Consider the following 72,089-nt stretch of genomic DNA (forward strand, 5'->3'; position numbering starts at 1 on the left):
GAGCCTATCCAGTAAGTATCCTGCCAAGTCTTATATTAGCCTCAGGTTCTACATTTTCAACCAAGTATTTTTATTTTAATACATGTAATAATTCATTTCAATACATGTGGCCAGACAGTTAGATCAATAAGTAAGGGAAAACTGTGCATGCATGTTGTGGTTTGTGAACGTGTCCACAAACTTTTTATCACTTTTTTTTTTTTTTTTTTTGAGACAGTGTCTCACTCTCTTGCCTAGGCTGGAGTGCAGTGGCATGATCTTGGTTCACTACAACCCCCACCTCCCAAACTCAGGTGATCCTCCTATCTCAGCCTCCCAAGTAGCTGGGACCACAGGCATGCACCACCACACCTAGCTGACTTTTTTGTATTATTTTTTATAGAGACAGGGTTTCACCCATTGCCCAGGCTGGTCTCAAACTCCTGGACTCAAACTATCCCCCTGCCTTGGCCTCCTAAAGTGCTGGGATTACAGGCATAAGCCGCTGCATCCGGCCTAACACTCTTTTCATCAAAAGGTTTGCTTTAACTACCCTCCTCTTTAATATTGTTCAGTGTTATATTTGTCATTTGCATCTAACAAATAGAATGTATTGAAAAGTAATGCTGTGTCACTACTACCACACTCATGCTAAAAAAAGTCAACAGCTTCTATGTGGCTTTCTTTCTTGAGAAACTCATCCTTGGAAATCAGCCACCATGTTGTGAGGACACACGCAGACAGCACATATAGAGGTTTTAGCTGACATCCACAGCTAATCCAGCAGATGCAGAGCGGAACAAAGACACATGATCTTTGCCAAGCCTTGTCAAATTTCCGATTTCTAGGAAATATAAATATTGCTATTATTTTATGCCACTAAGTTTTGAAGAGGTTTGTTACATAGCAAAAGGTATCTAGACTTTTGTGAAATAGAAGCTATTTCTGTTAAGCTCTCTTTTCTCTTGCTATGGAAGAAGTTTTATCACTTACTGTATGAGCAAAATATACATCTACTTATTTTATTGTTTTGTAATTTTTTAAGAATTTGGAATGAACTTGATGTATTGAGTGGATACTGTTTTGAATTGCCTCTTTTGAACTGTGACTGCATACTCTGTACAGCAGAAAGAGCAAAATGGATATTTGGTGAGCAGGTAGGTAGATTATCAGAGATAGGATTGATTAAAGCTATTTCTTCTTCTTCTTCTTCTTCTTTTTTTTAATGCCTTGAGCCTTTTGGCAGACTGCTAAAGCATATGTTGTTCTTTTCACTGTTTTTTTACTTTGCTCTGAGGACACTATGGTCTAATGACCATGACCACAGAGAGACACAAATTAAGGCAAACACGTGGCTGCTCTACTCTTGCTTTCTGTTATGGTAATTATATCAATGTTGCCTCTGATAGTTAAATACTACAAGTTGTTCTCCACTATTATGCAATCCTACCATCTCCACTGACACTAAGGGTTCTAGTCCCACGATAGCATCTCCCCAAGTCAATCCTGAGCTACAAAGTAGAGTCACCCAAGAGTGTCTCAGTGATGCTGGTGACCCCTCACTGGTGCATTCCTTGCTTCCTTAAAGAAGGATGTGTCTTCCCTTTCCACGGAGCATAGGCAGTAGGTTCTCATAGCTCACATAAGTAATCAATTGAAAGATGCCCATTTCCATGATCATTTTGTGCCCTTTATCAATTCCCTGAACACAGTCTGTCATCTCTAACTCATTTATTACAAGACAGTGTCATGTCCAAGCTCAAGGGAATCACTGCAGCATCATCTTAGAACTAGCTCCAGGTGTCCTTGCTAGTGCATTAACTTTTGAAAGAGTGCAACCATGTTAATCATTTGCCCCCACTGTGAGGCTTATATGATGCCCCATATCCTTGGGTCTATTATTCTCAAGATCCACTGCCAGCTTTTATCAGTACACACGAGCCAAGACTTGCAAATCTTTTGGTAAGCTATTTACTCTTGTAGCGAGAACTATTCTTCCTTGCTTGGGCTATGCTGAGGTCTTTAGTTACTGGCTGGGAGTCAATGAAGGGAAGTGAGGGTAAGTCTTGAGCATTATCTTACAAGCACCTACTTTAACATCACTGCATGGTCTCCTGGCAGTAGAAGGCTGCTTTTCTAGCAAGGGGCAGAGACCACTTTTGATGACCTAGAGTTTAGGATAAGCTGGGCATTCTAGGCTCTCAGTCATACCTACATATCCCATTCTTTTAATTACATTTACCCCATACCATTCAAGTGATATAGATGCAGCATACGCCTTTTGCCTGTACCACATCCCAATATGCCATAGATACACATCTTAGTCTTTGTGAGGCCACAGCAATCTAGGGGTTCACTCCTTTCCCAACACTTGCCACATGTGACAGTTGCTATCTGACTGTTTAGTAATTCAGTTTGAAAGTCTATAATGAGGGGCATTTTTCTAGAGCCTCTTCCCACATCGATGCTTAAATTGGATTGTCATGAAAGCAGAGCCTGAGATGACGACTTGGTGCAGGTAGTTTATTTGGGAGATAGTCCCAGGAAACAGAAGTGAGACAGTGAGGAGAATAAGACAAGAAAGAGAGAAAAGCCAATAAATCTTACTGTGTTGGTTGCTGCTAAGAATAACCGGAACTCAATGCTACTTGCAAACTTCGAAGTTTATAGAATGTGCCTCAGAATTATCTTGCTAAAGAACTCGAGACTGGTCTGTTTACATAAACACTACTGTTTAGCATGGTTGGAGTGTTGTCCCCATGGTTATTAACCCTTCTGCACTTCTGAGCTGCCCCCTGCATCTACTGAGTGACCTTCCAAGACTTCAGATAAATCTCTAAAGCAAACAAAACAAAACAAAACAAAAACCAGGGAGATGTCATACCTGCAGAGAGTCTCTGACAGTATGCATGTAATTGTTTATGTCAGCTGCACTGAAATCAGATGGACTGAATAGATATGGCTTTGGGCACTACCAGTGTCTATCATACCTACATTTATAATGGAAGGAAATGCTAAATTTCAGTTTGAGGTTAGAATGGAATTTCTTTTCCATCTAGGTTAACAGAACTTTTGGTATCCCATGAAAACCATGTCAAAAACTCTAGGCCTAGACTAGCTGTGGTGGCTCATGCCTCTAGTCCTACAACTTTGGGAGGTCAAGAGAGGTGGATTGCTTGAATCCAGGAGTTCAAAACCAGCCTGGGCAACATGGTGAAACTCCATCCCTACAAAAATACAAAAATTAACCAGTGGTAATGGCACACCACCTGTGGTCCTAGCTACTCAGGAGGCTGAGATGGGAGGATCACTTGAGCTCAGGAAGTGGAGACTACAGTGAGCCAAAATTGTGCCACTGCACTCCAGCCGGGTGACAGAGTGAGACCTTGTCTCAAAACAAAAACTAAACTAAAAACAAGACAAACTCCTGGTCTGGAAGCTCAGTAATTGTGCATTCTCTTTCCTGGCATACGGGAAGCCTCACTCTTCATCTAAGTTGATCACGTGACTGGGTCTAACCAGGCTAAGTGACAGAAACAAAGTATACCACTTCCATGCCTAGCCCCTGAAATTATGCCACTTCTTACTTGATAGTCAAGAGAAAATTCAGTGTGAAGATGATGGAGTCACACAATAGAAGGAACCTGAATCACTGAATCATCACTTGGAAGAAAGCAGCCCAGGCTAGTCACCCAACTCCCATCAGACAGTGACCGGAGTGAGAAATAAGCCTTGTGTATGGTGTGTGTGTGTGTGTGTGTGTGTGTGTGTGTGTGTGTGTGTGTTTCTGTGTGTATGTGTGTGAATTTGTGGATATTTTGGGCTGCTTACTTTAGCAGATTATATTACTTTGGCTGACACAGTCAATGTGGTATCTTACATAAGATCGATACTTTCCTGATTTGTACTGCACTTTGGTCATTGAAAAAAGTATTAGTTATCACCTCCTTATCTCATAGGCATGTGATGAACATCGACAGAATCATGTTTGAGGTTTGCTTTTAGCCTTTCAAAGACTAGGCAGCAGGTTAGCTCAAAGCAGTGGTATGATTATTTCCAGATAAATGATTCCTTTCCTCCTAGTTAGGGAGAATCATCCATTGCTATATTGCACTTGCTGAACACAACTTGACAAAGAAATCCTCCTTCACAATCCCCAGATAATAAACGTGAGAGAAATAACTAGTATGAAATACTGTCTGCTTTCTCTTTTCTCATGACTGGTTACGAAAATGTCCTGGATATAATGCATAGGAAAGACACACAGATAATCACTCAGATTTTAGATGAATAAAAATGAAGCTGTTTAGTAATATGTCTATTCATTAAAACAAAAAAAAAGCAAAAGGGTACTATCTATCCAATATCAGAGATGGACAGTGACAAAGAGGTAAGAATACTCCCTCTTGTGGTTCTTGAGAGAAATAATTCCTGCTACGAGATCATATTGAGAAAATAGAAATACTGGATTCAAAGATCACTTCAGTGGATAATGAAAGCTTATCCTTTTCACTGTGACCTGATTTAATGAAACTAAGTAACCATTTTAGGCTGTGTTGATGTGGATCTTCCGGCAAGTGTGAGCTTGCACCGCTAACCTCAGGGGACAACTAAACATGTGACAGGAGGAAAGGACTCTTCAACCTGAACTGGAGAAGAGCTGCTTTCTACTTGGATTTTTTTTCCCTGAAGGGTAAAAGAAACAGTCATTATCACCAAATTTCCTCTTTCTCTAACTTGGATCTGGTTCCCCAATGTGGCCATGTACTTGCTCTCGGGGAAGCTTTGATTTAACAGAAGTGAATTTGGTTTAGCACCCTATCTCCTCTAAAACACAGCTCATGCTATTATTTTGTGTGGGGGTATAAATGTGTTTCTCTGATATATGCTTTTCCCCTTTTTTGGGTGGAATCTTACTCAGCAGCTTTGTTTTCCTCAAGGTAGAGTTGGCTGCAAAATGCCCAAAAATAGGAATTTCCTCATTTCTTAAGAAGTAAAATAGGATGACACAACTGGAAGACAGCACAGATCCAATGTCAGCAGACATATGATGTGCAATTGTGATTTGTTTTCTCACAATTGATGTCCCTTACTTTTTGCTGCTAGTGTTTCACCATTAGAAATATGATATCCTCCAGTTACGAGGGTTGACATCTGCATGGGAAATCAATAGCATCTATCTATCTATCATCTGTCTATCTATCTATCTATCTATCTATCTATCTATCTATCTATCTATCTATCTATCTATCTATCTATCTATCTATAGCTTTCGGTCTGTCTGCCCAGAGAGGTCCTGGTTTATGCCACTGTCTCATTTGGTTTAAAATTTGTTCCTTTTTCATTTTTTTCCAATGAAGAATGTAATGATTTCAATTTTATTCTCACAAAATGTAACTTTAATAACATTGGAGGTAATTTTATTTAAAAAGATTTAAATATTACAGTAAAAAACACATTCTTCAGAAAAATACCATACATGATGTTAAAAGCAAAGAAACTGATTAAAGTGCATTAATGTGTACCAAGAATAATTGTTCAACTTTTAGCATTTTAAATGTTCAACCAATCAATATAATAAGCTTTTTTAAAGTTTGCAGCCTCTAAGATGGCCCCAATGAGACTCACCTCCTGATATTTATTGCCTTGTGAGATCTCTTCCTTGACAATATTGAGGGCATACCATTTCCCTGATCAAGTTACAAAAGACTGTGACTTCCATCTTGCTAGTTGACTCTCCCTGTTGATTTCTCCACATAATGCTTTAATGAAGCAAGGTGCCAGGTTGAAGAGGTCCCTTTAGCTAGGAATTGATGGTAGCCTCTCGTCAATAGCCAGTGAGGAACTGAGACCTTCAGTTCAAAAGCCTGTTGACTGCCAACAACTAAGTGAGCTTGGAAGTGGATCCTTCCCCATCCAGCCTTCAGATGAGACCCCAGCTTTGTGAACACAGCCAAGGAGAGACCCTGAGACAGAGGACCCAGCTAGACATGCACACATTCCTTAGACATACACAGATTCCTAATCCATACAAACTGTGAGATAATAAATATGTTTTGTCCTAAGCTGCCAAGTTTAGGGTTTAATTATTTATTGCACAGCAATACCTAATGGAAGCTCAATCCCTTCTCCCAGCCCAAATCCATTTCAGAGTTTAACTTCACTAGGGTGAAGATTGAACTCAAAGTGAGGCTTAGGCAGTTCTGAATTACCCAAAAGGTGTAATAAGTATGTATTAAAAATAGAGGTAGTTTTTTGGGGGGAATTTGAAATTTCAAATTCAAAATAATAAGCAAAAACACATTGGGGCTGGGTGTGGTGGCTCATGCCTGTAATCCCAGCACTTTGGGAGGCTGAGGTAGAAGGATCACTTGAGCCTAGGAGTTTGAGATCATCCTGGGCAACATACGGAGGCCTTCATCTCTACAAAACATTACAAAAAAAGTTAGCCAGGTATGATGTCATGTGCCTATAGTCCCAGCTACCTGGGGGCGCTGAGGCGGAAGGATTGCTTCAGCTGAGGAGGTTGAGGCTGCAGTGAGCTGTGACTATTGTGCCACTGCACTCCAGCCTAGGTGACAGAGTGAGACCCTGTCTCAAAACAAACAAAGAATCACTGGGGGAGTCATTATGAAAAAAATCAGAATTTTGTTGATGCTTCATATATTTTTATGATTAAATATTATTTATATTTACAATTACAGTTAGAGACACCACAATCTTTTTCATACCTAGAACCTCTAAAAATCTTTAAATGACTTTAGGCTCTGGCATGGAAGAGCCAACACTGAAATGGACTTGAAAGTAAAAGAGGTTTATGTAGGAGAAATGCCTATGAAAGATAAAACGGAGAGGAAGCAAGAGTTGGCAGGAAAAACCTTCATATCATGCTATTGCTTTGACATGAAAGGAAAGAATGAAGAACTCAGATAGGGCAGGGGGAACCTCAAACCGTGATGCAGACGTGACAAAGTCTCAGCCAATCCAACAATGGGCAAAGATTGTGAGCAAAGATTGCCATTTGAGGAGTCTCACATGAGGCATTAAAGGCCAGGCCCTCACACCCACAGTGTGCCTAGTAATTGGCTAAAGTTGCTCAGGAAGAACACAACCTCAGCTGAAGGCTGAGGCATATCTTGGAGATGCTAATGATTGGCAAATTCTTGTTTAATGGGAGATTGAATTCTTTTTTAATGGGAGATTCAAGGAGCGCATGTTCATGGCTGACACAAGGTGCGGCATATTCATGGCTCTCCTCTGCTAATTTAATCTGTCTCCTGCTTATCCGTGCAAACTTACCTTGTTTTTGGTTTCTGTTTTTTGTCTATTTTTTTCATGGATTTTCTGTTTCTCTCTACAACTTAATCTTGCTTATGACACTAATTTACCATTCGGGCCCCCAGGTGCCACATCAATTTAAAGCTTGACTTTTCCTAGCAAACTGATTTAGTACATGTTACACCTCCAAATTCCTAGGTAAGAGAATTTGGTCAGGTAACCATACTGAGGCCATCAACTCTAATGGGAAAGGAGGGCCAGATTATTTGAGACACAGAGATGTTCTTTAGAGAAGCTACTAACAGAGTAACGGACAATTTGCTAATTTCTGTGGCTTAACAGAATACAAGTTATTTCATTCACATGAGTCTAATGCAGATTTTGGGCAGTCTTCCTGGATGGCTCTCCTCCAAGTGCTGTCTCAGAGACTCAGGCCTTCTCTCCTTCATAGATAGCTCTGATATCCTCACCAAGGGCCTTTATTGTCACTTCAGAGTGATGGATAGTGTGAAGAAGACACTTCTCTCAACTGCCTCAGGCAGAAAGGGACACTTTGCTTTTGCTCACATTACATTGGTGTGAACTTGACATATGTTCCCATCTTACACACAAGAAGGCTGGAAATGTAGCTTACCAGTATCCCCAGGAAAAAACAAACAAACATTTGATGAGTATCTTATAAGCTTCTGTCATAGTTTGTCCTTTTGGTCATCAAATACCAATTTCATGCTTCCTCTCACACATAGAATATATAAGCCCCTTTCTTAACTGGAAAACACAAGATCTCATCCAGTCAGTCCCTGCTTCTAGCTCTAAGTCCAAGATGTTCAAGTGATGTGAAATTATCTCCTTTAGTCCTAGATGTGGCTCCTTATGGTTGCGTAGCCCATGATCTAAAAGACAGTGATCCGTTTGCTCCCCTCCATCCCCAACACACAGTTAGTAAAACAGGCACAAGACAGCCTGTAAATATTCTCATTAAAAAATCAGCAGAATGAAAGACACAGGAAAATCATCAGGCTATGGCAATTCTGAAGTTCCACTTAGTCAACATTGTGAGGATTTCCTACTCTGGGGTAGGAGAAATCCTTTGATTAGTGCCAATTGCTACTGTCCTTGAGGATTTTTTTTTTTTTTTTAAGTCTGTTGCTTTCTGTGGCCCCTGGCTTTGCTCTCTAGCAATTTCTTCCAAGTTTATTATTTTCCATGGCTTTCTCTGAACTGGGTATTAAGAGTAAGCCCTCTTTGGGAGTTATACAGCTTTCCTAACTTTATTTGTTCATGAAAGGTAAAGACTCAAGCTTTTTTTTTTTTTTTTTTGAGATGGAGTCTGGCTCTGTTGCCCAGGCTGGAGTGCAGTGGCCGCATCTCAACTCACTGCAAGCTCCGCCTCCTGGGTTTACGCCATTCTCCTGCCTCAGCCTCGCGAGTAGCTGGGACTACAGGCGCCCGCCACCTCGCCCGGCTAGTTTTTTTTTTTTGTATTTTTTTAGTAGAGACGGGGTTTCACCGTGTTAGCCAGGATGGTTTCAATCTCCTGACCTCGTGATCCGCCTGCCTCGGCCTCCCAAAGTGCTGGGATTACAGGCTTGAGCCACCGCGCCCGGCCCGACTCAAGCTTTTTGTAAGTCTTAAAAGTCTGACATTTTAATTTCAGACTTCTGGTACTGGGCAACAAAGAAATTTAGTAGCTTTCTGCTGACTCATTTTCATGTATTTACCAAACCCAGAGTACCTTCCTAGATATAGTTCTCAAGGGTGCTTTACTTTGCTTCTTCAGATCCCTGTCTCACATACTCAACTTAATGATGGCAACCCTGAAGCTGCCAGGCTCCAGTGGGAACACCACAGTCTTAATATGTTTTTGCTGAAAGACTGAGTCATTCTATCCAAGAGCGTACTAGGCTTCCCTCTAGGCTTCGTCTCTGTTTTTAAATATCATCTTCTATGATTTCAAGTTAAGAAATAGTTGACTTTTCCACCCAGCAAGCCCTTGACTTTCTGTACTCCTCATTCCCTTTAACATCTTTCCCCAAACTGGCCAGTCCTTTCCTGCGCTTTTTTCTTGTAATACTTTCCTGTCAGGAGTCAGCAACAACCAACGCACACTGTTCGTTCTCCGTTTCCCAGCCTCTCCCCGTAAACCTACTTGCTAAGTAGGTATGTAGTACGCCTTCCATTTTATGGCAGATGACAATTTTAACAGATATTATGTCACTGTATGGTATGACTCTCCAGGCATTCTGCCTATTATCGCTGTGTTCTTGCTCTTCATTGCCCAGGTGCCAAGCTGGTGACACATATTTCACGTTTTTATTATAGCAGTGCTCCACTTCGAAGTACCAATTTCAGTGGCAGGGTAAATAATACTGCGGTAACAAACAACCCCCAAATCTCAGCGGCTTATAATAGTGTAAATTTATTTTCCACATAGGCAGAGTCAGTTACACATTTCCTGGTCAAGCAGCTCTCTTCCAAATAGTGACGCAAGGATCTAGGCTTTCTGTGTAGTATTTCTGCCATCTGCAAAATGTGGCCTCCAAGATTACCCTGTGAGGGGAAAAGAAACTGCCCCAGACTGGATGAGACACATAACTTCTGCTTCTGTTCTGTCAGAGAGGCCGGTCATATGGACCACCTGGATGCATGGCTATTGGACACTATCATTCAGCTGCTGGTCCAGAAATAAGAAACAGGTTTGAGGAATATGTAGTCAATCTCTGCCACATTATCTCAGAATAGGAGGAATGAAGAAAGGGGCCATGGAAGACATACGCAGTAGAAAAACAAGAAAGGTTTTCTTTATACCTTAGAGGCAAGGAAACTGAGGCTCAGAGAAGTTAAGAAGAATGCCTATAGCCACACAGTCACACAAAGGGCAGAATTAGGCACCAAACATAAATCTATGTGACGTGTAGTCCCAACAGTTACCATTACATCTCAAAGCTCTTTTTGTAGTTTTCAGCAATTAAGCACTATTTACATCTTTATCCATGGTTAACAGAAGCTAAGATTTAAGTGATTTGGGTTATTACTTCTCATTTTACCTGAATTTTAATACTTGCACATATTTTTTGGAAGCCATGGCTGGCTAAGTACAAATATGGAAATGATTTATATAGACTTGTCTTCCAATAATTCAGATTCAATGTCAACTTTCTTCTTGTAAAAATTCATTACCTTAATTCTTCATAGACAGGAAATAGCCTCTCCTTTTCCCCATGTATCCACTTACTTTATTTTTCATTTTTGTTCTGATTTGAAACCACAGTTAGAAATAGACAATTATTATAGGATTATTGTATCTCTTATAGGAGATTCTATCATTTTTCCTTGGTTAAGCATAAACATATAACCTGGTTGTTGCTCAGAGTCCTTAGTTTTGAGGGGAAATAGAATATAAACCTGGAAGGTATCTCTCCTCATGCCCATCATTCTCTTCTACATAAATTATCTTGAGACTCATAAAAGGGAAATAAAATTCTGAAATCAAATTCTTCATTGCCTTTGTTGGCTGATTTTATTAACTGTCTATTGAATGGGTGGCTTAATAGAAGAACTCCCTAAAAACGTGCAATACACTGACCAATCTATTTGGCTGTTTTCCACATTTTTTCAGAAGTCAAGACACAAAATCTAACTTTTTTGTTTTTGCCAAACAATGAACAGCATTATGTGGATCTTAGACTTTGAAAAAAATATATGACACATATTATGGAGCCTACTAGTGCTATGTCCTGCTTTTTGAAGTTACTTTCCGGCAAGGGTGATTTTATTCGACACCAGTGACCAATCAAAGTCGAAAAATACTAAAGATTGGTTGGTGGCCTTTTTTCCTACTTACATTTCTGTCTGCCTTCTTCACAGTTCAGTCAGTTCACAACTGAGCTGTGTGTTTAAAGCAAACTGGATGAAAAAAGTAAAAGGAAGGGACTAAATCATTCCTTCCCATAATGCAAATGCCATTCCTGTTTTGATTCTGCTATTCTCCATGCTATATTTAGAAAACAAGGCCTAATGTTTTTACTTAACTCTGGTCCTGCAGACCTTCTTACAGAAATGACACGGAATAGTTCTCTACCTGTCCTTTCTGGCAATGTGTTTGGTTAATTGGTACTTTACCCTTGCTCTTTCCAAGCACAAAAACTCTGAGGCTTGTCCTTTGAGGAAGCACATAAACGAGGGAAGCATAAATCCCCATTTGTCTCAAATGACAAGTCAGACATTTAGCTGCTGAGCAAGAAACATGCTCTCTGTGTTCCTCGGAGAGAAGCAGCTCAGAGTGCTCAATGTTCTGAGACAGGAAGCTGGGAGATTCCTTATCAATAGTATGTAAATGGAGTAAGAGAACAGGCTGTAGACTTAACTGGAATTCAGACAGGTCTGGGCATGCCTGGTGTACTGGTAAGTACTCCCCAGAAGAATTTTCCTGAAGGACTGATATTTCCGAGAAAGTATTTGTCCTAATCTGTGATAAAGCGTTAGTTATGTTTGTGGTTGTGCAATTCTGTATGTAGCATCAACCTTTGCACTTTCATTTGACTTGTAGCAAAGACCCCATTATGTTTTGGTCGAAATACTGTGGAGAGCAATGGGTCTATATGTAAATCTCCAAAGATCTGATCTTCGAAAAATTCTTACATATAAGTGCACAAACAATGCTTTACCGGACCTCTCTAAAACAGTGGGAAGCAGAGGTGAAAGAGGCTCTTCACATAGTAACTGGGAGGCAGGATTCTAAAGACACACCCGTGCCCAAGATTTCTGACCTCTGCTTATTCATTCAAATACAAATCCAAGTACTTCTTTGAAGGGATTTTGCAGATGTAATTAAAGTCCCAAGTGAATTAATTGACCTTAAAGTATGGTGACAATCCAGGTGGGCCTGATCTAATCAGATGACTCCTTTTAAGGCAGACCGTTTTCTGTAGGATCAGAAGAGGAATTCAGAGATTCAAAACGTGACTGGGAGTTGATGCGCTGTTGCTGGCTTGAAGACTGGGGAGAGCAGGTGGTGCCACAGAATGCAGGTGATCTTAGAGAGCTGAGAGTGGCTCCTGCCTATAGCCAGCAGAGAAACATAGACCTATGTCCATATTTGGCCAACAACTTGAATGAGTTGGGAAGCAGATTTCCTTCCTAGGGACTCCATATTAAAAAGTCCAGCCAAGTGAATATCTCATTTCAGCCTTGAGAGACCCTAAGCAGAGAACTCAGTTGAGCTATGCCAGAATTCTGAGCTACAGAAGTGTGAGATAATTTGTGTTACTTTAAGTCACTATGTTTGTGGTAGTTTTCTACGCAGCAACAGAAAGTTAATGCAGTAACACGATGTGATGAGGCTTGGTATTTTGTGGGACCCAGGCCTTAGCTGTGGTGGAAGGCCTCATCATCCCAGAGACGTCACGGTATGCAGTGTTTGACCAGTGGTAAAAGATGGCGAATGGTAAGAACAGACTTGCTGAGTGCTTGTGAAACCTCCCCTAGGAATTCCTAGAAATTCTCCTGGATGGGGAAAAAGAACCCTGAAATTTGTATTATTACAGTCAATATGAGTGACTAGGACCTACAGGCTGATGAATTCCAAAGAAATTGACTGCACACATTTCCATAAAGTCCAGATTAGTTTGATCTCCTAGTATATGCTTCATTTACCAAAAGGAACATGGGGTTTTTTTGTTTATTTTGGTTTTGTTTTCTGTTTTACTCCTCCTACTCCTAAATTCCCTTGCCTTATTCACAGACCGTGACCTCTTTTGCTAGATGCCAAGGGAAGGATTTAGTAAGTATGTCCTTGGATGATTGTGACAGTACAAAATATCTTTTTCTTTGTTAAATCTTTGCTGCTGAGACAAATAGCAACTTATTCTTGAGAGATAGATGACCTCTTTCAGCATACTTAGGTGCCTTTCACAAACTTCCTATTAAAAATAATGAGCAAACATTTTGTATTGGATTATTGAGAAAGGAAACTTGGTGACAATTTAGAAGAGTATAGGATTTTCATCTTCTAAGTCAGGATACAGATTAGTACAGAGATGAGTGTGCTATAATTGTACTGTAATTTTATAAAAATATTGTTGGGAAACAATTTTCCACAGATCTTTTGCATTTCTGTACATCTTCAGAGCAGATACATTGACAGCTTTTATTCTGAAATGTCTTTTCAAGTGTGTTTGCATGGAAACAGTTTTGGAAGATAAAGATAACGTCTCCCTCCAAGGCAAAGGACAGATTTGCTTGCTATTTACGATAATAGAGATAATGTCTCTTTCCAGTGCAAAGGATGGGCAAGTTACTGGCAGTCCCTTTAAAAGTTTGCTATCTCCTAAGCTCAGGGAATCTCAGCTTTTATATAAGTCTTGTGTGTACAGGTTGACCAACTTGTCAGAGTTTGCCTGAGACTTTCCTGCTTACAGTACAGTAAATGTTGAATATTAGGAAACCCCTTGGTCTTAGGTAAACAGGGGAGGTGGTCACCCTAGTGAGCTGCATCCATCTGAGATGCACCATATCACTTCCATGAGATTTGGAAGACATGGAAACCAATGAAAAACTTGAAGCTCATGCTGCTTGCTGTGTTGTAAGAAATAAATTTCTTAGCTCTGACCCAGGAGTCTTGAACCTTCTTCTAGCATCCTTAAAATTGTGATAGGCTAACTTCTTAGGTACCAAGTAGAAAAAAATCTCAGACAGACCCTTCACAGTTCTTTAAAAACATAAGTCTAGTAATTGCTGGAATTATAATTGGAAAAAAAAAAGGCTAGAGAAATGGAGTAAGACCATAAGCTTCCTCTGAAGCTTTCCAAAATCTGTTTTATGAAATGGATAATTCAAAAGCGTATCAACTTATAAAAGTGATTTGTAAGAACCTGTACTGTTTTTGTGACTTCCATTGCATTTCCCCCCCCTTTTTAATAGATTATTTAGAAGTATATTGCTAATTTCCAAACATTTAGGAATTTTTCTAGTATCTTTATGTCTTCATCCTTTAGTCTAATCTCACTCTGGTCAGAGAACATACTCTATGAAAACATACTCAATTCTTTGCAATTTGTTTAGATTTGCTTTGGTTTATTTTGGTAAATGTCTAAGTGCACTTGGAAAAAATGTGCACTTTGTAGTTGTTGGCTATAGTGTTGTCTATATGTCAATTAGGTTAAGATGGTTGATTATATTGTTCAAATTTTCTATAGTCTTACTGATTTTTTGAATTTTCTGTCTGCTTGTTCTGTCAGTGATTGTAACATTTCCAAGTATGACTGTGGATTTGTCGCTCTTGTCTTTATATACTGTATTAGGTGATATAAATTTAGGAATGTTTTATTTTCCTATTTATCATTTTGACTATTTCCAGTAACACTTATTGATGTGATTTGGCTGTGCACCCACCCAAAATCTCATCTTGAAATGTAATCTGAATTATAGTCCCCATGTGTTGGGGGAGGGAACTTGTGGGAGGTGATTAGATCATGGGGGCGGTTCTCCCATGCTGTACTCATGATAACAAGTGAGTTCTTATGAGATCTGATAGTTTTATAAGGGGATTTTCCCTGCTTCTCTCTCCAGCCACCACGTGAAAAAGGACATGTTTACTTTCCCTTCTGCCACGATTGTAAGTTTCCTGAGGCCACCCCAGCCATGCAGAACTGAGTCAATTAAACCTCTTTCCTTTATGCTTACCCAGTCTTGGGCAGTTCTTTATAGCAGGCTGAGATTGGACTAATACACTTACCTTAAAGTCTGCTTTACTTGGTATTAATAAAATTATACTAGCTTCCTCCTGTTTAGTTTCTGCATGGTATATATATTTTCCATACTATTCCATGGTATATGTTTTTACTTTCAAAATTTCTGTGCCCTTGTATTTAAAGCATGTCTCTTGTAAACAGCATATAGTGGATTTTTTTTTTTTTTTTTTTTTTCTGAGACAGGGTCTCACTTTGTCACCCAGATTGGAGTACAGTGGCATGAACACAGCTCACTGCAGCCTTGACCTCCTGGGTGCAAATGATTCTCCCATCTCAGCCCCACCAAGAAGCTGGGACTACAGGTGCATGCCACTATGTCCAGCTAATTTTAATATATTTTTTTGTAGAGACGAAGTTTTGCTATGCTGCCCAGGCTGGTAATTGTTCGTTCTTTTTTTTTTTTTTTTTTTTTTTGTAATTTAGTATGACAGTCTCTGTCTTTTAATTGAAGCCTTTAGTCCATTTATATCTCATATAACTACTAATATAGTTGGATTTAAGTCTACCAACTTGCTATTTGTTTTCTATATGTCCTATCTGTCCTTGATATTTTACTTTTCCTTTCTTGAATTATTTTGGATTAATCAGTGTCATTTATTCTTCCACATTCTCTCTATCAGTTTTTTAGTTAGACATTTAAGAAAATTCTTTTAGTACTTTCCATATAATTATAATATATTCATCCATATCTTATTGCAGTCTTAAATTAGTAATTTCACCAGTTACTGTCAAATATAAGAACGCTCAACAATTTAACTCCATTTGCCCACCTGTCACTATTTGTGCCAGCATTGGTAACATGACTTGAGGAATTTGAATGAAGATTTTTGTATCCTTCTCTCAATTTATTTATTATTTGAAATTTTGAGACTCAATTCCAAGCCATATCGGCCGCTCTGAACTCAGATCTCTCTCCCCTCAGTCCAGTAATACTGTCACTCTTGGTTTGAGCTATATTCCCCTTCGTCATGATTTGAAAAATGCTCTCAGAAAAAAGTCATAGCATGAATATAGACCTCACCATATGTGCTTTCCTTCTTTCAGGGACTGAGAAAGTCCGGCTTGTACTGTTTGTTTACCAATGCCTTCAAACAGTTGATTTGTATATGTCAACCAGCTTTTATAGTTGCTTTTGGCAGAAGGGTTAGTTCAATACCAGCTACTTTATCATACATGGCTGAGATTAGAAATCCCTTAGAACATTTTTACAAACAGAAATTTTCCTTCATCTCCTATTTAATAGAACAGTGTTACAGTTCATGTAAATACATGATTGTTTCAAAATCATGTTTTCAAAATAATAAGATGATTCCCTAGCATCCCCCAATAATTTTTAGTATAGTTAGGAACTCCATACTTAAACATATTTGTTGTGCTTTAATCTGTTGTAGGTATGATTCTTTTTGTTTATTTATTTTTGAGACAGGGTCTTTCTCCGTCACCCAGGCCAGAGTGCAGTGTCACAATCACATCTCACTGTGGACTCCACCTCCTGGACTCAGGCAGTCCTCCTGCCTCAGCCTCCTGAGTAGCTGGGACTATAGGTGTGCACCACCATGCCCAGCTAGTTTTCTTATATTGTATAAAGATGAGGTTTCACCATGTTGCCCAGGCTGGTCTCAAATTCCTGGGCTCCAGTAATCCTCTTGTCTTAGCCTCCTAAAATGCTGGGATTATAGGAATGAGCCACCACGCCTGGCCATCGTAGTGTTATTCTTAATGATGCTAAAATGTTCCTATCTTTGACCACTGAAAACCTCTCTAAGTTAGCTCCTGGGTCCTTCTAATATGTCCTTGGATGTCTTCACTATCTTCTTTGTTATGTGTATGACAAGATATTCCAAGCTCATCTTGTGCATTTTTTCTCTCTTGCGCTGGAATCAACCAAGATAGAGTATGAGAGAAAGATCAAGGATAAGTTGTGTTCTCAGGGCACTGCCAAGTTTCAGTTAAAGCAAAAAGGTTATAGAGACTAACCAACGGGAAAGCTGAATTCATAGGCTATTTTTCTTTCTTTCTTTTTTAAATTATTATTATTATACTTTAAGTTCTGGGGTACATGTGCACAAGGTGCAGGTTTGTTACGTATGTATACATGCGCCATGTTGGTGTGCTGCACCCATTAAATCGTCCTTTACATTAGGTATATCTCCTAATACTATCCCTCCCCACTTCCCCCACCCCACAACAGGCCCTGGTGTGTGATGTTCCCCACCCTGTGTCCAAGTGTTCTTATTGTTCAATTCCAACCTATGAGTGAGAATATGTGGTGTTTGGTTTTCTGTCCTTGCGATAGTTTGCTCAGAATGATGGTTTCCAGCTATATCCATGTCCCTACAAAGGACATGAGCTTATCCTTTTTTATGGCTGCATAGTATTCCATGGTGTATATGTGCCACATTCTCTTAATCCAGTCTATCATTGATGGACATTTGGGTTAGTTCCAAGTCTTTGCTATTGTGAATACTGCCGTGATCAACATACATGTCCATGTGTCTTTATAGCAGCATGATTTTTAATCCTTTGGGTATATACCTAGTAATGGGATGGCTGGGTCAAATGGTATTTCTAGTTCTAGATCCTTGAGGAGTCGCCACACTGTCTTCCACAATGGTTGAATTAGTTTACAATCCCACCAACAGTGTAAAAGTGTTCCTATTTCTCCACATCCTCTCTAGCACCTGTTGTTTCCTGACCTCTTAATGATCGTCATTCTAACTGGTGTGAGATGATACCTCATTGTGGTTTTGATTTGCATTTCTCTGATGGCCAGTGATGATGAGCATTTTTTCATGTGTCTGTTGGCTGTATAAATGTCTTCTTTTGAGAAATGTCTGTTCATTTCCTTAGCCCACTTTTTGATGGGGTTGATTTTTTTCTTGTAAATTTGTTTAAGTCCCTGTAGATTCTGGATATTAACATAGGTATTTTTTCTGATGGTAGTTCACGCTTGCAGCAGGGCAGAGAGAAAGATTATTAGAAGTAAGCAAAGGGTGAGAGATTATGTAAAATGAATTGAGGAAAAGAAGAAAAGGAGGTGAGGTGAATGAAAGCCCAGTATATACTAATGTGTATTTTAAGCAGATCAGCATATGTGTGGTTATTTTTTGTTCTAAAAATTTTTGGTATATTAAAAATCACCATCAATCAATTTCCACATCCCTGATAGTTGCATAGAGTCAAGCACTGTGTAGGAATTGACTGTTTAAGGATATTTTTGACCATGCCTTTGTTTTGATCAAAGATTTACCTGAAAAGCATTTCTTTACAGAGCTCAGAAAATTGTGAAGATTTTCTCCTTCTCATTGTCTTGGTATTCTCTTTGCTTTGAGTAGTGGGCATAATTGTCAGACACTATAGAGAAAGAGTAAAATGTACTTTAATTTGTACATTTTATTCATTAGTAAGTCTCCTCCATTCCCTATTACATTACTATAATTGTAATACATTTAAATGCATTTATTTCGTCTACATTCATTATGTAAAGAATCTCAGGGTGTAAACTGCTGGTTAATATTTTCTAGTGAAGAATTGATGGATTTCACAGAAGGTCCAGGGATGAACAATACTGTATTATCACTTGTAAGGTAATCTTCCTGGGCAGAAGTCTCTTGAAATAGTACAGATGCTAATGACGGTAGTTGAATCGCAAAGTCATGTTAATAGTGATAATAAATGGTGTGTGTTTGTGCGTGCTTCAGATGATTCTCATTGTGATAGATGCAGCAACATCTCTAACTTCAAGAATTTCATTAAGTCTAGTGGTAGAGGCAGGTAAATTATACAAAATATTGAGGATAAGTAGTAAGTGCTTTAAGAAAGTAGGCTTGGGCTGCAGGGAGCATTGTAGGGTTCTCAGAGGAAATGATCCTTGCTCCTTCTTGGAATCATTCCAAGCAGAAGGAACAGCAAGTACATGTGTATATAACGGGGGAAGGATAGGAGATAAGGTTGTAATGTGGCTGTATCTAATGGACCTTTATGCCATACTAAAGAGTTTGTACTTTATCCTATACAAATTAGGTAAGGGCAAAGGAATTAGGTGAGGGCAGGGGAAATTTAGTTAGTAGAATATAACTAGAAGATTTTTAGTAATTAGGTATGGGAGATTAAGGGAAGAGACAAGTTAAGTGTGCTTCCTAGGTCTCTGATTTTCATAACCCAATGAATAATAGGGTGAAGTTGGTTGGGATACAAATGAGCAGCCACTGGGGAAGTGTGAATATGATGAATTTGGTATTTATATATCTCTATTAGTATATTTATCTATAATTGTGTGTGAGTGTATCTCTCATAGTATTTTTTAACCTTAGATATCTCTCGGGATAACCTTTCTACATTTCGCAGATAACAAAATGTATTCTCATGTTTTGACTAGGAAACATTCGTCTTGTCTTGCTGCCCTTTTAGTTGTTTCCTTGTTCCGTACACTTTCTTGTTTTCTTAAGTAATGTTATGTATTCAGTGGATATTTTTATAATGAAGAGTCACACATAGGACTTTTTCTCACAGATATAGTATTATTCTCTTTAGGAAAGTGTCATCACACAAAATGGTCCAGATTCAAAGTCAGAAGAATATGTCTTGCTGGTTGCAGCTATGACAGGAGTTTCATCTCGCCAGCTAATCTAAATATTAAGGTAGGAGTTAACTGAAAATCCTTGAGAAAGACAAGGGCAACATGGAGAAAGACAGACAGAATAATGCTAGAATGGAAAAGAAGGCACAGTTTACGAAACTGCTCACACACATTTTTGGCTAGCACGACAGTATGCCAGATTAACTTGTTATTTGTTTCATGTATAATTTTAAAACGGAAACATTCATACCTCTGAAAGTACAAATGTTGAGACAGATGTGGATTTCCATTTTTTTATTTAACCAAATTCCCTGGCTTTAAAGGAGTTAGCCCAAAGTTATGAAGAGTTGTGGAGCACCACCCAGCATATCTCATGTGTCTTTTTTCTGCCTTGGTTTAGCCTCTTATTACCTCACTCTTGACCTATTGAAATAGCTTCCTACCTTTTATGTCCCTAGTTCCAGATTTCCTTCCTTCTAATGTATTTCAAACACTACTAGAAAGAACTTAAAATGTCATTCTTCCAGTCTTAACAATATGTGTGTTCCTTGAGTCAGTTTGTTATCTACAATAAGACTTCTAGCTTTGTTTTTAACTTCAATATGGGGTTAATGTTTTTGACATTTCTCTCCAAAAGGTTTGAATGAAGTCCAAATATTTTACCTCATTATTTAAAGCCTTCCATGATCTGACTGCAAATTTATTAGCAGCTGTTTTTCCCTTCAGTCATCATGAACCACGTCACATTTCTTGTTCATGTCTCTTCAACTTCACATGGCCTTGCTACCCATGACTTAAGTATACGCACCATGAGGGCTGATCTCCAGAGACTAAAGCAATGGGGAGATTTTGAAATGAAGAAAAGCATGAATCACTCATTCATCTTAGCACATAGTAAATGCTTAGCAATTGTTCCTTGGACCGATTAATTAATAATTAAAGTTAAAAACCACCTTGGAGGTGTTTTATGGTTTGAAAACTCATGTTAAAATGTAAGTACCGTTGACCTGTAAGGGTTAGGTCACGAGGGTTCTTGGATCATAGGTGGGATCAGTACCATCATAAAAGGGCAAGTTCAGCCCCTTCTTGCACCCTCTTCTTCCACACTTGTGGATGCAGCAAGAAGGTCCTTGCCAAATACTGGCATCTTGACCTTGGACTTCCCATCCTCCAGGATTGTGAGCCAATACATTTCTGTGCATTATAAATTACCCAATCTCAGCCATTCTGCTATAGCAGCACAAAAGACAAAGTGGTTGTTGGATAGGTTCCTAAATCTCTAGAATAGGTTATCTCTAAACACAAATATAGATCTGTCTTTTTACAAACAATCAAAAACCAGTGAAAATGAAATTACAGCCAATTTTGGTATTGCCATTTCAATGATTAGCAACTTTGATAATAGTGGCCATGCTTTATTGAAAACTGACTGTGCCAGCAATCTAATTACTTTAAGTAAATGATCAGGAGATCTTTAAAACTACCTTGTGAGGACTCTATCCATCTAAATAATGAGCATATTGAGGCTGGGGCTGTCTTTTATTTGCTAAGTACCTGAACTGAGATTTAAATATTGATCTGAGTGACTCCAAAGCTCAACCCAGTCAGCCATCTGCATCCTTTCATTTAGGAAATATTTTTGTTAACTGAGTGAAATGTCTTGTGTGACACTCACAGTGGAGAAGTGTGACTGAGAAACCTGGGTATCTCTCCCTAATGGAGATGTGATGGCTATATTGCCAACAAAGGAAGAAGATACCCTGAATAAAATTTCTAAGTGAAGTTTCAGAATTTAAGTCCATTCTGATCATCATTTTCTATAGCAATTGAATATTACAAGCTGGAATCCAGTGGTGAAAGTGAATTTTGAGAATATTCCTAACTGTGCTACCTGATTACAGTTTAAAGGCCTGTATATTCTGAAGAACAGGAGGTCCCAGGATTGCCTTTCTCTATGCTTCCTCATTAACCTAATTTCCTCTGCCTACTTTATCTCCAGTCATCCTTAGGATACACTAATTGTAATGTCTCGGTGGGTCAGTGGAAGGTAAAACCACACAGGTACAAAACAAATTGACTGCAGAATCACCAGTTTTATTTCACAGCATCAGCAGATTTTTGTCTTTATGATTTTTGTTTTAAAAGAAGATGTAGTATGGCTAAGTCAATGAACTTTTAATTCTTTAATTGTGTAGTGGGTGCTCGTTATCTGTTACAGGGGAACCATGGAATATTGCCTTTCTTTTGATTTTCCTGAGTTAGGTCAGTAAGGAATGTTCTGGCTCCTTCTTGACTGCCTTCTTCCTGCTTCTCTAATCAGTAAGGAAATTTTTTTCTTTCCACTTCAGATCTTCTTTTAGTACCTCCCAGTAGTAATAATTAATACATGAAGATCCCCCATGATTTTGGTATTGTGACTTATATGTGGCATATTGATTATCTTATTTTAGCCTTAAATTACCATCAAAAGAAGGTAGATTGGTAGCATTTTCATTTCTATTTTACAGATGAGGACACAATCCTGTTCTTTCTGAATGTAAAAAAAACAAAAACAAAAACAAAAAACAACTAGTATTTGTAGTCCTGTTACCATCAGAAACATCAACCTCAGTTGTAGCAGAGGACCAGGAGAAACATAAGCTGAACTCGGGTTCCTATCGTTTTCTCTTGTATTTATCAATAAGTATAGCACTGAGTCAAGAGCATGACCTTGGACTAGCACAGCAGGAGACGTCCCAGCTCTGACACTTTGTAGTTGTGTGTTCTTGGGCAAGTTACTTGACCTGTCTACATCTCAATTTCATACTGTAAAAAGGTGAGGATTCTAGTATTTAAAACCTACCTCAATGAAATAATGTTAGGGACTATTTAATATCCAGATCATCCTCATTATACTTATACTCATCTATTCAAACTGCATATGTTGTTCTAGTATTTGTTCATTCTTTCAACAAATATTTGAATGTCCACCATGTATTAGACATTGTGCAGTGAACCAGACACACATAGTCCCTGTCCTCATTAGAGTGTACATAGCAGAGTATCTAGTTCATTCAGATATCAGAATCTACAGTGTATTTAAGAACACTCAAATGTCAAAGGTCAGGATTTTGATAAGGAGCTAAATAGGAGATGGACAATGAACTTCCAGTAAGGAAGAAGGAAAACCAGGCATGCACTGTTGTTCTAGTAACCAAGCCAAGAAAGTGTTTCCAGATGATGGTAGTGATCAATTGCATTAAATGCCTCTGAGAATTAGAGTAAGTGAGAGTCTGAGAATGAAACTTTGATTTGGACAAGATGGACATCAGTGGTGTTCTTGATAAGGACAGTTTTAGTGAAGAATGGGAGAACAGAAAACAACTACTTGGTACATATAAATTTTCAGGAATGAATTTCCAGCATCCTCACCTCATGATCACTAGAATTCTTCTGTTCTCAAAAAGAATATTCATCTTTGGGTAGTGCAGGTGACTTACTCAAACTGACCATCTGCAGTACTGCTATCCAAGTACCTATTCACCATCAAGTCTTTATCACTGTTATCATAATATCTGGAAATATAATACATCTTTTGAACTAGCCTATCCATTGCTGGTTTGCCTTTATACTTACCATTGAGTACACCCTAATGTCCGGTGATAAACCTTCATCACCCTATCTTATTTTTCAAATATCTAGAATTATTTTTTTTGAGACAGAGTCTTGCTGTATCATCCAGGCTGAAGTGCGGTGGCAAAATCAAGACTCACTGTAACCTTTGCCTCTCAGGCTCAAACAATCCTCCCACCTCAGCCTACCAAGTAGCTGGGACTATAGGCACGCGCCACTACACCTGGATTTTTTTTTTCATTTTTTGTAGAGATGAGGTTTTCCATATTGCCCAGACTGGGATACCTAGAATTTTATAATGTGTGATAAAAACGTAACTCTTGATGGTCTGATGAGATGTTCAGTATTTTGAGAGATTTCAGCCATTTTAAGAAACTCGCACCACCATTTTTAGGCTTCTTTTAGTACATGGCACTTATTTCTCATGCAGAACAAGACATGGACATCTTTTCTTCTGATATGGATTTATTTCTTACAAAGTAACTGGGAGACAAGCACATTTGAGTAAATCTCTCCTTTGGAGTTTTTTTTTTTTTTTTTTTTTGGTCTCAAATGTTAAGTGTATAAGTTCTGGCATTTGATTTCTTGTTTGGGGAGAATGCTGAGAGACTTGAGAGACGGCGTGCAAGCTTGCTTTCGAGCTTCACTGCCAGGGCTGGGGTATCTAACTTTGGATGATAATCACTCTCCTATTTGACACAAGGGCAGGGGCACTCACTCTAGAAGTTATAAATGCTGTTTCAGCCTTGATTGATTTATCAAGTTGATAAAGCCAAAAAGAATCCATTCAGAGTGATTTTATTACTTCTTAAAAAAGATTTTAAATGTTGCTTCTATTAAAAAATTACCATAAATGGAATATAAAATAAAATGTGATTGTAACATGATATTTAACTGTAGTGCTTTCCCCGTGTTATTATGAGCACGTAAAATAATTCTAGTATCTTAATTTTTAAAAATGTAATGAAGATTTAGAGAATGGCTAGGATTTTTGTTTTTTAATTTAACTGTAAGTATTGTGTAAGTGAATAAAGCAGGGTTTTGTTTTTCAAAAAAAATATTACCTCAGGCTTCTTTATTAATATATAAAGTTGTGGAAATTGGCTTTATTGGTTACAAACAACACATACTTTCAACATTTGAAAAAAATGCTATTTGTTTAGCACTTTGGTTTGTAAAGACAGAATATTTATTTGTTTGTTTGTTTATTTATTTATTTATTTAGAGACAGTGTCTTGCTCTGTTGCCCAGGCTGGAGTGCAATGGTGTGATCTCTGCTCACTGCAACCTCTGCCTCCTGGGTTCAAGCAATTCTCCTGCCTCAGCCTCCTGAGTAGCTGAGATTACAGGTGTGTGCCACCACGTCCGGCTAATTTTTTGTATTTTTAGTAGAGATGGGGTTTCACCATGTTGGCCGGGCTAGTCTCAAACTGCTAACCTTGTGATCTGCCTGCCTCAGCCTCCCAAAGTGCTGAGATTACAGGCATAAGCCACTGCACCCAGCATAAAGACAGAACTTTTAAATGGATACCTTTAAGATTTTCTCGTAGAAATAACCTTACATAAGTTTTCTGAAGCTAGAGCCTTTCTTAGACTGCTTTCCTAACCAAGTGTGAGTATAACAAACTTTTCACCCTAGGATGAGTTACCTGTCTCATGTAGATGGACCATGAGCAATGTAGGCCATTGCTTCATTATATGAGATAGAATATGTTCAGCTATTTATTTACAGAATCTATGAGTGCTTGCCTATCATTGAATATGTGCGACAAATCCATAGGGTGAATGCTATGAAGCTATTTCTGTCAAGGAAAAGCTATTCACCAAATAGAGAAATCACAGCTATCATGTTTAAAGGTATACATGTATCTATAAGAAAGGAATAGGGCCTCCGGTGCACCTATCATGCCATTTCTTTGTGTAGGTTGCACTGGGGAATAATATTTTAAGAAATACAGGTAGTACTCATAGCAGATAGGAATAGCAGATCATTTGCTTCTTGCTGCTCACATTTGCTAAGACTGTTATGAAGATTTTCCCTGGGCACATGAATCAGTTTAATAATGATTGCTGCCAGTTGGTGGCTAGACATCAGACTGCCAGCCTACTCAACAGTGTTGCCATCTGCTATTTGGATTCACAGTGTGTTGCTGCTATGCACCACCTCATTAAGAACGGGACCCTTGTGAGCCATAGACAGTGGCTTATTCAAGCAAGTGAAGTAAACTCCTCCCCAAGCCAAATTTGTAGAGGCTGCATACATCTCATCTTATTTGGAAATTGCTCTATGCTGATCATGTAGTCTGATAGCTCATTGTCTCTGATCACTTAGGTTTAGTATTTCAAGCCAGCTCCTTATTTCAAATTAGTGTCAAAATACAAATATGATTATTTCAAAGACTTGTAAAAACTACTGCTTTTTTTTTTTTTTGGTAATGCATTCATATCTTAAAGTGGTATTAGTCAGTGGCTTGCCAAACACATATTTTAATAAGTTATTATAGTCCACTGGGCTTTTCTGGATAGTTCTTCCAGTCCTGAAGATTTTTCAGTTTTGTAGAATTCCTACTGCAGTTTTTATTTCTTGGAAATGGACTTTCAAAGGCTTTAATCATATTTCCTGTTTTCCTCTCCTGTTAAATATCTAAAAGCAGCTAGAATGCAAAATATTTGTATCTGTCAGATAGACATGAGTGCATTTTACCTGACAACCACGGATTATCTTAAAGTTTTAAACACTGTTACAGAGAAAAGAAAATTTATTTGCACAGGTTATACAATATTTAGATCCTCTCCATAGCACCTCCATAGATAGTAGATCCTGTAATACTTTAAGCATTAGAGTTACATATCAAAATTAAGCTAGTTTCAAATCTCAAAGGAATTCATAAGCTGAGATTTAAGTTTTGGGTACCCCTCCCTACTTTCCACACAGGTACTTAGTTCTCACACTTGAACTTACCAGCATCCAGAATGTATTTCTTAAGCCCTACACCTGTTAGGTACTCTATGAAAAAGGGCTTTAGGCCAGGCACGGTGGCTCACACCTGTAATCCCAGCACTTTGGGATGCCGAGGTGGGCGGATCATTTGAGGTCAGGAATTTGAGACTAGCCTCACTAACATGGTGAAACCCCATCTGTACTAAAAATACAAAAAGTTAGACGGGCGTGGTGGCAGGTACCTGTAATCCCAGCTACTTGGGAGGCTGAGGCAGGATAATTGCTTGAGCCTGGGAAGCAGAGGCTGCAGTGGGCCGAGATCGTGCCACTGCACTCCCTTCCAGGCAACAGAAGAAGATCCCGTCAAAAAAAAAAAAAAGAAAAAAAAATTGGGGGGTGAGCTTTAATGGGCAAAGAAAATTAGAAAGTGGGGTGTCTCAGACAGCATTTTCCAGGATGCAGATTCTGAGATATACTTTAATTGTAGGATATTTATTAAGAAGTGCCTTTTGCCAAACGTTTGTTAAAAGAGAGAGAGAGAGAGAAGTGGAATTGGGTGGAAGTTATAATGCAGGTCCAACGACAGCCTTGGCCAACCCCACAGGGAGCTCTGGAGTTAAAATGGCCCTCAGAGATGTCCTGAGATGGGCAAGAGAACAACTTTGTATCTCCACACTGATCAATCCTTGGCTATGGGCCACTCCACAAAAAAGTGTGACCTTAGGTGAAGTGGTTCTCTACAGCTATGCCAATTCCTGAAGAGGGCTGTCAGCTGCAGGCTGCCTGCTAACATTACACCCAGCAAGTGGGGTGCAAGCTGTTCTTTGAAGGGGGATCTGGGTTGCACATCATACTACTGCCACATGGAACACATCAAATCATCTCCTTTGGAGAGCTGCGATAAACATTCACATACGAATGGCTTTGAGAATCTGGCACTGAAGGAACTTTCTAATTTAATTTTTCTCCTGACATCAGTTCATATCCTATGGAACTAGTTTTCCACAGAACGTAATTTGATAAATGTTTCCCTAATCTTACAGCGCCTTGCAGGCTGTTAAAAGAACTGCATATAGATGGTTTGCTCTGGGCTTGCCTGCCCTTCCACAGGGTCTATCAGTTCTGCCTGAAAACTTTGGCATTGCTTTATTAGTTAAGGACCTGCTATACAATGGCATGTATGTATGTGATGAAATTAACCATCACACCTTCATAGGGGTCAGACGAATGAATATGTGATGGATATACTGTGATGAACATGTCATGAAATAGTGACAATTCACTCAGGCCGCCAAGAATGAGCCTGTGAGAGGTTACCAGTGTCACTAAGTGCAGTAGTGGCTTTACTCTTTAGACCAGGGCTGATGGTAAATGAGGTGGTCAGAGAGCTGGGATTGTTAATATGATTCAGGGGTGATGGGCTCTCAAGTGATAGAAGGCCCTGGAGGACCAGTGCTTAATTACCAAAAGTCAAGAGGCTACAATTACTATAACAACTGGTGAAATCGGAGGGGTAGTATAAGGGGGTTTGATTCGCAGGGTGTTTAGGAGATAATTAATTGAAAGTAACACCTCTACAGGCAAAATAGATGGGCACATAACAAGAATGCTGCTTAACGCCTATAACCAAATAAGGCATGAATGGAACCGCACTCCAATGACACATCCCTTTCTCAGTTCCCAGACCTGAAGCACTTTTCACGTAAGGAACCCACAGATGGAAGAACCCATAAGTGGCTGGGTTACTAGGTCACAGGTCACTAGGAGGAAGAACCCTGCTATACATGTATATACTTTGATGAAATGGCAAGTTCTTCCCCAAATAGATTTATGACTATATGCTGGCAAGCAAGAATATCCAGACACTTCCAGGTTTACTGGGCACACAGCCTGAGTTGACAATGACACCTAATACTCTTCCTGGCAGCTAGGCCTGAATAGAGCTGTGCAGCCCAAGGGGTGGACTGAGCCAGCATGGAAATGCACCACTGAGATCTTTTGCTGTGGAACGTAATTGACTGGGGGGGGGGTCCCCACTACTCCTCTCTGTATCCATTGATGCAGTCATGCCAAGGCTACATTTCCCGTGGGTTGTTTCCGTAAGAACAACAATAAATGAATGAGGAAGGTATACTAATAATGCAGGCCTATTCCTGTGAGGTAGGGGGCTCCTCCAATGGGCAACTTTGGTTTGAGTGTTCTTCATCTGACCGCAAACTTTATCAGAACTGTGCTACAGTCTAAGCTTTTTGCTGCTCAACCATCCTTTCTTCCCTCTCTCCTTCTGTATTAGTTAGGGTTCTCCAGAGAAACAGAATCAATAAGTCCTATGGATCTATCAGTCAATCTATAAGGATTTATAATCAACCTATACAGATTTATCAATAAATAAATCCTTATTTATTATAAGGAATTGGCTTATTTCTGCTTTATTCAGTCCATCAACTCAAATGTGAATTTCTTCCAGAAAATGCTTCATGAACACAACCAGAAATAATGTTTGATCAGATATGAGGCATCTTGTGGCCCAGTGAAGTTGACACCCATAAAATTAACCATCACACCTCCATGGAGGCCAGAAATCTTATGTATCCTGAGGACTCTGTCTCTCTGACTTCCTCTCTATTTAAACCCTCAGCCATTTTTACTCCCCCAAATAAATGTCTTGTAAATTGAATCTTGTCTTTCCATGTGTTATTTTGGAGGACTGGAACTAATAAATTTGGACTTTGTTCTGGCAGGTAGTTTAGTTATTTAGAGTTCAGCTTTATACTATTGAGGCTTGTTTTTAAGCTTTTTGTGCGGGTGGGGAGCAAGTGTAGTACAGTTTTTAGTCAGGATACTTTAGCCCTACTCATGTAACACGTAACCTTTCTGGGATCTTTAGTGAATGCCTGGTTTTCAGTCAGGATTCTCCACTGTGGCTGGATGGAAATTAGATATTTCCCAATCTCACGCTAATTTTGAGACTTGTTAGGCTTAGTGTTCCACTAGGTACACAATGGAGCCTCTACATAGATTTCTGGATTTTTTTGTTTATCTTCTTTGTTGATACTTTGTCCTAAAAATTCAAACTATCTCAGTCTCAACTCCAATCTTCCTCTCCTCAACTCAGCAAGACTCTGGTCTCCTACGACGGGATCCAGAGTGCTCACCTTGGAAAGGCAGGGTGATCAGAGGTCTCACTTTGTTTCCCTTCCTCAGCCATCAAGTTGTCTAAACTTTTTCCCCGGCTTCTGGAAACACTGATAGCCAACCTTTCTGTAAAATTTCTAACATAAGTACTCAGAGCTTTAATACGCTGTATTTTCATTAAAATTCATTTCAAAATATTTTCGCAATTTTGCTTTATTTTGTGACTCCTGGGTCATGAGATGTATGTTCCTTAAATTAATGCATTTAGGAAATTTTTTGTTACCTTTATGTACTTGATTTCTGGTTTAATTTATACTCTATATGATTTCAATCTTTTGAAATTTCTTAAGACTTGATTTGTGATACAGCCTAACATGCACCCCAGAACATGTGGTAAATGTTTTGGGGTACACCTTAAAAGAACATATATTCTGATGTTTTTTAATGTAATATTTTATGTCTTATTCATATTTACAGTACCAATATATAGCACATAGTAGAAACTTAACATATATTGAGTTAAATAATTCAAAGGTTTTATCCTATTGGTGGCAATTCAAGACCAAATAAGAGAGGATGATGATGATGTCACTATTTCTGTTAAGATAGGGCCTCATACAACATACAGGAATGTCCACTCAAGTCATGCAGTTTCTCCTCTATTCTAACCAATGTTAATGTTAATACTTTATACGATGAAAATTACCCCAGTATTTTTCTTCCTATGTTTCTATCAGTTTTCCCTTCATTGATTGTAAGATGCATATCACTAGAGCTATTTGACAGTAGGAAACAATTATCTTAAGAAAAGTTAGTGACATTGGTCTATAAAGCTCACGGAGACATATGAAATGGTTAATTTTATTTTTTCATTTTTCACCAAACAATTCACGATTGTTTCTGAGATTACAAAAGATTAGACAATAGCTAATATCTCTATGCAATGGTCAAATTTTTCAAGTAGAATCATTTTTTAATTTTCCGAGTTCCAATGTCACTTTCTCCTTGAACATGACTCAAGGTTAAAACTTATAAATATACACCTTCTAATGCATTTAACTTTCCTATATAACCCTCTGCCAACCTTATTCTGGACACTGAAGTTTTGATTATAAAGAAGGAATGAAACAGATTTCGATGAGTCTAATAGTATGTTATGTAGGCTTACAAGATGCTTCTTGTGTACGGTCCCGTATCTTTTCAACCTCTGAGTCCAGTCATGGCTCTGTTGAACAGTTATGGAAGATATTACACTTTTCTGTGCTGACACTGTCTCACTTCGAGCATGCACCAAGACTCTAGTTTCCTGTCTTAAGACCTCTCTGATGTAGCAATGTGCGATGCTGAGGTACCATGTGGGCTCTCAGCTCTTTGCAGCCCAGAGGGATGGGGTGGTGGGGGCGGTGAGTTAACGCCCCAAAGGAGCAGCCCTCAACAAACAGGAGGTGACCGCTGATGGAGAAATACTTCTCCATTCTCCCTAAGGTAGACAGTTCTGAGATAAAGTTTAAGAAGAATCCTAAGAAAGTTCTGCATTATGTAGCCATTAATAGGGGTGAACCACTTGATAACAGCAGTATCTGGTGTATCTGGTTTTGCTTGGACTTACTTTCCCTTTTCCCATGTTCACTCCCCTGCCTCTCATTCCTGCTCCTGGGTGTTAGACTCGTAAATAGAACGTGTCTACCTTTGTCTCAGGCTCTGCTTTCAAGAATAACCTAGATTAAAACAGTGGGTAAGTGCGTTGTTGGTACATTACATAATGCAGGGATGTAATTTTCCTTGACTCTGTGCATGCTACAAAGAAACACTTATTCAGATGGCAGCATAGTTGAGGATTTTCACCTTTTTCCTTTTTGAAAGCTCATGGTCCATCCTGAGCCTGACCACCTAAAGAAAAAAAAGTTGTCGTAATTAGGTTACAATTAAACAGGCAAATATCTTTGTGAGGATGACTCTAAGCATTTTTTTTTTCTGTCTGAGGGAGTCATCAGCAATTTGGCTGGGTATTTTCGTCTAATATGGAAGAGCCCTCAGTCTACTTAATCATGCAAAGATTTGTTGCTTTGGAAACAAGCATATTAAATTTCTTATTTTCCTTGGTAAAAAAAACTGGATCTTGGCTGGGTGTGGTGGCTCACCCCTGTAATCTCAGCACTTTGGGAGGCTGTGGAGGGTGGATCACTTGAGTCCAGGAGTTCGAGACAAGCCTGAGCAACATGGTGAGACCCTGTCTCTATTAACAATATAAAAAATTTTTTTAAAAAGTAAAACAAAAAAGCTGGATCTTTTAGTGCTATAACTCTTTTTGTTAAGAAGATAAAAAACATAAATTACTGGAACACTATCAGGGCTTTCTTCATTCATGAAGGAATGAAGGAATCCTCTGAAAGATACCGAGAGTTATTAGAAATAAATTGAGGTTATCCATATGCTAGCACTAAGTGAAAACGTTAACAATGATAATTTTTTACTCATTTGGTTCTGAAGACACTTCAGAGAACAAAATTGATTAAAATCTTTCTCTTATGGAACCTGTATTCCAGTGGAACAGAAAGTTAAGACAATAAACCAAGTAAATCATTACAATACATTGAATTTAAAATAAAGGCTACAGCCAGGCATGATGGGGCATGCCTGTAATCCTAGCTACTCAGGAGGCTGAGGCAGGAGAATTGCCTGAACCCAGGAGGGTGGAGGTTGCAGTGAGCTGAGATCGCATCACTGCACTCCAGTCTGGGTGACAGAGCAATGCTCCATCTAAAAAAAAAAAAGGCAGGGGGTATGCAGATGAAAATAAACAAGAGATGGTGTATGGCCTGAATTATGTACCCCCAAAATTCATATGTTGAAGGCCTAACCCCTAGTACCTCATAAGGTAACTATACTCGTAGATAAGGTTTTTAAGGAGGCAATTCAGTTAAAATGAGGCCCTTTGGATGGGTCCTAATCTAATCTAAATGCTGTCTTTATAAAAGAAAATTTGCACATGCAGAGACACCAGGGCACTCACTCACAGAGAACAAACCATGAGAGGACACAGAGAGAAGTTGGCCAATGGCCAGTCAAGGAGAGAGGCCACAGGAGAAATCAAACCTGCTGCCATCTTGTTCTTGGACTTCTAGTCTCCAGAGCTAAGAAAATAATTTTCTGAGGGTTAAGCCACTGGGTCTGCGGTGCTTTACCATGGCAGCCCCGCAAACTAACCCAGATGCTGAGAGAATGTATAAGTTTTTTGTTTTGGTTTGTTTCATTGGTAGGTCTCACTGAGAAAAATGACATTAGAACAAAGACCTGTGGAAGAGTCAGTTACATAAATATTTGGGGGCAGGAGCCTTCTGGAAGAGGGAAAAACAATCCCCAAAGCCCTGATCTGGAAGGAGGCCAGGGATGTTTGCTACATAGAACATTAGAAGATGAGGTTAGAAAGGTATGGGACAGGGAGGCAGATCACAGGAGAGAAGGGTTCTCAGTGGATGCAGGTCTGTAGTGTGCACCAACAGGACATTTTGAAAAACTGTGAGGAATTTTGGCATTACTATGATTGCGGTGGTGGTAATGTTAGTGGGCAGGCAACATTTATGTTAAAAGAATAGCCATGCTTAGGACCCGTCCACCTGGCAAAGTATTTTTTCCACATTCGATGTGACTTTAAAATGCCCTGCTGCTCATTCATGGAGATGTAACACTTTATAACCTTTTATGCTAACCTCTAAACTCCATTAATGGCAATATAGGTTACGGGGATCAACTCTTCATTAAACAAGTAAACATTCTGGATAAATATATGTGATCAAATTTGGGGAACCTTTGCTAATACTTTTTCAAGTATTTTTCTGCCTGATAGTTTCCTTCCTTGACTTCTGAAAGTCCAATTTCATGTAAGTTAGATGTCTTTATATTATTTCATGAGCCACCATGTTCTGTTTATTATAAACTTTTTTTTTTCTCAGTGCACTTTAAATTTGGATGATTTCTATTGACTTTTTTTTTTTTTTTTTTTTTTTTTTTTTGAGATGGAGTCTCGCTCTGTCGCCCGGGCTGGAGTGCAATGGCGCAATCTCAGCTCACTGCAGCCTCCATCTCCCCAGTTCAAGCGATTTTCCTGCCTCAGCCTCCCAAGTAGATGGGATTACAGGTGTGCACCACCACACTCAACTAATTTTTGTATTTTTAGTAGAGACGGGGTTTCACCATGTTGACTAGGCTGGTCTCAAACTTCTGACCTCTGACCTCAAATGATTTGTCTGCCTCGGCTTCCTAAAGTGCTGGGATTACAGGCATGAGCCTCTGTGCCTGGCTCTCTATTGACCTATCTTTAAGTTTCCTGATTCTCCTTACTGTGTGTCCAATCTACTGATAATCCCATCAAATAATTTCAGTTACTATATTTTTCAGTTCTAGGGGTTCCATTTTTTTCTTCTTCTATTAGTTGTATTTATCTTGAAATTCCCTGTCTTCATTTATCATATCTACCCTTAGTAAGAATCTTTAATAATTTAAAATAACCATAAATATATTTTATATTCCCTTTCTACTGATTCCAACATCTGGAGGTCTATTTCTATTGATTTATGACAAAGGTGATGTTGCAGAGCAGTGGGGAAAGGACTTTCTTTTCCAAGAAAAACTTAGGTCAGTTGGATAGCTACATGAAAAAAAAAAAAATAGTCCTCACTTGCCATCTGGAACTTAAAGTTCCAGATGGTAACATAAGAGAATGCCCTTGTCACCTTGGGGTAGGCAATGATTTCCTACAGGTTAGCAAAAGCACTAACCATGAACAAAAAGTGATAAATTAGACCTCAATAAAAATTAAAGATTTACCTTTATCAAAATCTAAAAATGAGAGAGTTAAAATGCAAGCCTTTAATTAGGAAAAGGTGTTTGTTTGCAGCACTTATCTAGAATATACACATCAAGTAGAAGAAGATTAGCCAATAGAAAAATGGGTGAATGCCTGAAAGCCACTTTACTAAAGAGCATATCCGAGTGGCCAATAATTACATGAAAGATGCTCTTTATCTTTAGTCATCCGAGAAATATAAATTAATACTATATAAACCCCAAATGTTGGAGAGGACGTGGAACAATGAGAACTCTCATCATATAATGCTGGCAGGTCTGTAAATTTAAAAAACTGCTTGGCACTGTAATTATAGCTGGTTATGAGCAAACCTTTGATGTGTATCCCAACAGAAATGTGTATCTATGTGAACCGATTCACAGAATAATGTTCACAGAAGTATTATCTGTAATAGCTCCAAACCTGGAAAGAACTTGAATGTCCAGTATCAGCATAAGGGACCAGTCACAAAGACCGCATATCATACGGTGCAATTTTTTGAGATGCCCAGAATAGGCAAATCTATAGAGCAGAAAAATTAGTGGTTGCTTGGGGACTAGAAAGGATAGGGAATTGGGGTTGTGGGAGTAATTGCTAAAGGGTATGAAGTTTCCAAGTGATGGAAATTTTCTAAAATTGACTGTGGTGATGGTTGCATATATCTGTGAATACGCTGAAAGCATTGAATTGTACACATTGAATTGCACACTTTAAGTGGATGAACTGTACATCTCAATACATCTGTAATTAAGAAAAAATAACAGCAAAAAGAATAAATTGTGTATACTCATATAACTAATTTCATACAGCCTAGAATAAAATTTTAAAAAAGACTTGTTACATGCAATGACATGGATGAATTCAAATATAATATAAAGTGAAATAAACCAAATACTATAAAATATTTTACCAAGTAATTCATTTCATGTGAAATGTCAGAATAGACAAAACTAACAGGGGGATGAAGAATGCTACTATTAGTTACTTTCTTGAGCTGGGTTGTGGTTGCCCAGACACGTTTGTGTTAATCTTTGAAAGTTTACTGAAATGTATTTGTCATTTGTACGCTTTCTTGTATGCTGTACTACAACACAAGTTTTATTAAAAGTATTTCTAAAAATCCAATTGTTCAGTAAGTTGTCCTATAATATGCATTAAAAAAGAATTTTAAAATACACGAGCATTTCAAAAGTTATTTTTTGTGGGTTAGGGTTACGGAGAATTTATTTTCTCCTATATACGTCTCAGAATTTTCCAAATGACCATGGTAGACATATACTACATTTATCACCAGAAAAAATACTATTAAAATACAATTGTCTGAGATAATCTTGTATTACTTTTACACTAAACTCATTTAGTTCAAATGTGGGGACTTCAGCTTTTGCTCCCAGATGAAAAGAGCTTGTCATTTTGGAGCAAAGGAGGGCGTGGCAGTTGGTCAGAGTGTTTCCTGGTGGCCTAGGAGGCTGCCAGGAACTCACCACGGGCCACCGGCCTAGGGGGAGGAGCTGAGGTGCAGGTGCAGGGAGGGATTCAAGAGACTGAACTAAACCTGGGTGGGTCCCAGTCCTCATAAAACCTGGATCCTAACTGCAAAACTATGGTCGGGCCTAGGAAGCGGTGGAGGACTCACTGGCGCTCTAGCCTCTGTGCTGGGTGCATTAGTGATTAGGCTTTAATCATCACAGTCTTCATGATTCTATTTTTGTAAGGCCAGCAGCTCAGAGTGGTTTTTACATTGTCAAAACAAAGACGAATACGCTACAGAGACAGTTCCAGGCCCAAATTCTAGAGTATTTGCTTTCTGGCTCTTTACAGAAAAAGTGGGTAAACTTCTTGATTACAGACTCTAGGCAGAAGAATTCTAAGGTATTTAAAATGTTTACCTGGGAATGCGCTTGCTGGCGAGGCGGAGCCGGCGCCGGCGTGAAGCAAGTGTGCCCGGGGGCACTGGTACCACGCGATGCTGGATTGCCTAGGCTGGTCAGACGGAGCAAATCGGAATCCACCGAAGAAAATTCACCTCTGAAGGATCCAGTCTGGAAAGGGATGGCCGGGCTCTTCCTGGACACAGGTGCCCAAAAGGATGAGGATGCTCTCTGCAGCCCTTGGCGGATCGCAAAGGAGCAGGGCTCCGGTCTTCTATCTGGGAAAGCATCTTTGTCACTCGTCGAGAAGCCAACGGAGCCCCTGCGGAGTTCTCTTTCCCTTTCTCTGCGGCGGGCGGAAGAAGCGCATTGAGCGGTTCGCCGGCTGTCTGCAACTTTGCTAGCTGAGCCGCGTGGGTGCGGCCGGCCGACCGGCGCGTGCGCAGTGAGCTCTCAGCGCCTCCCACCGCGCAGGCTCGGGGTTGGCCTCCGCGCCCCGGGCTAGTGCGCCCTTCTCGGGTCCCCTAGGTCGCGGGGCAGCCGGGGCGGAAGGGCTTGTTCATTATTTTGAGAGTTTGTTGTGAACGTTATAACCCTTCGTCCTTAAGTATTGCCGATACTTGACCTACGCAAGAGACAATGTCATGTGATTCAGCCTAATATCTCAGTATGTATCCCCTCAGAAAAAGGGATTGTTCTACATTCTCAACCCCGCGCTATTGACATTTTGGGCAGGATGAGTTTTTGCTGTCTGTGCCCGTGAGGTGGGGGTGACGGGGTGGGGTGGGGGTGTCCTGAGCTAAACAACCACTATTTAGCAGCATCCCTGGCCTCTACCCATTAGGTGCCAGTGGCAAATCCCTCCCCCAATTGTGATAACCAACGATGCCTCCAGACACTGCCAAACCCAAAAGGTGTGGTTGGGGGGTGGAGGGGGGAGGGGTGGTGGTGAGGGTTGGGGGAAAAAGAGAAGTGCAAAATTGCCTCAATTGAGGACCACAGGATCACAATGCGCATCATCATACTTAGGAAATGTAACATTGTTAGATTACAATAATCGGATATATTTCATATTTGAATTTCCTCAGTTGTCCCAAAATGTCCTTCTTTACCCTATAGTTTGTAAAATGTAAATCCGAGATTTAACAAGAATCACATAGTGCATCAGTAAGAATCATATATTGCAGTTGTCAAGTCTCTTTCGCGTCCTTCAATATAGAACAGTTCCCTAGCCTTTTTTTGTTTGTTTCTCCTGGTATTGACATTTCTGAAAAGTCTAGCCCAGTGGTCTTCCAGAATATCCTTCAATTTGGGGATGTCAGATTGGTTCCTCATTATACGATTCACGAGTAATATGTATGTACACACGAACATATATGCAGGAATTCTACCTATGTGAATTTTATCTATTTTCAAATGACTTTTTAGCTGTCATAACATTTAATTTAAAAAGCACCCCCTGAGCAGCGATTTGAAATATTTTTATCACATACATACATTTCCACATTGTAATTGGATCTAAGATATATTTTCTTTTTTTTCCCACATTGATCTTATTGTCTACTTATAGGCTAATATTATACTGTTTTTATTAGAGACTGTATTTCAGTATCTGGTAGGGCTAGACTGCGTTATTGCTGTTTTCTGAAGTTTTTTTTATATGCTTGGTTATTTTTTCATGTAAACTATAGAATATAGCTCTGTAAAAATACTTTCTAAAAAAAATCTTCTGCATATCTTTTCCGTTTATGATGTTGCATTTTCCTTTTGACATTTTTTTTCCTTTTGAAAAGCAAGGTTTATTTTTTCTTTTGCTCAAGTTTCAGCTTTGTATCTTTCAAGAAAGCATCATAAAGGTTTTTCACTTGTTTAATGTATTCTTAGAGTATTTCTCTTTTTTTGTTGGAATTATCTCTTCTACTTTTCCTTATAACGGCTAGATTCTTACATAAATTAAGGTACTGATTTCTGTGTCTAATTTTGTATCTTGCAACCAGATTGAATCTCCTGTTGCTTCCAGGAGTTTCATGTTGATTGTATCTGCATCTCTGTTTACACTTTTATATAATTGCAGTGATTATCCATTTTGAATTTCAAATTGCCCATCTTTGGTCATTTTTGGCTCCTTTATTTGACACAAGCTCAAATGTCTTGATTGCTTTCTGAGACTGTAAGAGTTCCAGTGTCATATTGTACATTTACTGCCTCAGACGTAGAATCAGTCATTTCTCAAAGGTGTCCTGATTGCTTCTAGTGAAAAAGGTATTTGGATGCTACAATCTGCACTTAAAGATGTTCATGGTTAAATGGCTTATCACTTCCCAGACTCTTCAACACAAGATCTAGGAGAGATGTAGTTTTTCAAAGAAAGATGAAAATAAATAATAAATTTGTGTTGATATTCCAATTCTAATAGAATATTATAGGGTTTTTACTTTCTTGATTTTATATTGCGTCTCTTTTCCCCGATGCTGAAAATCATGGCTCCTAAATGATGTTAACAGAATAATTTGCTTTTCTCCATAATATATATAATAGTTTCCAAAATCTACCAGTATTACAACTGTTAGTAAAAATGTTAGATGTAGTTAAATACAGTTAGGCTTATTTATCTCATGTTTTAAAATCTAGGTTGCTTTCTGGGTGCAGTGACTCACACCTGTAATCCCAGCGCTTTGGGAGGCTGAGGCAGGTGGATCACTCAAGGTCAGGAGTTCAAGAGCAGACTGTCCAGTTGCGCCACTGTGCTGCATCCTGGGTGACAGAGGGAGATGCCAACAAAACAAAACAAAACAAACAAAAAAACACTAGGTTGCTCAATTAAAAAGAAAATTAAATCCAAAATCCAAAATGGAAAAGAACCTTAACTATATCTAACGTTTTCTTTTTGAGTGAAATATCTAATTCGTACATTTCATTATTTATTTAAATTATCAGTTTTGTTCTGAACACTCTTTAGCTGCATCTTGTCAATTCTAATGTCATATTTTCATTTTTTTCTAGAAATTCTCATTATTAATTGATATTTCCCTTGTGGCAAGCTATGTTTAATAGAAAAATTTTAAATTTCAAGATGGGGCTTTCTTATGTTTTGATTATAACTTTCTAGTTTTATTATATTATGGTGAATATTTATATTATATTTATGTGATTTATTGAGGCATACATGTCTGTATTGTAAATTAGAGCCAATTTTCATAAGTGTTTTTGTATTTTTTTGTCTAAGGTGAATGTACTGTAGTCTGCTATTATTAGTGTATTTCGATTTCTCTTTGAATCTCTTATAATTCCTATGTGTGAAAGTAGCTGCTGTGTTATTCACTGCATACCTTTTCATAAATCTTTTATTTTCACTGTGAATTGTAGCCTTTAGGATTATAAGATGTTCTTTGTCTCAATAATGGTTTTTGGTCTGAATTTTATTTTATTGAATTTCAAAATCTCAATTCTTTCTTTGTTTAATTTGCATTTTCTTAGTAGACCTTTACCCATCCTTCCTTTCATTGTTAGCATTTCTGAATTGTTTTGTTTTAGGTGGGTCTTTGTCTTTTATATACAGCATAGAGTTGGGTTTTCCTTTGAAATCAACCTATTTTTCTTTTTGTTTTAACACTGAAGTTGAGCCCTCTGTTGGCTGATATGTTTGGTCTCAGTTGTCTCCTGTATTATATTTACCTGTGTAATATGCAGCGTATTTGATGGTGATAAGTGCTATTGAGGAAAATAGAGGAGAAAGGGTGCATAAAAAATGCTGGGGAGAATATTCCATTTTAAATAGGTGGTCAGGGAAGGCCTCACGGAGGAAGTGGTTTTTGCACAAACACTTGAAATAGGCAAAGGAATGAATCATTTGGATAAATGAGGTAAGATTGTTCCTGACAGAGGACAGCTAGGGCCAAGGCCCTGAGGCATAGAGTACCTAGTATGCTCTAAGGAACAGCAAGGGAGCTGGTGTGAGTGATCAAAGCTGGTAAGCAGGAAAATAGTAGGAGATAAGGCCAGAGGATCAGATAGGGCCCTGTCAGTAGGGAGCAAAGAATCCCTCCTTCAAGAGGAATTTTGGTACCAGATGTTGAAATAATACATCTGCTATACCACAGTAATAAATTAATAACTCTATGAGAACACATAAATAACCCTGGGAATTCCAGTCTAGGTAGGAGAGGAAACTAGGCTTGCAGGTATGATATTTTGGGTATAACTCAAATTATGCATAAAAGAAGTTTCATATTTGTTAACTTTGAGGGTTGGATTACTAAGAACCTTTCCCAACCTGTACTATTTTTTTTTTTTTTTTTTTTTTTTTTGTGAGACGGAGTCTCGCTCTGTCCACCAGGCTGGAGTGGTGCAGTGGCGGCGCTATCTCGGCTCACTGCAAGCTCCGCCTCCCGGGTTCCCGCCATTCTCCTGCCTCAGCCTCCCGAGTAGCTTGGACTACAGGCGCCCGCCACGGCGCCCGGCTTTTTTTTTTTTTTTGTATTTTTGGTAGAGACGGGGTTTCACCGTGGTCTCAATCTCCTGACCTTGTGATCCGCCCGCCTCGGCCTCCCAAAGTGCTGGGATTACAGGCGTGAGCCACCGCGCCCGGCCTACCTGTACTATTTCAACAATCCTTGAATATTCTTCAAGTCTCTCATATTTCAGTTTGTACTTCATATTCCACCTCCAAACATATCAGATATAGATAACAACTATAGCTTTTGGCTATTTATCTGAAGCTGTGCGTTTACAGAGGAAGAATCTTATTGCAACATTCACATTAATGAAAGGTATTTTGACTAATATTCAAAAAGCATGAAAAACTAAAATTCTATACTCAGAAGCTTGATAAAGGACAGAAAATGAGAGATTTTTTTGAATTTTTTTTAAAAAGTCAAGTATTTTAAAAGAGTTTTTTGTATTTTTTGTGTTGTTTTTATAAGAAATCTGTTTTGACAGAAAACTATATGGCAGATGTGTGCGTGTGTTTGTGTGTTTTGGGAATAGGAATGAATTCAGTCTGTAATCTGGAAAAACTGTGTCTAGGATGGGAACAGAGAAGGGACAAACTTTATATGTATATACAGGATTACTTTTTCCTTTTCATGATGTGTTTTATTTGGAAGCATTTACATCTTCTCTTTTTCTTTTCCTCCCTGTTTTTCCTTCACCTTTCTTTTTCTTAAGCTAAGCTGTTACAGTGAAATACTGTGACTAAGCCACAACTCATATAGAAAACTGAACGGTGCATTGTAAAATAGGACACAAAACAAAAGACTTCATCTGAGAGCTGAGATCATCACGAGTACACAGACCCACTGCAGTAATTCAACAGTGTTTCTCAGAGCCCGGGACAATTTCTTCAATTCTTGGTATCCTACTGCCCCCTGCTGCTCATGTGGAAGCACTGACTACAGAAATTAAAGTTTTCATAACATTGCACAGGTTTTAGTGCAATGTTAGTGTGCTATCAAAGAAAGTTAAGTAGTTCAAAGATTTAAACAGAGTAATTTAAGGAATTGCTTTCTAAAAGGCTGAATATCAAACATATTACAAAGCTGCTTTCTCTACTCTCTAATATGTTGAAGAGAAATCTAATCCAGTTATTTGGCTTGTGAATCTGGTTTCGTTTTTAAGTTTCTGAGGGGAGCAGAGCAGAAGAAGGCAATTGAGGTAGCTTAGAGATAAATTGGTAAAGAGAAAGCAGAGACTAGATGGAGAAAATGAAAGGAAAAAATGTGCAAGAAGGAAGGGGTAATGAATAATTTACATCCTCGAGGGTAAAGCAGCTCAGTCCTGAACAGATTATTTACATTCCTCGGGGGGGTGGGGCAGAAACGGGCTCCACGGAAAAGCCCGGATGGACCATTTGTGAGCCTCACTTCTCCCTTCTGCTCCTGGATTTGATCATGGAAACCTCTCATAGCCGTTAGGATGTGAGTTGGGGCCTCTGAAGTAGGGCAGAGGCACATCATCTTTGGAGCTGATTTCCTGGCCTTCTCTGCAATTTGTGAAGAGCTCAGAGGCTGTCTCCTGGATGCAAGTCAGCCCACGTGCAAATGCGTATGTGTGAGCATGTGAGTTGGATGTTATATGTTCCAAGTTTTAGACTCTGAGGGCTGCTAGTTCCTGCATGGCAGACCTTCCCCTTGGGATTAAGTAATAAGGCGCCAGTGTCCCCTGTCACTTAGTAAAAGTAGTTAGAAGCTTGGGGCCTTGCTTCAGCATTTGTTTTTTTGCTGGGACTCTTTCTCCATGAGGAACACGATTGGAGAAGAAACATTCAATATTTAGAAAGTTAAATGTATCCATGTTATGATAAACGTAGAAATCCAGTCCAAACTGCTCTTGAAAGATGTAGTTTTTGCTATAAATACTATAGGAGTGTCACTTCTAAAAATTCTTACTTCAAAGGCACAATGAAGGATTTTAAGAAGTAAAACTTTGAGACAATATTTACATGGTTTATTTCAGGTAACAATTAATAACCTGATTCCTTAATGCTTGGGGCTGTTATGTTCATAGCATTGCTTTTAGTGCTGTCATTTTCTATTTCTCTTGTATGACGTATTGTATTAGTCCGTTTTCATGCTGCTAATAAAGACATACCTTCACAAAAGAAATAGGTTTAATTGGACTTACACTTCCACGTGGGGGGGGGGGAAGCTTTACAGTCATGGCAGAAGGCAAGGAAGAGCAAGTCGTCTTACATGGATGGCAGCAGGCAAAGAGAGAGAGCTTGTGCAGGGGAATTCCTCTTTTTAAAACCATCAGATCTCGTGAAACTTTTTCACTATCACGAGAACAGCACAGGAAAGACTTGCCCCTGTGATTCAATTACCTCCCACCGGGTCCCTCCCACAACACGTGAGAATTAAAGATGAGATTTGGGTGAGGACACAGCCAAACCGTATCATTCCTCCCCTGACTCCTCCCAAATCTCATGTCCTCACATTTCAAAATCAATCGTGCCTTTTCAACAGTCCGCCAAAGTCTTAACTCATGTTAAGACTCAAAAGTCCACATCTGATACAAGGCAAGTCCCTTCCACCTATAAGGCTGTAAAATCAAAAGCAAGTTAGTTACTTCCTGGATACAATGTAGGTACAGGCATTGGGTAGCCATTCCAAATGGGAGACATTGGCCAAAACAAAGTTGCTACAGGCCCTGTGCAAGTCTGAAATCCAGCGGGACAGTCAAATCTTAAAGCTCCAAAATGATTTCTTTTCACTCCATGTCTCACATCCAGGTCATGCTCGTGCAAGAGGTGGGTTCCCAAGGTCTTGGGCAGCTCTGCCCCTGTGGCTTTGCAGGGTATAGCCTCCTCTTGACTGTTTTCATGGGCTGGCCTTGAGTGCTACGGTTTTTCCAGGCGCACGCCGCAAGCTGTTGGTGGATCCACCATTCTGGGGTCTGGAGGATGATGGTCCTCTTCTCACAGCTCTACTAGGCGATGCCTCAGTAGGGATACTGCATGGGGGCTCTGACCCCACATTTCACTTCCACACCGCCTAGCAGAGGTTCTCTGTGAGGACCCCACCCCTGCAGCAAACTCGCCTGGGTGTCCAGACATTTCCATACATCTTCTGAAATCTAGGTGGAGGTTCCCAAACCTCAATTCTTGACTTGTAGGCACCCACAGGCTCAACACCACATGGAAGCTGCCCAGGCTTGGGGCTTGTACCCTCTGAAGAAACAGTCTGAGTTGTACCTTGGCCCCTATAAGTCACCATTGGAGTGCCTGGGACGCAGGGCACCAAGTCCCTAAGGTGCACACAGCATGGGGACCCAGGGCCCAGCCCATCCTAAGCCTTCTGGCCTGTGATGGGAGGGACTGCTGTGAAGACCTCTGACATATCCTGGAGACACCTTTCCCATTGTCTTGGGGATTAACATTCACCTCCTCGTTATTTATGCAAATTTCTGTAGCTGGTTTGAATTTCTCCTCAGAAAATGGGTTTTTCTTTTCTATCATATTGTCAAGCTGCAAATTTTCCAAACTTTTTATGCTCTGCTTCCCTTATAAACTGAATGCCTTTAACAGCACTGAAGTCACATCTTAAATGCTTTGCTGCTTAGAAATTTCTTCTGCCAGATACCCTAAATCATCTCTCTCAAGTTCAAAATTCCGCAAATCTAGGGCAGGAGCAAAATGCTGCCAGTCTCTTTGCTAAAACATAACAAGAGTCACCTTTACTCCAGTTCCCAACAAGTTCCTCATTTCCATCTGAGACCACCTCAACCTGGACCTTATTGTCTATGTTGCTTTCAGGCTTTTAGTCAAAGCCATTCAACAAGTTTTTAGAAGTTCCAAACTGTCCCACATTTTCCTGTCTTCCTATGAGCCCTCCAAACTGTTCTAACCTCTACATGTTATCCAGTTCCAAAGTTGCTTTCACATTTTCAGGTGTCTTTTCAGCAACACCCCACTCTACTGGTACTGATTGACTGTCTTAGTCCATTTTTCATGCTGCTGATAAAGACATACCTAAGACTGGGCAATTTGCAAAATAAAGGGGTTTAACTAGACTTAGTTCCATGTGGCTGGGGAAGCCTCAGAATCATGGCAGAAGGCAAGGAGGAGCAAGTCATGTCTTACATGGATGGCAGCAGGCAAAGAGAGAGAGCTTGTGCAGCGGAATTCCTCTTTTTAAAACCATCAGATCTCATGAAACTTACTATCATGGGAACATCCCGGGAAAGACTTGCCCCCCTGATTCAGTTGCTTCCCACTGTGTCCCTCCCACAACACGTGGGAATTCAAGATGAGATTTGGGTGGGGGCACAGCCAAGCCATATCACTTATTAATATTTATTTTCTCAGAGTTATATTCTCCATTTGGGCAGTGCTAAAGATGTGAAGAAACACAGGGCAGACTGTGTCTTTAAGACTTTTATAGTAATTTAGAAAAATGTAGAACCACAGTATGATAATCATGTAAGAGTGAGGTGGGGCCAAGAATAAGATAATAATCTCCCCATTGTCTTTTATTCTATCAGTTTACCCCATCCCCTCCCCTCCCTTTCCCTCCCCTCCCCATCCCATCCCATCCACATCCTCTCCCATTTCTCCCTTCACCTCTTTACTATTTCATTTTATTTGTATAGATATTTAAATTTCAAATCAAGAATACTGGCTATTCTGTTTATATAATTTTGCTCAATCTGTAGTACTCCAGGACATAGTACAATGTTTACATATAGTTGCAACAAATCTCTGTTGCATGAACACCAACACACTTATTAATTGCCTAGCATTATGCTGCTCCTGTGTAAAACAGATGTACATTTGATTTCAGGAAAGGAGAAAAGTTAAGTTGGAGGGAATTTATGTAGACCTATAGGAAGAATTAGAAATATTTGTTTGTATTCAGATTCTTAGGGGCGATGAGAAAGTTCGTTAATGAAAAAAGCTAGAACACAAAAATTTCACCTTGTAAGTACCTGTGGAAATATTTATCTTTAATGGTTTTTTTATGTTGCTAAGAATGATCAACTTTTAACATTTCCCTTTGTATAGTTCCTTATCAGATCTGTGTACACGCACCTACCAAAGATAGGGTGGGAACTTGCATCTTTTATTAGTCCTGGAGAGCAGATGAACATGAGGCCTGTTTTTCAAAAATAAATTTAAACTTATTTTTTTTTTTTTAGAATCAAGAACTAACTTACCAGTGTTTCGCTGTACAAAATTTACAGTTAATCGAAACCTGGTTTTGCCTTTTTAACTGTTTGCAACCCAAATTGCCTGCTCTTATTTAATTGTTTTACTTAAATTGTATTGAATGCTAATATCTAACAAAGTTGTAGCCCTAAGTGGTTCCAAAATTTCATTAAGTTATTGAGAAGTGGATCTCTGCAAGTGTATTAAGTGTATTGTGGTGTATACTATAAAGTTGTATTTATATTCTCTTTTCTTCCCCTTCTACAGTTCCAGGGACTCCTCATAGAAAGTTTGGAACTACTTTCTGTTATGTGGTAGTGGTAGAAATTCGGATGGAGGAAGTTCACAGAGTTAAAAAAATAAATTGTTGATAATAACAAAATAGTTTCAAGGCCTCTTTTAATTCTCATATTTTGTGATTTTCGTTCACATCAGACATTGCATAAAGTATGTTAATAAAAGGTCCCAACTTTTGAGTTTCTTTTCAATTAGACAGTAGTTTACTGTCCAATTCAATCACTAGGAAATATTTTGTGAGTATTTCATTGGGTAGGGTGCTGGAATAGATGCTGATTAGAGAGAACTGCACAGACGATGTTCCTGTCCTCAGGTTATTTATAATAGAATGTGAGATGAAAATTTAGAAAAGGTCAAAACACAGAATTAGAAGAAAAGATGAGTGAAGTATTTAGCATTTTACTTCTATTTCAGTAAAATGTCTCTTGGAAGCCTTGGGAGGCAGGATAGCATGATTAAAAATGTTCAAAGAACAAACCTTCATCTCAAATTATCCACCTAAAAAGTTGGAATTCATAAGTGTAGACCTCCTCTATAGATACAGCAAGGAATCAGCCTTCCTCTATCCGCAGACCCCCTACATCTTGTTTAAGCCTGGATCATCTCAGTTTGGATTATGGAAAACCAATGGAAATTGTTAGAGCTTCTCCTTATTGATCTTCCTTGCAAAGCCAGATAGATAATATGGTTGAGATTTAGAAGGAAAAAAGGTCCACGTGACTGAAAAAAAAAAAAAATGTGTTGCTGAGATGCTGAAAATATATGATTAAATAGCTCAGATAGACATTACAAATAAATTATGTGTCTTTTAAGTTGGTCAGTATGAGGTTTGTATTTAAATTGCATCTCTCCTCAATTCAAATTGCCTTAGGCTTTTGGGTATTTAAAAATATTTTGTATTCATGAACACTTCTTTTATAATTGATGTGGATGTTTTCTTATAGCCCAAGTCTAATTTGTAAGCTGGAAAGTTCATTTATTTATTCATTTCACATCTATTATGTATTTACTATGAGCCAAATACGATGGTATGATAGTAGGGAGTTTTTTTTGAGATGGAATTTTGCTCTTGTCGCCCAGGCTGGAGTGCAATGGCGCGATCTCGGCTCACTGCAACCTCCGCCTCCTGGGTTAAAGCGATTCTCCTGCCTCAGCCTCCCAAGCAGCGGGGATTACAGGCATGTGCCACCACGCCCGGCTAATTTTGTATTTTTAGTAGAGGTGGGGTTTCTCCGTCAGACTGATGGATTTGGTCAGGCTGGTCTTGAAGTCCTGACCTCAGGTGATCCGCCCGCCTCAGCCTCTCAAAGTGCTGGGATTACAGGCATGAGCCACTGTCCCAGTCCTGGGATTGTTTTTTAAGTTAACTTTAAAGCTTACTTACATTATCATGAGCTCTATTTACCTAAATCCCAAGAAATTCTGTGTGTGGGACAAAGCAGGGTCCCACCAAGTGACCCTGCTACACCTTGTCTAGATCTCTGTTGTAGCACTTACTGCATTTTTCTTTTTGACATTAATTTTGTCAGCTGGAATGAGAGCAGAGCGTGGTCTGGATTGGTCTGATTGTTACTGTGTCCTCAGCACCTAACAAAACCTACAACACAATAGAAACCCAAAAAGTGTGGCTTGGATGAGCAAAGCGTCATGTACACATGCATTGCTCTACTAAGGGCAATTTTATTCTCAGTGGGTGTTAAGGCCATTTCACACTCTGGCATATCATCTCTAGGAAAAGGCAAAACCCCTGTTACCTTAATATCTTCCATAATTTGACTGAATATTGAGCCGAAGCTCTTTAACATCACAGTGAAATCTGATTCAAGTCATTTTTGTCATAATTATACCTTAAGGTTTAGATTGAGTTATTTGGGTGATATTTATGAGAACAACTATTTTATACTATTCTTAAGAATATTTTTTCAATTTCCTGGTAGGTAAAATCAGGCTTTGGAGAAGCAGTTCTTGCCTGGAGAGACTGATGAGGGGTTCTCTGAGATACCCTTCCTAGCCATCCAGCATTAATTGCTTTCCATGTATTCAGTGGGTTTATGTCCACATAAATATATTTTATGAGTACTTTGAGAATGAAACAGTGCTGAAAGGAGACAGCAGTCATATGCAGCCAGAATGTATGTGAAATTACTAATCATTCTCATTTAGGGTGGGAGTAAATGATGATACTTTGGAGTGAAATTCTGGTTCTGTCCTTATAGCTCATGCAGGTTTGTCATTTACTGCTGAGTGGATTGTGCATTGCACAAAGAAACACATCTAAAGTGTACACTAGTTATATAATAGACATTATAAATTTGAATATTTGTTAAGATAATTTTATGAGCAGTGAAGTGTCTTGTTTTAATAAAATCAGTATATTGTGGCCAATTTTATTACAGATGGAATAAAATTTGATGAAGAGGTACGGTGTTTTTTTGTTTTGTTTTGTTTTTGAGACGGAGTCTCACTCTGTTGCCAGGCTGGAGTGCAGTGGCGCAATCTTGGCTCACTGCAACCTTCAACTCCTGGGTTCAAGCAATTCTCCTGCTTCAGCCTCCCGAGTAGCTGGGATTACAGGCACATGCCACCACGCCTGGCTCATTTTTGTATTTTTAATAGAGACAGGATTTTACCATGTTGGCCAGGACGTTCTCGATCCCCTGACCTTGTGATCCACCTGCCTTGGCCTCCCAAAGTGCTGGGATTACAGGTGTGAGCCATCGTGCCCGGCTGTTGTTTTTAAAATTTGTACAAAGGCTGTATATGGACTTGCGGTGGCCTGAACTTGGACAAGTTACATAACTCCTTTGGCTTTCACATGGAGATATTAATACCAAAATTGGTTATAAATATTAGCTGTGTGTGACACACAGTCAGTGTTCAATAAATACTTTAGAATATTAAAGCACTAAGCATAATGTCTGTGATAAAGATTTGGTAAATTGTGGCCCATTTTTGCCTTGAATGAGGGAAATTTTAGATTAATAGTATATGTGTAAATATATGCCTTTGAAGATTCTTAAGTGTTTCATATTTTGCACTTAATTACTGCATGGTACTACCTAAAATGTTCCTAATAAGATGTTTGGGATCCTTCTTTAATTTCCTGAGGAGTACACATCCAGTATAAAGGAAATTATGACTGTATGATTCATTGAAAGAAAAAATTAGTGACTCATAGTTGAGCTTATTTTGGAATCCTAAAATATTGGAATCCTAGGTTTGGAAGGAAACATTTAATCCAAACTACCATCAGTTACTTGAATTTCACTTTATTTATCAGATATATATTAATCAGTTATTATATGTTGGAACTGTGCTATGCATGAGGACTACAAAGATAAATGAGATATTCTTGTTGAGAAGTTACAGGTCTTCACGTGAACATTTCCAGAGACAATTCACAATTACTAACCTTATTTTTAGGAATCTCTCTTATGACAATTTATCTTTCTCTATCTTTCATTTATTGGCTTAACTTTTCTATTAAGAGTACTAATAAGTAAGCGTAATTATTTTTTAGAAAAATCTTTCTTATACAGTAATGAAACTGAGTTTCTTCTGAGACATCTGTTCTTCAACTGAAACATCACTGCATTCCTCTGCTGTTCCTCAAGCCTCTTCACCATTTTGCTCACTCCTTTGAATGCCTTCCAGGTTGTCTGCTAAGACGTGACACACACACATACCAGGGTATCCAGGCTCCAGCTGTAGATCAGCCATCACAGAGCAATTACTTTCACATTTCAGATACTGTCTTTCAAATCTGTGGCATGATTAATGCTCATAACTGTCTGATCAATATGTACTATAAACTGTCTCATCCCTATTGTTTTTTAAAAATTGTATTTATTTTGCACATGTTACCATAGAAGGTATTTTTGGAAGAATACAGATAATCTTTCTAATTCCTTAAGGAGCTTTTCATATACTGTTCCAACCATCAAAATGATAATAATGAGGGCAACCTTGCTAGAGCTCTAGATTATTGAATTACTATTTAGAAGTCATTTTTGGTCCAGTTAATTTATATATATATAATTTATAATTATATATAATTATTATATATTTATAATTAATATATTAATATATTATACATTATTTATATATTATATATAAATAATTATATGTAATATATTTATCATTAATATATTAATATATTAATAATTTATAATTATTGTATATAATTTATAATTTAAGCCACTATAATTTATACAGTTTACAACGGGTAGCTAAGGAAGGACTTCTATAGCTTTGCAGATCTGTTTTCTATAAATTGCTGTCTCACTTAAACAACTATTTTTTCAATAAACAATGTGATAAGTAATTCTACTTATAACTCTAAGCACTTACTTAAAAACCTTAATACCTGTTCACTTTTTATTTTAATTAACAAATGCATGAAATGCCTCTTTGTACCAAGTGTACTCTGACTCAGCACTTGGGACAAGTGCCCTGCCTAGCAGAACAGTAGAAGAAGCCAGTTCTAACTCAGTGACCATTTAGCTGTGCACACTGCTATGCTTTGCTACTTATAGAAGAAGGAAAGGACAAACAGGTATAGTAATGAACTGGAAGATGGAGACAGAGAAGAGACCTCTGTCTGGATGAAGGGTGAATGTTTGGAAGCAGTGGGAGAGGTAGACCTGGATAGATGGTATGTTAGTTTCCTAGGACTGCTATGCCAAATTACCACAGACTTTGTGGCTGAAAACAATAGAAATTTGCTCTTCCATAGTCAGGAGGCCAGAAGTTTGAAATCAAGGTTTTGACTTGGCCATGCTACCTATCAAGGCTCTGGAGAAGAATCTTCCTTTGTCTCTTTCCATCTTTGGTGGCTCTTGGCAATCCTTAGCATTCCTTGGCTTTTACATGCATCCCTCCAATCTCTGCCATTGTCTTCACATAACCTTCTTTTCTGTTACTCCTCTGTATCTCTGTGTCCAAATCTCTCTCTCCTTTTTCTTTTTCTTTTTTTTTTTTTTTGCGATAAAGACACCAGTCATGAGATTAGGGCCTGATTTAATCCAGTATGACCTCACTTTCACTTGATTACATCTGCAAAAACCTTATTTCCAAAGAAGCTCACATTTACTGGTGCTGGGTAATTTAGTCTGTTTGTGCTTCCATAACAAAATACCACATACTCAGTAATGTATAAAGACCAGAAATTTATTTCTTATAGTTCTAGAGGCTGTGAAGTCCAAGATCAAGGCACCAGCAGGTTCACTGTCTGGTGATGGTCCAGTCTCTGCATCCAAGATGGCACCTGGAAAGCTGCATCCTCTAGAGAGGATAAATGCCGTGTCTTCACACAGCAGAAGATAAAATAGCAAAAAAAGATGAACTCTCTCCATCAAGCCCTTTTATAAGAGCAACTAATCTCATTCATGAGGGAGGAACTCTCATGCCTAATCACCTTTTAGAGGCGATACCTGTTGATACTATCACGTGGGCAGCACACTTGAATTTTGGAGAAGATACTTTCAAACCATAGCCAGGAATTAGGACTTGAACATATCTTTTAGAGGAGACAATTCAATCCGTAACAGGTGAGATGGACCAAATTACGGAACACTTTAAGTGAAGGTGGAAGAGTTGGGTTTATTTATAAGTCAGGGGGCCACTAGAAACTTTAAGTAAGGGTGCTAATAAAATAGTTATTACAGGAAAGTCTGGTGGAGGTATGCTATAGCATGCTGAGCTGAAAATTAAGTTTAGAGATGAGGATATTAATGAGGATATCACAGCATGTTCCATGGATAAAGTGAAGGAAAGTTTATAAGGGAAGATGTAGAAGAATATATTTTTCCAAAGACGGCCACAGCAATGTCTCTCATACCACTTGCTCTTTGTAATGAGACCTTCTCACAGCCTCATCAATAGGTGGTATCTGTTTCTCTACCTTTGCATCTGGGCAGACCCAGTGACTGTTTTGACAGATAGAATAGGGTAAAAATGACACCTTGCCGATTATTAATATATACATAGACTTTTCTGGCCCCCTTCCTACCCTGAGAGCACCAAGCTGTGAGAAGCCTGAGCCATGGAGCTATGTAGAGAGGCCCTGGAGGCAGGACCAGGGTCAGGGTGAGGCAAGAGAGGTGCCTTGTACAAAATTTAAGGAGGCGCTCTGAGGTGCATTTGTATGACATTGACGAGAAGTGTCCCTTAAATTTTGCACCCAAGGCACCTCTCTTAACTCAATTCACACTAGTTCTGGACCTGCCGAGGGAGAGGGAGAGAGAGAGGGAGAGGGACAGGGAGCGGGAGAGGGAGGAGAAACACCATGGGAGGTGCAAGACATTGAAGTAAGGAAGCCATCTTGAACATTGATCCTCTGGCTCAAGCTAACAGCTGGCACCAAGTGAATCAGTGGTGAACCACCAAGCTGATGCATCCTAAACTCATCCACAAAATGATGAGTGAAACAAAATTGTTGTTTTAAGTCACTTAGTATTGAGGTAGTTTGTTATGCCACAATATATTACCAAAACACCCTCATGTCTTGCCAGTATTATGTGAAGCTAGTAATTGATTGAGAAATACCAAGTTGCTCTCTATTTACTGAAATTTAACAGAGCTGAATGTTTGATAGTTCCTTAGGGTAAAAGGATGAAGGAAGTGATGAGAGAGATTATAGCAGGTAGCAGTCTAGGAAATATAATTTAATGCCTAATTTCTTCTGTTCACTGCTTAAGCTATATAGCCATATGGCTTTTAATGTTTAGGGTTGGCTGGAACAAAAAGGTACACACACTCGCAGTTGGAGTCTTTATAGAAACAAAACTCATGTCTGTTTAGATCTATGCCATGTAGAGTGCTGTGAAATTCCCATTTTCAAGCCAATGGTCTGAATCCTGATGCTAAATGAATAAAATTTTCCCTGGATCTCATTAGCCCCCACTTGGGAAGGAGGGGAGTCAGTTTACCTACTTCTTCTTGGCTTTGTCTGAACCAATGAAGCTTTGAATAACAGGTTTATTTTTATGAAGACTGAAGTTACTAATTTTCATTGAGTATCTCTATTTTACAGTAATTTACACGTTCTTTTGAATGGTTGTTGGCACATTTACTTATTGTCCTCTGAGGCATTTTCTAATTACTTTTAAGCAAGGCTGAGGAAAAAGAAAATCCAGAAAAAACATTAAGAAAGGGACTCTTTGGTAGACAAGGTGTATTGCACATAAAATTAAAATATAATGGATACTTATAAAAGCCTTTAGTCCATTTTATAGCTTTCTCTGCTTCTACAAGTACATAGTAAGTGAAGATTTCCCAACCCATTATTCATTTCTACATGATGTTAGACATTTTTATGACCTCCTAGAGTACTTATAATCTGTACTACACAATTTAGCACCTAATTATATTCTGTTCATTATTATATCATTATAAGTTCCATCCCCTCAAGTAGATTATATGATCTTAAAAGTCAGAGACCATGTCTTACACTTCTGCATTCACATTCCAACTAGCATAGCCACCACTTGGGACATTTTAATTGATAGAAGCATATTGAGTTCTAGTCCCTCAAATTTCAGTGAATGTATCTGGGGAGCACCTGTCACAGCTCTGAATATAGGGGCAGAATTAGGCAAGTTCCTTTTTCTTTCCCAAGGAGTTTGTCAACAAGTGTTAAGTACCAAGTACTAAGGTGAGGGATTACTTTGATAGAGTGACTTCCTTTCTCTTTTTCCTTTAGTGTCAGAACAGAGCAGAGGAAAAGCAGAGAGCCATGAGCCACCGTGTCATCATTATCATTTTGATGTAGATGGATTATTGGCATTTTTTTACTTCTCCAGTTGGAGAAAACAACTAATGGTGTCTGACCTAGGGAGTCTTACTTGGCTGAGCCACTAGGCTAAATCGTTGGCAGCCTTACATTTCTCTTGTTTTGAGTGAGCATCAGGGTATCAGATTCACATTTTTTTATTGTGATAAGACATACACGACATAAAATTTACCACTTTAATCAGTCTTAAGTGTACAGTTTAATGGTATTAAGTACATTCACATTGTTGTACAATCACCACCATCATCCATCTCTAGAACATGTTTATCATCCTAAACTGAAACTCTGTACTCATTAAACAAACACTTCCTATTCCTTCATATCCCCATTGCCTGCTAACCACTATTCTACTTTCTGTCTCTATGAATTTGGCTATTCTAGGTACTTCATATAGGTGGAATCATACAGTATTTGCCCTTTTGTGTCTGGCTTATTTCCTTAACATAGTATTTTCAAGGTCCATCTAAGTCGTATGAGGTGTCAGAATTCCATTCCCTTTTAAGACTGAATAATAATCTGTTGTGTTGTAATAATAATCTCTCTATATAATATCTATATTATATATATCTATATAAAAATATCTATATTATGTATATCTATATAAATAATATCTATATTATATATATATCTATATAATGTTTTGTTGAACCACTCATCCATTGGTAGGCATTTGGTTGTGAATAATGCTGCTATGAACATCGATATACATACTGATCCCCATTATTCTGAACACCAACACTGATTTAATGCTCATGTGAGCAAAGTACCTTTCTTAGCCATTAAAATGCCTGGAAGAGTCAGTGAATCTCTGAAATTTCATAACTTGAATTCAGACTTAAATATTCATCAGGAAAATATGACTTGGCAACATTTTTGAGATTAGGATCATGACCAATACTGGGATTCAGTAAATATGTCCTGTTTATTTGTCCTTCGGAGTGTTTCCTGTCTCCATTTTTTTTTCTATTCTCTCATGGCTTCGTTGTATATCCTCATTGCTAGGCAGCAGGACTCCAGCAGTCACATTCTAACTGGTCTCCACCTTTCTGATTTTTCTTATAAAATGCTGCTTTTATCATTTTACTTTACTGAGCAAAAATTTTCAGTGGCTCCCCATCATGTACAGGACAAAGCCCAAGCCTGTTTGCCTGGCACATAGGCCTCTTGGGATCTGGCAGCAGCTTACCACTCAGGCTCCACTTCTCTCATTTCATGTAGAAACCCTGCCCAAGTCAACATTGTCTTCTCATTACCCCTCTGAATAAATTATCATTTTCTTGGATTTTCTCACTGCTGTTTGTTCCATCATGTATAAACATTTGGATGCTGTCTTCAAGTTTTAGCTTAAATATCAGCATCTCTGCTAACTCTTTTTTTAAAAAAAGCATTTTAAATGATTGCTTGCTCTTTTGAGTATGTGTGCATTTATTGTAAGACTAATCATGATAATGATGTTTTTGTAATAGCTACTATTTTTGAAAAGTGCATTATTTTTATAGCATTTTATATGAAGTATATACTATCATTATCCATGATACAGATGATGAATTTGAGGCTTTGAGATGCTGACTTGTCCAAAATGACACAACTGTTAAGTAACAGATCTAGGTCTTGATCTCAAGTTTTTGCCACCAAAGCATCTTTAAGATGTATATTTATTGCATTAATCAGATTGTAGGCCTGTAAGTGAATAAGGGTTTTACTGAATCCCGCATGGGAGCTACCCATCAGTGGTCAAAGTCAGAAAACAGCTGTCCATTGAGTGGAAATGGTTTTTAAAATTAGCCCACTGTGGATAAGCTTAGCATGATTTTTCAACTGGTTACTTCATACTGTTTCTTCAAGATGAGGAAAGCTTCACAACTGTTCATGTTTGATTAGGCGCACTCCTGAGGCTTGTCTTTCTGTCATAGCACTGACCACACTGACCATAGTTATCTGTAAGCTGTGTGTCTCCAAAACATCTTTGCTTGGATTCCTGGTACCTAGAACAATAACCTGCCTGCACAGATGCTCAATAAATGCTTATTAAATGAATAAATGTATCTGTGACTATTGTCCATCCTAAAAATTACTTTCTAAATGTGTTGCTGTTACAGAGTTGAGTAATATGTAAGTCCAGTAAAGTCAAATAAAGTATATCCTCAAGAAGGCAAAATGACAATGTAAATGAAAACTATATTTTACAAATTTGTACTGCAACTTACCTTTCATGATGTAATGGTATTTGTGGTAGCATTTAACAAAGGATGCTTGAATGTAAGCCACTGATGTCTATAGTCATGGAAAAGAGATCCTGTGTATTAAAGGCATGAGTATATTTGGTCTATAGGCGATTTTCTATCGAAAATCTGAAACAGTAGGCATGTTTCAGTTTCATACAGTGCTCTTTAAAATTAGCCAATTCAATTTTTTCTGGATATGTGCTTTCCAAACAACCTTCTGATTAATAATTGAATTATTCAAATACCTTGATACTTAACATCCAATACCATAGAGAGTAGGTATTAATAGTTCAGTCACTAGGAAACATATATTCTACACAACAAGAAAAGATGAGTCTTTGTGTTTTAATTATTTATGAGTTTGTTAACTTTGTTTATAAAATGGAAGCAGAAAAGCTGAAGACCTACCTGACTTAGACAGCAGTGACACATCTAAAATATTTCCCCCAGAGTTCTTGCCTGAGAAGCTAGTAAGATTTTCCTTAATGTTTCTAAATAGATAGATCCATCAGTATCTGGCACATTGCTTTGCATACAGTGGACATACAACAGACACTTTCTTTTTATTTTGTCAGTTCAACAGAATATAGTGCTCTAAAGCAACAGTTGTCAATCATTTTCTCTTTATGACACACATGGTAGATGTAACTTCAACCTTCTAATACATTTCCACTTGTCAACTCAAGTTTATGCTTCATTTTATGTATACCAACTGTAGCTGCACTTTCTGCCTTCCATTCTGGAAGCATATGAATGCGTTATTGTAGAGGTGATAATAATAAGAAATGATAACAACAGTGATACTATAGTGAGAATATTTCAAATACCAATCTAATCACTGTTTTGTTTGTAGACTTGCAATAGTTTCTTGTTGCCTAGAGCCAGTTCCCAAACTTGTGTTTGGGACACAGAACTCACCATGCTGGTAGTACTGGTAGCAGCTGGGTGCCTCAGCCCCTGCAGGATGGAGATTCACTCTGGCAGACCTCCAGGACCTTTCACATCCCACACCATCTGAAAAATCTCCAGAGATGTAGGAATTACAACTTAGCATTCGTTGTGAGCTCATCTTGCTTCCCAGTCAGATGCGGGTATGTGTAGATTCCTGGATACTCCAGGATTATGAACTACTCTAGGGAAATCTCAGAGGCAATCTGATATGAACTGTACCTTCCTGAGAGTTTGTTAAAAATGCAGTAACAGAAATACTTTGGACTGCTATAAAGTTAGAGAAACTGCACAACAAGGATAAACTTACTTGACTTTGAAGATTTTATTTTTGAGCACTGTACTACCACTTCCCATTTCATTAGGAGTTTAATTCTGATAAAAATTCAGCTCGACTGCACAACAGAATATTAATTTTCCTTGAATTTCAGACATTTTAATAACGTCCATCCTAAAAATTACTTTCTAAATGTTCTTTTGTTCTTTTGTCTCTTATAGGATAGTTTATGGTACTTCCTAAAGGATTCCCAAAGCAATTTGGAGCAATCAAGTCATTGATGGACTGTCTTTTAATATCCTAAAGCTAAAATAGTAAATTATTTATTTATTTATTTATTTATTTATTTAGTGAGATGGAGTCTATCTCTGTTGCTCAGGCTGGAGTACAGTGGTGCGATCTCGGCTCACTGCAACCTCCACCTCCTGGATTCAAGCGATTCTCCTGTCTCAGCCTCCCGAGTAGCTGGGACTACAGGAGCGTGCCACCACACCTGACTAATTTTTTGTAATTTTTTTAGTAGAGACGAGGTTTCACTGTGTTAGACAGGATGGTCTTGATCTCCTGACCTCGTGATCCGCCCATCTCAGCCTCCCAAAGTGCTGGAATTAACAGGCGTGAACCACCACACCTGGCCAATAATTTATTTTCTTCATACTCACATTATGGTATAATGGAAAGAGTGACTAGGTTCAGATCCTGCTTCTACAGCTTACATACTAATTAGACATTGGACAATGCAGTTTCTTCATGCATTCATTCATTCAGCAGATGTTACTGAGTCCTTACTTTGTGGCAGACATAGTATTAAGCTCTGAGAAGAGAAATCACTAAAAATAATCTCTGAACTTCCACGGAGATTTTAGTCTATTGGGGGAGACTGGCAAGCAAGTTAGCAGTTAAAGTGGTGTTACCATGGAATTATGTATCAGGGTAGAGTCCTGTGGAACTTAAAACCAAGGCAGGTGTGAACTGAGAATGGGGGAGAGTGTTTAGGGAAGGCTTGTTTGGGGAAAACAGTGCTTAAGCTGAGTCTTAAAGCCAAGTATAATTTAGTTGAATATAGATATAGAACGGAGATTCTAGTAGCATGAACAAAGTAACAGGGAAACTTAAAATAATAAAACATGTTTACAGATCAATAATTACTGTTCATGATTACCAATACAAATGTCTCATCTTGATGAGACAAAGGAGATAAATCTAGGCAAATGTTTCCTTTCCTCTAAAATGGAGCTAATTATATGTAACTCATGGATTTGTTGTGAGCACTCAGTAAAACAGCCTTTGTCTGGTGCATAGCCCAGGCACGGTGTTTAACAATGCCAGCTCCTTTTGCTCCCTACCATCCACCCTTTCTCTTGCCCTTTCTCACTCCTAATTTTCCTAGGTAGAAACATCCTGTGATGACTAAGTTATCTGTTTGGAAATGATGGCCCTGTGTCGGAATGCGAAGTCTGTTTTGTTTCTGACCTGGATTGTGGAATTGAATGGGGGCCGGGCTCAACAGCAGCATCCCTTATTTTGACCCTGCTCAGCTTCCTATGTCATCGCAGTTGGTATTCGAGGAGGGCACAGGCTCCCAAAGGGCACTGTATTCTTGATCTGTGTGCTTTGCTGAGCTTGCATGTGCACTAGAGTGCCCGGAAAAGCCTTTGAATAATATCGTTTTGTATGCTGTCTTGTTTTTCACCACTTTGAGGTCTCCAAATTTGGATGTGCATCAGGGAGCACAGTTTTTCAGTACGTACTTTTTTTCTGGAGAGCAGGTCCATAGCTTCCATAATCCAGCAAATATTAAGGACCCTTCCCTTTGGGGATTTTTCATCTACGTGTTAATATTTCTTTCAAGGAGCGTTGTCTCAAATACTGAATTGGATCACTGGGAAGAATTACCTCGTGTGGAGAGCTTTTCCTCATCCCATGGTTTATTGTCAGTAAGAAGCTGTTATTTATGTTCAAGTGAAGGTTTCCCAAATGTTTGCCATTTGCAAATCTCTTTTATTATTTTCATCATATCCATGGACCATCTATTCTGTAACCTGCTTAATATTTTTCTTTAAATCTCCAGCCTTTTAAAAACATACATAAGTTTAGTTTCCTCCCAAGTAATAATAATTGCGAAGTCATGGGCTTGATGTGCTGGTTATATTTTTCTAATATATTTTCAAGAAAATCTTAAAAAATTGTTCATTTCACCACTTAATAAAGGAGTTGGCAAACACAACCAAGCCATTTTAAAATATATTCTCTATGGCTGCTTTTAAGCTATAATAGCAGAGCTGTTGAGACAGAGACAATATGGCCTGGGAAAACAACCATATTTATTATTTGGCTCCTTAAGAACAGGTTTGCCAACCCCTGATCTTAAATTATCTCCATACTATGAGCAGAACATAAACCTACTCTGCAGAATGTCATCCAGTGCATTCATCAAGAGACAGTGTATTAGATCCTTAACATTTTTTCTAGAATCAGCAAGTACTTTACCCTTTTATTCTGAACGTGAAATATTTAATCAATGATATATGTTCTGAGAACTTTGGTGACAAGTCTATTTGAGATCAAAAAAAAAAAAAGACATTAAGGATAATTTGTATATTTTTAAATAAAGGGAATTTTTGCCAATAAAATTATCTAATGGTTAAAAAAAAAAAAAGAAAAGCATATAGTAAGAGGTCAAAATTTCCCGACAAGGAAACTCCATTCTCACCCATTCAAAACAAAATTCCTTATATTTCCTGCTAATCATTTTTCTGTGCCTATTCAAGAGAAAATACATTCTTTTTGTTTTTTAAAATATAGTATCTTTTTAAAAATTAAAAAACATATAAATATGCACCACTTGTTTATAACGTATATATACTTCTTTTGTTTAGAAGTGTAAGTAATATGCCTAAAATTATGTTGTTTAATATTCCTTCCAAGTATTTCTTGAGTTTTATTGAGATGTAATTTCTATATTGTAAAAATCACCCATCTTAGGTTTACAATTCAGTGATTTTTAGTAAATTTACAGACTTGTGCAACCATTAACGCAATCCAATTTGAGAACATTTCTATCATTCCCGAAAGATTCCTCATGCCCATTTGCCTTTAATCTGTGTTCCTGCCCCAGCCTCAGGCAACCACTAATCTACTTTGTTTCTATGGATTTGCCGTTTCTGGACATTCCACATAAATGGAGTCATATATCATACAATTTTTTGTATCTGGTTTCCTTCACTTAGCATTTCAAAGTGACTTTAAGGTAAAAGGGGGAAAGGTTCAAATAGCCCAAGGTATCTTTATTCTTTTGCTTAGGTTGCTCTAGTTAAAGTCAATGATCTGTTTCCTTCGCTTTGGAAATTTGCCTTTGAGACAAGCAGTGATACCAGTGCCAGGTAACCTTTGATGTTTTAAAAGCAGTTCCTGACATTCACCACTTCCCAAACCTGTATGGCACACATGGAAATGTTGATGTTTGTGCAGCACTCTGGGGTGAAGAGAAGAGGCTGCTCACTGCCGGTAGCAACAGGTCCAGGTGGCTCAGGGCCCTGCCTGGCCACTTTGAGGGGAATAATATCTTGGTACAGCTGTAGCAAATGTGCATCAGCCCAGTGTGCTCTGCCATACAGGCTAGGAAGTTCTCCTACAAATCTTGTGGTTTTGATGTAACAAAACCTTCTCAGTGTTCTTATGAAAGTGTTATATGGTCCAACTCCAAGATCCCTTTTCTCTGCTCAGCTTTTATCTAAAAGGATGACTAAAAGCCTATTCAGAGGCTGCCAAAACCAGTGAGAAGCTGAGTTAGTCTTCTCTCTAATATGTCCACAAATGTAGATGTACCTATTCCTTTTGTAACAACTGAATTAGAATTCCGTTGTTTCAACATAATTAATTTGATCAGTTCATTATTTAGTGTGTTTCTCTCCTTTTTTATTATATGAGCTGTGGTAAAATTTCACATTGCCACTTGCATGTTCTTTCCTTCTTGTGCAAATATCCATAGAATAAATTCCTTCAAGTAGGCTTGCTGGGTCACAGACTGGGCGCAATTCAAATGTGGATATCTGTTACCTGAAGTGGCAGGTTGATTAGCAGGATCCTGGCCACAGCTGATGATGGTATCAGTGAAAGGCTATGGGTCCTAGAGCAGTGGTTCATAGCGTGGGTGCAGGTGGGTGAGGATGAGTGTATTTCAGTGTGTCCTGGATGTGGAAGCTGACTGGGGATTCTGATACAGGCACCACTGTACATGCACGGGTTCACTTCCAGACCACTGCAATAAAGTGAATATTGAAATAAAGCAAATCACATGAATGTTTTGGTTTCCCACTCCCTATAAAAGTCATGCTTACACTATACTGTAGACTGCTGTGAATACAATAGTGTTATGTCTAAAAAACAATGTATATATCTTAATTAAAAATTGTTCATACTAAAAATGCTAATGATCATCTGAGCCTCCAGTGAGTTGTAATCTTTTGGCTGCCGGAAGGTCTTGCCTTGATGTTGATGAATGCTAACTAATCAGAGTGATGGTTGCTGAAGGTTGCGGTGGCCATGGCAATTTCTTTTTTTCCTGTTTATTTATTGATTTATTTATTTTTTTTATTATACTCTAAGTTCTAGAGTACATGTGCATAACGTGCAGGTTTGTTACATATGCATACTTGTGCCATGTTGGTGTGCTGCATCCATCAACTCATCAGCACCCATCAACTCGTCATTTACATCAGGTATAACTCCCAATACAATCCCTCCCCGCTTCCCCCTCCGGGTGATAGGCCCCGGTGTGTGATATTCCCCTTCCCGAGTCCAGGTGATCTCATTGTTCAGTTCCCACCTATGAGTGAGAACATGCGATGTTTGGTTTTCTGTTCTTGCGATAGTTTGCTGAGAATGATGGTTTCCAGCTGCATCCATGTCCCTACAAAGGACACAAATTCATCCTTTTTTTATGACTGCATAGTATTCCATGGTGTATATGTGCCACATTTTCTTAATCCAGTCTGTCACTGATGGACATTTGGGTTGATTCCAAGTCTTTGCTATTGTGAATAGTGCCGCAATAAACATATGTGTGCATGTATCTTTATAGCCGCATGATTTATAATCCTTTGGGTATATACCCAGTAATGGGATGGCTGGGTTATATGGTACTTCTAGTTCTAGATCCTTGAGGAATCGCCATACTGTTTTCCATAATGGCTGAATTAGTTTACAATCCCACCAACAGTGTAAAAGTGTTCCTATTTCTCCACATCCTCTCCAGCACCTGTTGTTTCCTGACTTTTTAATGATTGGCCATGGCAATTTCTTAAGCAACAGTAATGTTTGCTGCATCAGTTGACTCCCTTTGATGAAAGACTTCTCTGTAGCATGCAATGCTGTTTGATAGCATTTTAGCTACAGTAGAACTTCTTTCAAAATTAGAGTCAATCCTTTCAAACCCTGCCACTGCCTTATCAGGGAAGTTTGTGTAATATTCTAAATCCTTTGTTGTCATTTTAACATGCCCTCAGCATCTTCACCAAGAGTAAATTCCGCCTCAATAAACCATTTCTTTTGCTCATTCATAAGAACAACTCCCAGTCTGTTCAAGTTTTATCATGAGATTACAGCAATTGTCATATCTTCAGCTCCACTTTTAATTCTAGTTCTCTCACTATTTCTACCCCATCTGTGGTTACTTCCTCCATTGAATCATTGAACCCTTCAAAGTCACCCACGAAGGCTGGAATCAACTTCTTCCAAATTCTTGCTAATGTTGGTGTTTTGAAATCCTTCCATGAATCATGAATGTTCTTAATGACATCTAGATGAATCCTTTGCAGAAGGTGTTTCCGATGGACTTTGCCCAGATCTATCAGAGTAATTACGATCTATAGCAGCTATAGCCTTATGAAATATATTTCTTAAATAATAAGATTGAATGTCAAAATTACTCCTGATGATCCATGGGCTGCAAAATGGATGTTGTATAAGCAGGCATGAAAACATTAATCTACTTTTATTTCTCTATCAGAGCTCTTGGGTGACTAAGTGTCTTGTCAATGAGCAGTAATATTTTGAAAGGAATTTTTTTTTTTGAACAGTAGGTCTTAACAGTGTGGTTAAAATATTCAGCAACACATGCCGTAGACAGATGTGCTATCATCCAGGCATTGTTGTTCTACTTGTAAAGCAGAGGCAGAGTAGATTTAGCATAATTCTCAAGAGCTCTAGGATTTTTGGAATAGTAACTGAACATTAGGTTCAACTTCAAGTTGCCAGATGCATTAGCCCCTAACAAGAAAATGAGCCTGTTTTTTGAAGCTTAAAGCCAGGTGTTGATTTCTCCTCCCTGGAACATGCAAGTGGCAATGTGAAATTTTTCTCTATGCCCATATGGAGTCCTATATGGCATCTTCTTCCAATAGAAGGATGGTTTGTCTACATTGAAAATCTGTTGTTTTCTGTAGCCATCATCATCAATAATCTTAGCTAGATCTTCTGGATAATTTGCTGCAGCTTCTATATTAGCATTTCCCCATGCACTTTTATGTTTGATAGAGATTTTTTTTCCTTAAACATCATGAGCTAACCTTCACTAGCATCAAATGTTTCTTCTGCAGTTTCCTCACCTCTTTCACCCTTCATAGAATTGAAGAGAGTCAGGGCCTTGTTGTGGATTAGGCTTTGGCTTAAGGCAATATTATTGCTGGTTTGATCTTCTATCCAGACCATTAAAACTTTCTTCATATCAGCAACATTGCTGTTTTGCTTTCTTATCATTTGTGTGTTCACTGGAGTAGCACTTTTAATTTGCTCCAAGAAATTTTTCTTTGAATTCACTACTTGGTTAACTGGTGCAAAATACCTAGCTTTTTGGCCTGTCTTGGCTGTCAACATGTCTTCCTCATTATGCTTAATCGCTTTTGGCTTTTGATATAAAATGAGAGATATGCAACTCTTTCTTTCACTTGAACACTTACAGGCCGTTGTAGGGTTATTACTTGGCTAATGTCAAGATTGTGTCTCAGGGAAAAGGGAGGCTATATGACAGGGAGAGAGATGTAGGAATGACCAGTTGGTGGAGCAGTCAGAACACATACAACATTGATTAAGTTCACTGTCATGGCTGGGCGTGGTGGCTCACGCCTGTAATCCCAGCACTTTGGGAGACTGAGTCAGGTGGATCACTTGAGGTCAGGAGTTCGAGACCAGCCTGGCCAACATGGTGAAACCCCATCTCTACTAAAAATACATAAATTAGCTGACCTGGTGGTGGGTGCCTGTAATCCCAGATACTCGGGAGGCTGAGGCAGGAGAATCACTTGAACCGAGGAGGCGGAGGTTGCAGTGAGCCAAGATTGCACCACTGCCCTCCCGTCTGGGCCACACAGTGAGATTCCGTCACACACAGAAAAAAGCTTGCTGTCATGTGGGCGCAATTCATGGTGCCCCAAAACAATTACAGTAGTAACATCAAAGATTGCTTATCACAGATCACCACAACATATATAATTGCAATGAAAATGTTTGAAATATTTTGAGAATTGCTGAAGTGTGACACAGAGACATGAAGTGAGCACATGCAATTGGAAAATTTGTGCTGATAGACTTGCTTGACGCAGGTTTGGTGCAAAACTTCAATTTTTAAAAATCAAAAAATGCTGTTTTCTGTGAAGAGCAGTAAAAGGAAGGGCAATGAAGTGAGGTATGCCTGTGCTAGAGTTTCTGTGTTTTCTGCCCAAATGGTTGAATGCTGTTCTGATTGTATTTGGCATTGAGCTAATCAGAGCTGTCGTAAGGGGAACTATGGTTTTGGGGTTTGTTGTGCTTGGCAATTCTAAGGAAAGTAGCCAGTAGAGCAGAAGAAAGTGGCCTTACAAATGGATGCTAAAAATATCCCTGGTCTACTAAAGAAAATACACACAAACCTCTCATAGCCTTTCTTAAAGTAAGAGTAGAGTTACCTTTCCTACATATCAAACATTCAGTCTCTATACTGTCCTTTGATGATGGGATTTTTTTCTCTGCCAGTCTACATTCTCTGCTTATTTTAAACTTTGGAAATGAGCAGGCAAGCAAGGGCTGAGAGTGAAGAAGCTGAACACATAGCAACATTTATGTGGTTTCGTGCACCATCAAGTAACAAACTGTAGTCTTTGGATCTCTGGACATCTACTTGTGCACTGTAATAAAATAATTCTAGGGCACAGTTTCAAGTTATAGGACAATGATACTCTGTGAGTTTCAAGGAGGGGGGAAAATGAAAAAGGATGTTTTTAAGTGGGGGTAGAAACACTTTCAAAATGAATGAAACTCTTTGAATTACAGTGTACTGTGAAATAAAGAAACAGTTGTGGGTCAACTTCAAAATTCTGGTGTTTTCATCTCTTGGAATTTCTTGGCAGTGTCTACCACTTGAAGGTTTATAGTGAGTATAATGTACCATTTCTACTGATCAAAGAAAGTTACTTGGTGTCAAAAAGCTACTTGGGAACCAGCCTGATTACTGGGTTATTTCTTAATGAGTTCTGGCACATGGTTCTCTTCTTTTTAAGAGGGAAAATGTAACTCGGCAGCACCAAGTGGAAACATAAGCATTTTGGCAAGTGTGGAGATGCAGCACAGCTGGAGAAAAACTCCCCGCTTTGAAATCTCATATCTCAAATGCTACATCCATTTTTAAGCACATTGCACTGTCAGTTCAAGTTTCAATATGAACAGGAACTGGGGCCATTCAGTGATACAGTAATAAATCAAGGATTGGGATCTATTCGCTGGATTGCTCGCTCTGTCTTTTTTTTTTCTTCACAAATAATTTGTGAGGACAACAGGTGAGGGACAGTGAGGGAGGAGAATACAATGCACGGGTGTTGCACTGTCGGCAGAAACCTTGGCAAGCAGGACACTTAAGACAGTAATTTATCCTATGGCATGATCTTCACCTCCTGAATCAGCATTCCTCTGGTTAATCAGGGGAACACAGGACAGTGATAATTTTTCTTTTAAAAGTGCCTTTTATTTTTTATTATAAAGTGATACATGCCTATTAGATAAAATATAGGAAATAAAGGAACAAATAATTGGTAAAGATGTTACCTACTGCAGCTCTCAGCTTTCCATCTTCTTTTCCATCAACAAACATACATCAAGTTGCGTACCCTGAGTCAGGCACTGGACTAGGTGCTGAAAATACAAAGGGAACACAGATTTGGTCCCTGACACACAAATCTTAATGGATAGTGGAAAATGATGAGCAATTAAACTAGTAACTAAGTCTGGGAAATTACTGGATATCTGAAGGCTGAATGAATCTGTATAAAGACTAAAAGAGAAGAAGTATAGAAGTGGCATGTGTTTTTTCTATGAACACATGTGTTTTCTATGAATCTTGGCTTCCTCACCTGTGAAATGAGGAGGTTAGACCAGATGGTTTGCTGGATGATCAACTTGTCCTGGCTTGCTTGGTACTTTCCCAGTTTCAGCAGTGAAATGTCCTAGGAATCTTTTTAGTCTCTGTTTTAAAACTGAAAGTCCCTTGTCCTGGGAGCCCCCAAAGTCCTGGGAAAACTAAGAGGGTTGGCCATCCTTTTATATGGTTACTGCTAATTCTCATATTCCGTGATTGTATTTTGAGAAAGAGTACTTGGCGAGGTTTATGATATGGCCACAGGGTAAGACACTTAGATTGAAATATATGGACATTAGCAGTACTATTATTATGTTTTTAATCCTAAAGTGTGATTTATTTAAACACATTTTAGGCAAAACAAGCTTTGTGTTCTAGCTTGTGACAAAAACATTAGTATTGTATTTGTGGGAAATTGAGTTTTATTCTTCCAAGAAAATATTTGCAAGCACTTTGTAGGGTCACAGAGTTTTATGCAAGCAGTTTTCTTTGTTGTGATTCTCAGTTGTGTCCTCTGAAAGTCTGGTGTAGTGGAAAGAGTACTGGCTTTGTAGTCCAGCAGTTTTTGCTCTTTTACTTACTAGCCATTAGAGCTGGAGAAAATAACTCCTCTGTGATACAGTTTCTTCTTTTATCAAATATGAATAATAGTGGCCACCTAGTATGGTTGTTAGGAGAATCAGAGTACCTGGGCCTGAAGAAGCACTCAATGCTGAATTTTTTTTTTTTTTTTTTTTTTTTTTTTTTTAAATTTCTGTAAGCAGTTTGCTTTCTGTTATACTTAAAGGGATCTGGATCTGTTTGGGATTCAGGTGAGACAGATGATCTTCATAGGAGTGCATCAACAAAATCTTGACTATGAATACATATCTATGCAAATACACAAGTATATACATATACAAATATATATTCCTCATTAATATTGCATGAAAGAGCCAAGCCATGTCCTAAAGTTACTACTCAAAATTAAGATCCAATCTAGGCCCTGGAGTCTTGTAAACCCCATTTAAAATAGGGTTGAAAATGTAACTATTATAATGAGGTAAAAGTGGATTTAACTTGTCCAATAGCCATTAAGTCTAATGATTTATTTGTATTTTAAAACACACAAAAAAGGACTAGATATTTGCAGGCAACACCTTACTGAATGCTGATCCATAGGTTACTCTAACAAGGGCAATTTTACATTTTAAAAAGTAACATTTAAAGTCAAAATTCTTAAATGTACACCAAGAATGATGGCTAATCAGTAATAACAGCTTAAGTTAAAAAGCTTAGCAATAAGTTAATTCTTGTGTGCTTATATTCCAAACACTACTGTGAGAAGTAATGGCTAAAGTAAAAAAGAGGGCAGAAAAAAACATCTGATGCTATAACGCATCTAAATAAAGAATGTGAAACATAAAGTTCTGTTCTACATCTTCACTGGAGATTTAAAAGGGCAAAAAGACCTAGCTCCTTGAGATGTATAACTATTTGATGACAAGTTGGAGTGTCGGTAGCCAATGTTCTAGAAAGTGAATAGTATAATTCCTCACCAGCTCTACACTGATACATTTCTTAGCTAGGAGACAAGTGTCAGTTTGTATTTCATAGACCAAGCTCTTTTAACATCTCCATTTTCATTTGTCTGTATAGACAAAAATGTTCGGCCTACAAAGACACAGCCGTGAATATTGAATGCCCCAGTTCAGTATCCATTACCTGAATGTTGTTGTGTCCCCACTGTATGCAGAGGAGCTGTGGTAGGCATTGGGATGGATGATGACGATGATGGTAATCACTCATAAAAAAAGAGTGAACAGACAAACAAACAAATGGCAGGCATATTTCCTACCCTCTAAGTGTTTACAGTTTTGCTGCAGAGGAATGATTTTATGAAATAACATAAGCAATTTAGCTGAGATTATTTAAACATGAGTTTTTGGAACATTTTCCCCCAGAATCACAACAGTAGGGTCAGGGCCAAAGCAGCCAGTTTCAAAGTGATGCTCTAAAACCTTAGAAGTTTCCTTGGAGTCACAAAAACTTTCCAGGAAGTGAAACAGTTTATAAATAGTTTCAGATCTTTGTGGAAATACACAGAGAAATTGGCAGAAAATAAATCCATGGAGATATTGACAAGACCCTTCTAAGCAAGATCTAAAGACAACATCAAATGGAGTTGCCTGTGGATTATGTACGTATTGTCAGAGACATTTCATGCAAAATAATGGGTTAGGTGGTGACAGGGTTACAGCCACAACAAGAAAGTGAGGTACAGTTAGTGGAATTCTCAAGTGCTCTCTTAGGATGAATAAACCTTATGAAAGAACACCCTGCTTTTATAATGGGTGAAGAAAGGTTGTGAAAGAGACAGATTCTGGTAAGACAGAGCATTCTCTAACACTAAAGATAACATTTCTGATCTATGGGCACGGGCTTTCACATGGGTTAAATGGGTGCAGCAAATAGTGTTACAGCTGTTTTTGGATTAAATGAGCTGTTCAGGATTTGTAATGTAACAGGCATCCATGGAAAACATTTCAGTATTTTAGAGAGCCGTACCTTCTATGTGTCTCGACAGTGTTATTTGAGAGGTCTCTAGGAAGGCTTCCCTTATCTAATTCTCTCCCAAACTTTTGAATATAAGTCCTATTATTAGCAATTTCTGTGTGGTGACCATCATCATTTCCCTTTGTCTCTTTTTGAAGGTGAATAATTGCCGAGAATGGAAGTACCCTTTCTCCATCACACTTTGGATCAGTGCTTATTAGATCACTTTCCTGATTGATGGCAAAGATGGGAAAACTTGAGAACACTTCTCAGTATAGAAGGGGGAGGGGTGAAGAGAGGCTGCAGAAATGGTGTTAGAGTCCCGAATGACAACAGTACTGGCTTATCAATGTTTTCAGGGCTCTGCCGAATGAAACATGAGATTTGTATACAAGAACTTGAGAGCTAAGAAATGTTTACTTTGCCTAGGAAATACCAACTGGGATACTGTTAGGATGGAAGTAATGAGGAAATAATAATGATGATAACATACCTTTTAAGTTCTCTCAGCATTGTTGAAAACTATGATTATAACATTGCAATGGTGGACAACTTATCAATACCAGCTTCCATGTAAATCTAGGTCAAAGAAAACTTAACCACAGGGCCGAAAAAATAAATCCATGAGATGGCCTTTAGCAAGGTCACAGAAGAAAATAATTTCCAGCCCTGAGAACCCCGTGATTTCCTTCCTGTTTCTTTTCATCTTTATCCATTCTGTATTCCAGTATTTTGTATCTAATGTTCTTCTCCCAACCCTATGCCTTTCTCAGTATGGATATTTTCAGTCCAAGACCTAAGGATATTGCCACTGTTTTGGTGATTGCTTTTGCACTTGTGTAGCAGCTTTTAAATTCCCATCTTTTTTAGCAGCTGCAGCCAGACAAACATATGAGTCAGTGGGAGGGGTTTAGAGGAACTGGCTCAGTTCTCAAGGGAGCAGTAACCTTTTGGCAGTCCAACAAAAAGAACATTTAAAGTCCAGTGACTGCAAAAGCTCTCTCTGTACATGTGATAGCAACTGCAATTTTCCCAAGGTCTACTAAGGGTTTTTTCAGGAAGAGTCAGGTTTCTGCCTATAGAGAGACACATTCCTGAAGGCTTAACTCTGACCTCATAGCTCAAATGGATACAAAATAAAATCTGGAGACAGCTGGGAAGTGATAAAGGGCAAGGAAGAAATTTGGGGATATGAAAGTGACAATGTTCTATTAAATGTTCTCACTGGGTTTTGTTGCCTGTATACCCTACAGTGCAAATAATGAAAGACAGCTAATCTTTCTTTTTTCAGTAGTAGTTCAGGGTACAGGATCTTTCTCTTTACTGTGTCCACATAAGAGATTCTCCAAGAGTTGTTTCTCTACCTGTTGGTCCTTGAGAGCCTCCTAGAGGAATGGGCATTTTCAACTCAATCCTTTTCACCTGTTCATCCTCCAGCAGAGGTCCACAGGCTGAGATGTGCCTGTGTCTGAAACTTCTACTTCAAGCAACTAGTTGCTGATATTTGACTTTTTACAAAAATGCCAATTAGATCAACTTAAGAGGAATACAAACATAAGAGTGGCTTGTTGATTTCTACAGGAAACCAATAAATGATTCCTTGTTTCTTCACTTCCTTGCATTGTTCCTCCCTGTACGTTATTTTCTTTCTTCTTCATTGCTTATCACAAAAAGAAGAGTAGGGGAGTCTTATGTGGAAGGGATGAATAATAGAATTTTTTTTTTTTTTTGTGGCAAGTAGAAACACTAGATTCTTTTGCTAAATGAAAATGTAGACAATACTTTCTGTGATACACGTTTTGCTAAGATAAAATGTCACAATCAAGAAGTCCGTTTACACTGAAATAGGCAACATAATAGTATCTTAATTAACATAGAAGAAAGTGGCAATTAGAGGTCATTTGGAAAGCTGGAGACAGTGTCCCAATGAGACTGGAAAGTTTTACTTCATGACTCAAGGTACCAGTCTGGGTTCTTAGCTGCAAATAACAGAAAACCTCTGTCCAACATAGGCAGAAAAATAATTTGTGGGAAGGATATTGAGTTTCTTACAAATTGGTGAGAGGACTAGAGATCAGATTTAGAAAGAGATTGGAAATCAAGGGAGGGTAAACAGCTGAGGATCCAGCAGAGATCACGCCATTGAAGCAGCCTGTTGAGGATCAGTCACTATTCCTGCTGCCATTTCAAGTGCTGCTTCTGGCAACACACCAGCGTACTGCTGGCCACTAGCCTCTGGCCTCTGCTATGGGGGCCAAGAATATCTCTGACTCTTCCAGCAACTTGTCATCTCTGTCTCTCAAGAATCAAAGGTCTACTCAAGAGCGTCTAATTGGTTGAGCCTAGGTCATATGCCTTTGTCCAACAGCTAAGAATGGTGCCCAAGGCCAGGTGGAGCGTTAAGGGGAAGGAGACTGGGAGGTGGGCATTTTCATTTCCAACTTGATTTGATCCATGTACTCATCCTCTAGCAATGATAAGAAGCCCCTTATTTTTTTTTTAGCCTGTTGGAGGTAATGACATCTACCCTCCTTGTACTTTTGCAGTACTTCATATATTGGTCTTACTGTATTGTTCTATTTATAATTTATATGTGTGTTTTTCCCCACCTGACAGAATTTATGGAGAAGAGGGATTGTGTTGTATTTTTAGCATCATAACCGACAGTGCCTTACATGCATTAGGTGCTTAAAATAGATGGGTTTAATAAATTATGTTTAATGATGATGTCACAGGGAAAACTAATATAATGCTAATAAATCATAACAAATGTTGAAGGAGTACTTGTTATATACTGGACATTTTCTCATTTCATTCTTATAACAATCCTATGAAGTAGGTTCTATTCTTTTTCATTTTATGCATGAGGAACTAAGGCTCAGGTTAAATAAGTTGTCCTTGTTTATATAACTGAAACTGACAGGGCAGAGATTCTAGCTAGGGTGGTCAAATTCCAGAACCCATCATCGAAACTGTACTGCCCCCTGGAGGTAAA

The 72,089-nt window shown here is 38.6% G+C and overlaps 1 protein-coding gene across 1 annotated transcript; it reads right to left on the reverse strand.

The window, feature by feature from the left end:
• Positions 1–29,794: 29,794 nt before the first annotated feature.
• On the reverse strand, positions 29,795–41,895 carry LOC113225244. The gene is made up of 3 exons (XM_026456780.1): positions 41,785–41,895; positions 36,011–36,442; positions 29,795–31,165 (listed from the first exon to the last, which is right to left on the reverse strand). Exons 1-3 carry the CDS (start codon positions 41,893–41,895, stop codon positions 31,091–31,093), a joined length of 618 nt encoding a protein of 205 aa, XP_026312565.1. The 3' UTR covers positions 29,795–31,090.
• Positions 41,896–72,089: the final 30,194 nt, after the last annotated feature.

This window comes from Piliocolobus tephrosceles, unplaced genomic scaffold, assembly GCF_002776525.5.
Source record: "Piliocolobus tephrosceles isolate RC106 unplaced genomic scaffold, ASM277652v3 unscaffolded_19, whole genome shotgun sequence".
In the NCBI taxonomy this organism is placed as follows: Eukaryota; Metazoa; Chordata; class Mammalia; order Primates; family Cercopithecidae; genus Piliocolobus; species Piliocolobus tephrosceles.

What these genes read in the sequence shown, in the direction of transcription:
- LOC113225244 (XM_026456780.1), bottom strand. Translation starts at nt 41,895, where the DNA reads ATGAGAGGTTTCCATGATCAAATCCAGGAGCAGAAGGGAGAAGTGAGG. An exon ending in GCCCCACCCCCCCGAGGAAT is followed by an intron (nt 36,443 to 41,784) that starts GTAAATAATCTG and finishes AGGCGCTGAGAG; the next exon opens with CTCACTGCGCACGCGCCGGT. An exon ending in GCCAGCAAGCGCATTCCCAG is followed by an intron (nt 31,166 to 36,010) that starts GTAAACATTTTA and finishes TTTTTTCTTTAG; the next exon opens with GTGGTCAGGCTCAGGATGGA.